This window comes from Lactuca sativa, chromosome 2 (genome assembly GCF_002870075.4).
Source record: "Lactuca sativa cultivar Salinas chromosome 2, Lsat_Salinas_v11, whole genome shotgun sequence".
Classification (NCBI taxonomy): Eukaryota; Viridiplantae; Streptophyta; class Magnoliopsida; order Asterales; family Asteraceae; genus Lactuca; species Lactuca sativa.
The window spans coordinates 87,239,398-87,311,486 of record NC_056624.2 but is presented as its reverse complement, the minus strand read 5'-3'; the positions used below and the strand labels follow the sequence as shown (position 1 = coordinate 87,311,486).

Here is a 72,089-nt window from a genome sequence, read left to right as displayed (position 1 = left end):
ACCAAGCCATTAAGTAGAAATGCTTCTTAGGGTCTTGTAGAGCATCAAACACAAAAGGGTCATGTAAGTATGAGCTTACGGCCGTAAACTCATGAGTTTGCGACTGTAAACTCATTTGTTAGTATTATTAGGACGGTGAACTCCCTTATGGAGTTTTCCTTGAAACCTACACACAATAGCTTTCCCTACAAGCACTTAGATTCAATCCTAGAGGCTAATAACACTTGATAAAGGTGTTTAGCATGTCCTAGGGTATCTTGACTTGTTTATTAGTTGTTTATAGACTAATTTGTTACATATATGTGATATTATATGTTAACTAGGATCATAGAGTGTGTTCAAGACTTCACTTGACACCTAGCAGTCCTACCTCTTCAGTTCATCCGTGCCACTCACAACAAGTGAGTTCATACTCCTTAATCAATGTTTTAAACGTTTTTAAATACTTTGTGGGTGGGATACAAGTAGAATCATTCTACTTATTATATCAATCACATGTGATCAATAAGCAGCATTCAAATGATTGGCAACTCATTAGCCATTTTACCAAACAGTTTCCTTCAAATGTTTTTCATAAACACTTTAAATGTTTAAAACTCCTTATTAAACTTTACATTTACTCTGTATGTTTCATTTCAAACTCATTTACAATTGTGTTTCAAACAAATGTTTCTTGATACTTAATTTGTTTTATCAAACCCATGCTTCCAACACGTTTTATAGATTGACATCAAGTCGATCTTTTCTTAGATAATAATTATGTTCAAAGGTTTTACAAAACTTAATTTATGCTTTTTATATTATAAATTGCATGCCTATATATGTATAGTTATATGAGGAATGTTTAAAAGACTTACAAAGGCTATCCACCCTATTTCCTTTTCGCGCTTGAGATGTGGTTTGGTGGGATATCGGTACCCGTCCGAAGGTCGTTTAAATATTAGTTATATATATCATGTGTACTTATATAGTCATAAAGGTCCTTCCAGTTCAGCCAATGCCCTTGGGTAGCAAGGGTATACATCCATGTTCATACGTACCAGTTAAATTACTAGTAAGCTACCATATGGGTAGTTTAGGAAGATACTAGAACTATTTCTAGAACGCGATATCATACAATGAGTCAGTTCATTCATGAGTTAATACTTGCTAGATAGAGAGAACATACATTACAGCTCGTACACACAGTACAAATACTTGCTAGATAGAGAGAGAACATACATTATAGCTAGCACACGCAGAACATTACAGTACATTATTATACCTGCTAGATAGAGAGAGAACACACATTACAGCTAGCACACGTAGAACGATTACCAATACATTACATATACATGAATACGTTAACAAAATTGTGATCCACATGTATTGGAGCATGCCTTCAATGTTATGGCCCGAGTTGTAGCAAGAGTCTCTTGGAGGGAGAGCGTGAGTTTGCATATAGATCTATACTGGATTGACTATCCTACACCTTGCTACTAGCTACAGCCGGACCTGCAGGTCTGCGGGTGCCAAACATCATACCTTTTTACGACCTACATTTGTCGTTGTTACCTAGTCGATAGTATGGTACAATTAATCGCATGATACCTTAATATAAATCCGGTTTAAGGTAGTTAGTACAGCAGTTGTTCCTATAGTACAACACTACAGTACTACATTAATTTACCCTTTACATATATTTAGTGATCATTTCAGTTAAACATTAAATGTACAAACTATATTTTGTTAATGATAGTTACACTTGGGAAAAATTACACACTTTTACAAGAAACGAACATTTAGTACAGTTAAGTCTTGGTATAAAACTACATTTAGAACAGTTAGGTCTTGGTAGAAGACACCCTAATATAATAGTAGGAATCATAGGGATTTCTAGGGTTTTTGAAATGTTTACAGTTGTTTTACAAACATTTTCATACTTACAATTCATATACATTTTTATACTTATAATTCATATACATTTTCAATACTACAGTTCATATACATACAAATACTTACGTACAAATTAAGACACTAAAATACTTATGATCTCACCAGCTTTAAAGCCGATACTCTCTTTCAAAATAACTTGTATCCTTAGGTCAACCATAGACAGGTACCAATGCAAGGTTCGGGGAAGACGGTGCTCGTTCAAGACGCATCTTTCATTTTGATTTATTCTTTAGTGTCTATTATAATTTGATAGAACAAACTTGTATTAAAATTATATTATTAATGCAATGGATGATGTTGTTTCTTGTTTGCTACTTTTCATTGTTGTAATACTGTACATGATGTCCTCCGCCCCAGAACGTTTCCGCCGTTCTTGGTTTTGGGGTGTGACATTGTGCAAGGTTGGAGATTCAGAACATCTAGTGACAGGTTGGTTCATTTGTTGTTATGCATAGCATATATGAGTTTGGACCCAAGTTGAGGGTTATGTTAGAACCTATCTGCCTATTCTTGTCTAATGAAGGCCTTGGGGTTCAGGGCATGACACGAACACCTGTTTTAGAATCATGGTACCTGTACCATGTTATCTCCTCTTAATCTTCTATGAATCATGGTACTCGAACCATGTTCCCTCTTCTCAATCCACCTCAAATCATGGCACTCGAACCATGACATCACCTCTCGACCCACTACAACTCATGGTACTCGAACCATGAAGTCACTTCTCAATCCGCTACTTATCATGGTACTCGAACCATGACATCACTTCTCAATCTGCTACTTATCATGGTACTCGAACCATGTCATCACTTCTCAATCTGCTACTTATCATGGTACTCGAACCATGACATCACTTCTCAATCCACTACTTATCATGGTACTCGAACCATGACATCACTTCTCAATCCGCTACTTTAGAATCCTTCGGATTAGCCTTCTGGATCGCCACGGTCATCTCGTCATGAATCATACGGTGAATCGCATCATCGCTAACACCGCTGCTCTCCGCTGTGTGTGGTGTACTAACCATGATGTCTCCCAACATAAAAGAAATTAGAGACTCGCTCGAGTATACTTGCACTCGATCACTTAGCCCTACTTGTTCCTTAGCATCCAAAGGATTCTTACTTGGACTGCTCATTGATCCGGTGCTTCAAGTAGTACGGGCCCTATACTACCTTCCACACCGCATCAGCATTCATTCCAAGTCCTCCTCCTAGGATCCCAGATCACAAGTACTTTACATCTCGCTAAGCATAGGCTACCCTTCGGTAGACATCTCATAAGCTCCTTACAGCTACCCACTCACTCTCGAAGCATCTCATAGCACCAGTAATCTCCTAGGCTAAGGCATCACAAATTAGGCCACTCTAGTCCTAATATGAATACCTAGACAACTCTAGCATGCATAACATATCATATCATATCTCATAACACACAATGTAAGGGTATTTTGGGAAATCACTGTTCGGGCGCTGGCTGATCGTACACACTGCTCCTTTCTGCTTTTCTCAAAGTCCTTTACTCTTTTAGAAAAATTGTTCCTTTTTATGAAAAACTTTCTCAAATCCTCAGTTTGAGTTCAGATACACCCGAAGGTACATCTGAATCCCTCAAACCAAGGCTCTGATACCAACTTGTAACAACGTGAATTTTCAAAAAAAAAATTCATTTTTAAAACTTAATTTCATTCATAACAAAATCCATTGTATCACATATTATCTCAATAAACAACCTCAGAATCTCAAGCACATAAATCTTAATCGGTGTGTACTGATCATGCTGGCGCCTTCCCGCGATCCTCACTAGTACCTGAAACACATATCAGATAACACGGTAAGCATAAATGCGTAGTGAGTTCCCCAAAATACCACATACAACACATACGCCACTCAAGGCCATAGCTCTATGGGACCTTCCGATCCATGTCTCTCAGGGGACTTCCATCCCAACCCAGGTAGACCTTCCAGTCCTACCTATATGAACTTCCGGTCCTCATCATCTTGACCTTCTGGTCCATACACTGTTGACCTTCCGGTCCATATCATAGTAACCTTCCGGTCCATACCATGATGACCTTCCGGTCCATTCCATGCTACTCATAACATAACATAACACATACATAGCAACATAGCAGCATATATCACATACTCTGCATAGCATATAAAACCTTCCGGTCACACATAATTACCACTCTAGGTAAATTATAGTGAGAAGACTCACCTCGTATGAAGTCAGATAAACTCTCGTGCTCGAATATCCTAACCTAGGCTCCTCCTATCAACAGGATAACATCTCTAATCAAAATCCTCTCATGTTCTCATCTCTAATAATGGGTAGAAGACCATTCTACCCCTCTCTGACCTCTCTTGAATCAGCTTGATGAAAACCCCAAGGTCAACTGAAGTCAACTCTAGTCAATGGTCAAACTTTGACCAGACTCGTCGAGTGCACATGGGTGACTCGGCGAGTCCAAGCGTGTCCTCTGGATCCTTCTAAAGCCTCACTCGACTCGTCGTGTGAACCTTCCACTCGATGGGTTACTACTAGTCATGAATCGTGGGGCAACCCAATCCGACTCGTCGATTTCCCTTATGGACTCGGCGAGTTTCTTCCATGGCAACACTCATTCGACCTTCTTAGGTCATATCTGTTTCTCTAATTTATAGATCTGGCCTTCTAGCACCCAAAAGTCACGTAAACGTCTTAACTTGAGGCTCATTCGTGGTGTATTTTTCTCTATACATCATTATGACTCCATTGAAGCTTCACGGCTTCAAAGCTCTAAGGTTACTCCTTCATGGCCGCCTACTTTCAGGTTCTCTAGACCTCGCAAGGTCCAGATCTACAAAATAACTCGAAAAAGGGTTTGGATGCACCCTAAACCCCATCAATAAGGTGATACAAGCCCTAACTTAACCACCAAAGGAAATCTACTCAAACACAAGGGAGACAAGAGCTTGTACCAGATCTGAAGCTTGAAATGAAGATAAAATTGATCCACTAACTCTCCTCTGAGGTCCTTGCAACACCCTAGACCTTCTTCTCAAAGAAATGACCTCCAATTAGCCTCTCTCTCCTCTTTAGCTCACAAATAACTCTTGGGTTTCTCTCAAGAACAAAGACACTGATGGGAAGGGCCCAAGGAGGCTATAAGTGCCTTTAAATAGGCCCAGGCCCAAGAGAATTAGGGTTTCTGTTAATAGCGCTGACTCGGCAAGTCCGCTTGCTGACTCGTCGAGTCCATTCATTTTCCACGTCACCAAGTCGCGATCCTACTCGATGAGTTAAGGCGCCAACTCGTTGAGTTACTCCTCATAACTTCAAAAATAAATACTCATTCTATCATACCTGGAAACCCGGATGTTACAATTCCTGTGTCAGGGCGGATGTTATTTTCGGAAGATTACTCTTAGTCGGTATGAGGATCATTGGAACTGAGGCGAGGTTACACATGTACAACATTCAATTGGGTGAGACCCGTAGATGAGGCCAATATGGTTATGATAGTACGGCTGAGACCTGGTGGGGATTCGTTGGGACAAAGTATTGGATTACATTTAGAGTGGGACAACTCTGTGGTCAGTGATTGGTATTCCTATGATATATAGGCTAGGGTAGCCTTTATCAGTTAGACTCTCAATGAGGGGCCTGGTGGTGGGACCACGAGTGAGATTGTCAATCTCAGTGGTGGATTGGGGATGTTATATCTCAGTTTAGTGGAAGGTCATTGTGGAATAAGAAAAAAAAAAGTTTGGATATAATGCAAGGGTAAATCCTTGGATCTCAAGATATGAGTTATGTACCAGGTTGGCATTTTGTCAAGACCCATGTTGGGAGTCGTCATTATATTCAGGGAATAGATCTTTTCATCAACAAGTTATGGTTAAGGAATCTGTCTACCAAGGGTATCCGTTGGATGGTTTAGTATCAATAGGATTATTCTCAGCTCAGATTGCAGTACGACATCCTTCTGAGTGTGTTTCGGAATGGTTCTACCGGGGTGGAGGTTAGCCAAGTTATGGGGTTTTGGAATTATAGTAGTAAACGTGTTGCTTCTTCCATTAAAGGATAACTGAATTGTTCATCATTAGGAGGTTTTGTAAGAACATTTGGTTTCCAGGAGGGTGGTAAGGAGTGATTTTGAGGACGAAATCTAATTTAAGTGGGGGAGAGTTGTAACACCTTATTCCAAATCCTTTCCAAATTCAGGGTTGTGACCCAAAGATCAGTTATTATAAGGATTTGGGCCTTGGGGAAAGAGATATTTAGGCCCTTTGGGCATGGATAATGTATATTTGGTGATCTGAGATTTAGGTTTGTGTTTTGGAACCCAAGGGTATAACCATCAAATGTCAGTTCAGGCCTTTTATGAATTTTGGATTTAAGTTCGGAAAGCTTTAAGGTAAGGGAGATTTGATAAAAAGTGTGGATCTTCTCGTGACCTTTTTAGGGTTATAAATATTGTCGGAATTAGACTTGAAACAAAGAAGTTGTGGCCTTCGGAAGTTTTGTGGTAATAAGGCTAAGCCTAGTACGTTGTGCGTACATAGGAGTACGTTAGGCATACTAGGCAAATGGATCACGGATTCCCTCTTGAATACGTTGGGCGTACTCCAGTCATGTGAAATCCCTAATTTAAGGTATTGGAGCCCATTTAATGGACTTAACTCAACTCCAAACCCTTCTTCCTTCAGCCTCCATCCTATTAAACCCTAGATACGAGACCCTAGCCTCCATTGGTGTGATTCTTGAGTTCTTGGAGTGATTTCATGTGTTTTGGTGCTCATTTAAGAAGAAGGACCTTCTTCAAGGAGCGTTGGATAACTTGAAGCTTGTGGATCTAGACTTTGTGCATCTTGATCTATCTGCTGGAGGTATAAAGCTTCAAATTTTATGGGTCTTTAGTGTAGATCTAGTTATAGGAGTTGTTATAAGCATGTTTGGTACCAAGATTGTGGATCTTGTGAGTAGAAGCTACTCTAGGACCTTTGAGTCTCATACTTTGTCTTTATTGAGGTTATTAAGTCATAAAAATGTCATCTTGTGGGGTTTTACTTCTCCATGCAAGTATTAGTGACCTCTTATGGAGATTAGGAGCTTAGATTATGGTTTGGACCCCATTCAGCCATGCAAAATCATAAAGTCAGGAACTTTATGACTTAAGTCACCCTTAGAGGGTTAGATATGTGTTTGGACGTTCTTGACTTAACCATTAAGAGCTTATTATGGGTTTTTGGCCCTCTTTTGAGTATGTTGGGCATACATATGAGTACGCTCAGCGCAATGCATAGTTGTGCATCAGCGTCTTGTACTTTGTGCTTCGGTGGTGGGTACGTGGTGCGTACTCTTCTGGTACATGGGGCGTACTCTCGAGGAGACACCATTTCTTCTACTTTGACGATTTATACCATCTATATAGATGACTCTTACACAAGGCGTACAAGCTTGTACGCAACCCCTACGCTCCTTGGGCCCTTTTGATTTTGGGCCACCTTCTTGGACTCTAGGGTTGTGGACCTTTTGGACTTGGGCGTGTATTGCATCTTAGGACCCTCTAATTGGGTTTGGGCCATTACTGGCCCTATCTTGGGCTAGGGCCATTGTTGGGACTCATGATTTACGGGTTTGACCCTATGAATATAACGAGGGTTTGGTATTGATTGTTTTTGGTGTGAGGAGCCATTGTGCAGCAGGATTGGGTGTGAGATTTGTTATCTTCTATATAAGGTGAGTTCCTTCACTATATCCATGGTGGAGGTCACCAATGTCGGCCCACCAGTTTGTGCTTGTACTATGATGATTGTCTTCGTGACAATTGTCTAGTATGCATGTATTTTCTTGATGTCTTTATGACTCTTTTGTTATGATATTATGTGGTAGTGGTATGGGTGAAGTAGAACCGATACCGGTTGAAAGAGACCGAATGGATTGAAATATACCCAGTACCGATTGAAAGAGACCGAAGGGGTTGAAATATACCTAGTACCGGTTGAAAGAGACTGGAGGGGTTGAAATATACCCAATACCGGTTGAAAGAGACCGAAGGGGTTGAAGTATACCCAATACCGGTTGAAAGAGACTTAAGGGGTTGAAAGCACCCATATATGCTTGACTGTTATGTATGTATGGTATTGGGTATTTTGAAGAACTCACTAAGCGTTGGGCTTACGGTTTCAGTTTATGTTTCAGGTACTTTCGGATCAAAGAGGAAGAGCTCGGGATGATCGCATTGCACACACCATATTGTTCGGCATTCTGTTTAACTCTGATGTATTTGGATGATTATTGGTATACTCTGATTTTCTTTTAAGGTTTTATAAACACGTTTTGGATGATGGTTTTATTATTATAAAATGAATATTTTTGGTCTGAAATTTTTGGATGTTTCAAAGATAGTATCAGAAGGAAAAGCCACATTCGCTTTCAAGGACACAATGTTTTCATTATTAAAAGAGCATGTCTCTTCGTAAGACAAAAGCTTTTGGTCAATGAAATCCTCTTCGGGAAGGACAATAATACTAAAACGAGAACGGAGAGCTTTTCTACCCATGATCAACATACAGGAAAAATAAGAAGAAAGGAACAAGAGGATTACCTTGAAGATAACCAGTAACATCTGAAAGAAAGCTAAAAGAAGTAAAGAAAAATTGGGAACCCATGCGACCTATTTATTCGAAGATTGCAGAGGAGAGAGAAGTGATATGACAGATAATTATGGATATCTTAACGGCTAGAATTATTTTCGATCAAGTTTAAGACCCAGAAATACCCAGTCAAAGAAACATGCGAATGCTTATTCAAGAGGATCCTGAAATATTAGACTTTTAGTTATTCAGATTAAACTATAAATAAACATGTATAATTCACACTACACACACCTAGAGCTACTCAAACACTTATACTAGTATTCATAGTATTTTCTGTAATCTGCATTCAAATCAATAAAATCAAACAAGGCATGTGATCATTATCACCTCCCAAGGGTTTATGTCAGAGATCCTATCATGGATCACGTGATTTCCTTGTAAACCACTTGTTTCATTTTGATCTCGATTCGATACTTATAATAGTCACAACACCACAGCCTCTCATACAATTTGAATGATATCCATTTGATTGACTTTTTGACCAAAACAGATGGCATGGTACCTATTGGTATAAAAGTATGATATATATATATATATATATATATATATATATATATATTGTTGGGTTATCTTATGGGAAAATGTAGAAGGAGAAAATCATTAGTATGAACGAACTGTCAAGCGTTCATGCCAAGTGGAAAGTATCATGTTAAGTTTGAGACTTTGGTACCAGAGAAGATCAAAAATGACAAGATGAAAATATTTTGGAAGCTAAAGACTGAGTACAGACTTACTAATGGAATAAGTGAACAACGGAATGTTGGTGACATGATAGAGCACGAAGGGATATGCTTAGGCACATTAGAACCTAAGTAAAGAAATAGACAGACATTAATTTAAAGGTTAAAAAGGACCCGATAAGGATTCATACATGCCTTAAAATTTTTTGGAATATGATAAGACTTTATGTCTTAAAATATTTCATATCATTGTTAGATTAAATTGTTAAAAGTTCAAAGAGATCACAAAAGGGTAAAAGTGTCCAAGAGGATTAATGACCCTATATGTGAATTATTGATTATTATGCGGATTGCAATTGTGAAAAATGACCTAAGTGAGGTGACCTGCAAGGATATTAAAAGGTGAGTATATGATATTCTAATCAGATGGTTCGCAAACTAATTCTGAGGACAGAATCCTTCCAAAGGGTATAGAATTGTAACATCCTAAAATTTAAAACTATGTTCTTAAATTAATAAATGAAAATTTATCTATTTAAATAAATCATCAATGATTAGTTATATCATTAGTGGTATGAAGTTTTGAAAGCTAGAATTGAAAATAGTAACATTTTAAAAGTTAATGGTAGGGACTACAAAAGCAATATAATGTATAGAGAAGGACTTACGATGTCCCTTCTTAAAGAAAAGTAACACATATTGGAAGAGGGTCATTTTGCCAAAAATGTGAAATTAAAGGGTAGGATTTCTAAAGTCAGAAAATAAGAACCTAATTTCTTGTCATTTCAGAACTTGGATCGACTGGAGATGAAGAACAAGGAGGAAATGGTGGTTTTCATGAATATCAACCCGTAGATTCGATTCCATCTTTACTAGGGTTCATTTGGCATCAAGTGTGAAAAAAAAACTATGATTCTAAGGTATAATTCTACCCCTTTATACATTGATTTTTGGGGTTCACATTGGAAATATAGTCTAAAACGATTTTATGTTGAAGTGATAGCTAGGGTTTTGGTTCAAATGGAGTTTTGTGCATCCAAGCAAATGGAAGAGAAATCAAAGGCTTACTATGTATAATTTCTACTCCTCTAACTCTATTTTCAATTTCATGGGTTAGGGTTGAACCCTGATGTCGAATTTGGCTTCAATAAATGATCTGGGTTTGGTTTTCTAACCTCCCTTTAGTGGTTTCCATGGTTGTAATCTCAATCCAATCATCCTATTGATGGATTTGATGATTTGGGTAAAAAAAACTCCATGAACCCTACAAATCTAGTTTTGGTATTGCAATTGATGGTGAAATTGGAATGGATTCTATGACCAAGATGATATTTGATATCAAAAAACCAAGTTAGAATGCTCAAATTCATACATAATGGTAGAATCAAGTGCAAGCATGGATTTATATTGATTTAAGGGGAATTGGAATGAAAACAATGAAATCCTTTGTATGTGAGCCTTTGATGGGTATCTGATACTTATAAACATGAGTTGGTACTAATAATATGATTTGAATGCAAGAACATGAAGGCTTTAGCGATCTATAGTTGAATTTATGGAATAATTAGCCATAAGGGCATTTTGGGAAATCTAGGGAAAACTACATGTTGGTTGACATCTAAGAGGTAAATGACATTCATGGATATGAATTGGCACTTTAGAGATGGAATTGGAACATAAACATGAAAAATCTCTTGACCAATAAGTGGTTCTCGTAATTGTTTCGCCATAAGGGCAATATGGGAAACTATGGAATGAATTTGGTAATTCCATAGTTACACTAATTGCCTAGAATCCTTAGAATGTGTTTTAGCATGATGTTATGCACTAGGAACATTAATTTGGACATGAATGATTTTGAAATGATTCAATTGATGATTAGATCTAGCATTGATGGAATCTCATGAACGAAATCCCTAATTCCATCCCATGGATTTCAATGCTTATAGCTAAATAGCTTAATGGTATGTTATGTGATGAATTTATAGTTGGTTAATGAGTTCAAATAAATATGTGGTGATTATATGATCATTTCAGGTCATTATGAAATTTGAATAAATTATAATGCTCATAAAAGCAATTTAAAACTCATATGACATCTAGAATGTCTTAATGATTATGTTATCATAAGGATAGGGCTTAATTGTGTATTTGAGAATTTTATAACCCTGCTGTTAGTCCTTAATAACCACTTGGTAAAGTTTGGTGGCCATTGGAAGTCTATGGAACAAGTTACAAAGCATTTAGCAAAATTCTACACAAAATGGTGACCTGCAGTCGTGACACAAGGCGTATCAGTCATGACACGGGGCATGTCAAACGTTATATTTAGTGTATTATTTTTCATGGAAACCCTAGTAAATGACCCCCAATTGCCCTCAAACTTTATATACAAGCTAATAGGTAGTAAATGACCTTATGGGGAATATCTAAATGTTAAACTTCTATGAGGGATATTTTGGTTATTTTTGATGACTTATGTCCATCCATGTTATATAGCTGGTGATCGAGAGTGATGCTCTAAGGAAAGGAACTAGCATATGACTAGCTAGTGTTCTTGTGATTTAGGTGAGTACGTGTTGGCATTTTTGTAACATTGGGGTACATGGAAAAATGACTTTATTATGATGAAATACCAATGATCTTATATATGAAATGTTTTGAAAAGAAAGTGTTAAATGTTGTTGGAAAGAATTTTTTGAAAATAATTCCTAGAAGGAAAGAAGGTTTTTGAAAGAAAAGAACGTTTTGGAAGAACGAATGTTTTGATAACGTGTTTGTAATGTCTTCAAAATATAAATGTTTTACGTTTGAAATGAGTATTTTGATACTAATGTATGAAATGCATAAAACATAGAAAATAATGACAAGAAATGGAAAGTAATGAAAGGAAATATAAATTAATTAAAGGAATTGTAATGTAATGAAAAGAATATATTGCTTGAGCGATGATGTCCCTGTAACGGGATATAGAGGAATCTATGGGGGTGGCACCTCCCTTTCGCGAGATAGATGTCCTAACTGAAATGATGCATTGATGGACTGATTTTGTTCTTTCCACCTTGGTATAGACTTAGGGATATTGCTAGGCCTTAAGTATAAAAATAGCTACAATTTACCACCAAAATTAGACCTTAATGAAATAAGGAATGGAATGTGCAAAGAAATGTCTTGAATTACGTTATGACTAATAAAATATTTTATGTAACATCCCAAAATTTAAGAGCAAAAATTTCATTTTTAATTAAACAGATATAAACCAATAGTCTGAAAACACCCATAGTGACATCCCATATCAAACCAATATGTCAATAATCAAAACATGTCACAATAAAACAACGTCAGAGTATAACTCCCAAGAATCTCATAATGCGGAAAACCATAGTGTGATGTGTTGCGATCATGTCGGCTCCTTTCCTTTCGAAGAAGGAATACATGAAAACAAAACTGAAAACCGTAAGCACAAAGCTTAGTGAGTTCCCCCACCATACCACATACTACACAATAAACATACTGCCTAGCATATTTAGGTGCTGGTCTACCCCTTCGGTCTCTATCAACCGATAACTACATAGCATATTAGGGTGCTAGCCTACCTCTTCGGTCTCTTTCAACCGGTAACCGCCTAGCATATCTAGTTGCTGGCCTACCCCTTCAGTCTCTTTCAACCGGTTACGGGGACTATTTCACCCCTACCACTACCACATAATATCCTATCATATACATATAAATCACATACTGCCTAGCATATCTGGGTGCTGGCTTACCCCTTCGATCCTTTCGACTACTTATGAGGACTATTCACCCCTACTACTACCATGTAATAACATATCATACAAGCACATAAATCTCAATAGATAGTTACATACCAAAAAATTATTATAAAGGCAACAATCTCTACTGTGACAACTACTAATAGGTCGGCATTGGTGCCTTCGACCCACTCATACCGGGAAGGTAACTCACCTCAATTGTGTGCCGAAATCGTGCTCCTCGGATGGCTTGGGACTCCTCTCCCTAAATCATAACAAGTCCACTAGTTAGTTATTAGGTCCAAGTATAACTCTCTTATGGCCTAACTTCTAATTCATATCCCAAGGAAAGGTCCCCTAGTCCTTGCCCTAATGGGCCTTATCCCCCAAGGTCCAATCAATAATCAATTTAAGGCCCAAGTCCATTAGTTTAAGCTTTAAGGCCCAAAAGGCCCAATACCTTAAATCTCAGTCCTAGGCCCAGAGGCCTTACACCACAGTGGGCCATGAGGCCCAACAAATCTAGACCCAATCACCCAAGGCCCAAAAACCACATTAATCATTATGCATGAGTACACACGGCGTACCTGGCATGTACGCTCGACGTACGTTGGCCTTGACCAGAAGCGGGAAATTGACCCAGTACACGCAATGTACTGGCCAGTTTCCTTAGAACTCTTTTTATGACTTAATCCATTAAGTCCTAACGTCCAAAACATAGATCCAAGTCCTTTAAGACGTCCTAAACCATAAAGTTACAAACTTTATGTCTTTGCATGCATGGATAAGGGTTAAGACATGATTTAAGTCCTTAAACACACTTTGTGACCATCTAACACTTGCATGGTTGTAGCCTAACCATCAAGGCCTAATTTTTATTACTCTAAATGCTTCCAAGAGCTCAAAAGGGCAGCTCTTATGGGCTAGAACTACCAGAACACAAGAAACCTCTACTATGGAGTCAAAATACCACATAAAACACCCCAAAACTTCAACTAAGCAAGAAATGGTCAAGTTTGAAACTTGATACCTCAAATAAGTCAAGAAGATGCTAATCTCCTGGATCTACAAGCTCTTTTCAAGTCCTTGCTCCTTCTTCAAACTCCTTGCTCTTCAAAACCACCAAAACAACACCAAAATGCTCAAAGTAAGTTCAAGATACATGCAAAGGAGTTAGGTTTCGACTTGGGCATTGAGAAGATAAGGGTTTTGAAGGTTATAAGTTGTTCAAATAGGGTGCAAACCCTAAAATTTAGGGTTTGCATCTGGTCACCCTACGCCCAGCATACACATGGGTACGCCCATCATACGCATGGGAGTTCCCCGGTTCGCGCCTCATATGTGTACTATCACACCCCGAAACCGATGGCGGAAACGTTCCGGGGCGAAGGACGTCATGTATACCATCACAACCAATGAATAACAACAATCATAGCAACACAACCATTACAGTGAATACTTAGGTAAAAATGTTTATATTTTTTTTGAAACTTAGTTTGAATTACATCCAATAGTTTTGTATTGTAAAAACTTAAAAACTCTAAATGCTTCGGTTCCTCGAAAAATCTAGCAAGTACCTATCTACTGATTTCCTGAAAATACAAGAAGTTTGAAAAATATCAGCATAAACCTCGTGAGTTCATAAGCAGTAATTTGTAATGAAAACTTATTGATGCGCGAGCCGAAATGATTATGTAGTTTCAAGAAAATCCGATATTTTTTTAGTGAAAAACGTAGTGTGATCGATTTCGTATACAACCATGAATGTTCGTTTCTCAAAAATCGTAGAAATAAGCAAAATACTACTTCCTGTGACTAACTAAAGCTGATCATGAAGTATACGTATTTAAATGTAAAACCGTAAAATAAATGATTCGGTTTTGAAAACCCTGGCCCGGCCAGTATGCATAGTGTGTTTAGTTCTATTTGATATAAATAAAACTATTGAAGAAAACCAGGTTGGTAAACTATCTGTGATTTAGACATAATGTGAGTCGTATAACCATGCTTGATATGACTAGAGACCTTTCCAACGTTCTTCAGGCGTTGATATTAAATGACATTTGTACATCTTCGGTGTGCCCGCCAAACTGTAGCTAACAGTCTAGATGTGGGATTGTCAGTCCCGAATAGATCTATTCACAAATTTCACACTCTCCCTCTAGGAGACTCTGGTTATACAGTGGTAGGATTTATCCCTGTACACCTAAGGGTACAATAATGAAGTAGCGCCTCACAGTATCATACAATCTAGTTTACATGTAATGCAGTAGCATTCTACCATATTGAAAATCCGAAGGTATACCACGTATACTGATAAGTTACAGTTATGAAAATCATGATAAAACAATGATATAAACTGTAAACAGTTTCTGTTCCAGTACATATGTTTAGTAGAGAAGTTCCTATGCTTGATAACTTTTTAGAGAAATCCCAAACTATACCGATTATAGTTTGCACGTATAACGTAGCGAATAACGTGTCCGGAAAACTATGAAATTTTGTGAAAACGTCCCTTATGCTCAACATAGTGCAAAAGGGAAATAAAGTATGAAATTTGCATAAGTTTTATGTATATTCCTGAAAACATTTATGATTAGCTCATAAGAAAAAAACATTTATGTTTAGCTTGTATTCCCCTCCTGAAAACCTTAAAAATACGGAAAAATGTAGGGGTATAAACTCACAGTTGTTGCGTGGAGTTGTTGACTGAAAAGAAGGTTGCCGAGTTGTTGCACGTGACACTGAACGAAATCCTATTATCAAATAAATACGTATATGTATCTAAATTAGCGATTTCGATAAATAAAGTGTCATAAGAACACTTGAATTCGGTTGAGAAATGTTACCGAGACTTGCTTGAATCGAAGAAATGGGTTTTCAGCCAAATGTACCACCAAACAGGTGTTTACGGTCTCTGAAGGTTGGCGAGTTTACGGTTTCTGAAGATTGGCGAGTTTATGGTTTCTGAAGATTGTCAAGTTTACGGCCGTAAACTCAAGAACTAAGTTTACGGTCTTTGAAGGTTGGACCGTAAACTCGGAAGAATGATGTTTGGATGTTGATTTTGACAAGCTGAGTATTTCCAGACGTTCCAAAGGGCTCCAAACGTGGTTTTCTCGATGTTTTCCGGAGTTTAAATGCGATTTTGTGAGTTTACGGTTGATGAATCTTAGAGAGAGGAGGAGAGAATGCGGCTAGAAACGTCCCCATGAAGCCGGAGGTATCGTATTTATAGGGGTGAGGTGAGGGGTCCACTTGTCACTGACCGTAAACGAGTTTACGGTCATAAACACGTTTACGGTCGTAAACCCACTTCGACCAGAAATGTTTGATTTTTTTTCCAGATTTTCGGGTTTCCGCGCGATTTTTGGTTCCGATTCGTAAATAATTTAATTAAATATAACTAGATTATTTTAATAAACCAAAGAGTTTGACGGAAAAGTTAACAAATTTGAATTTTTATTAACGCAATCACGTAACGGAAACGGGATAAGTTTCGGGTTGTCACATCATCCCCCCATTAGAGGGAATTTCGTCCTGAAATTCAAACCTAGAATACAAATCATGGATTAGGAAAGAGATGCGGATACTTCTGTTTCATCTGATCTTCGCTCTCCCACGTGAATTCAAGCCCCCGCTTGGCATTCCAGCGAACCTTCGCTATAGGGATGCGACTTTGTTTCGTTCGTTTGGCTTCCAGATCCATGATTTCGAAAGGTTCTTCCACAAAGTTGAGGTTCTCGTTGATTTCAATCTCGTCGAGGGGAAATCACAAGTGTCTCATCGAACAGACACTTCTTTAGGTTCGATACGTGGAAAACAGGGTGAATGTTGTTGAGTTCTCGCGGTAGCAGGAGTTTTATGCTACAGGACTGATCCTAGCAAGGATCTCGAATGGTCCGATGTACCTTGTGTTTAGCTTTCCACGCTTCCCGAAGCGTATCATGCCTTTCCAAGGTGAGACCTTCAGAAGGACACGGTCACCAACCTGGAACTCCAAGGGTTTACGTCTCTTATCGGCGTAGCTCTTTTGTCTATCTTGAGAGGCTTTCAGTCGTTCCCGGATTTGTACAATCCTCTCAGTTGTCTCTCGAATGATTTCAGTACCGGTGAGAGTATTGTCGGGGATTTAACCCCTGGCTAGCTGCGTCTTGCCCACCTCAGCCCAACACAGAGGGGATCTGCACTTACGGCCATAGAGGGCTTTAAACGGAGCAGCCTTGATGCTGGTATGGTAGATGTTGTTGTAGGAAAATTCAACCAAAGGAAGATGAGTGTCCCATGACGCGCCGAAGTCAATGATGCAGACTCTCAACATATCTTCCAAGGTCTGAATTGTTCTCTCACTATGTCCATCAGTTTGCGGATGATAAGCCGTGCTCATATCCAATTTAGTTCCAAGAGCCTTCGGCAAAGACTGCCAGAACCTCGATGTAAACCTGCTGTCTCAATCGGAGATAATGGATGCAGGTACACCATGAAGGCGAACTATTTCTTGAAGGTAGATCCGGGTGAGTCTCTCCATCTTAAAGCTTTCTTTGATTTGCAGGAAGTGGGCGGACTTCGTCAACCGATCGACAATTACCCAGATGGCATCGTGCCCACTCAGAGACCTAGGTAACTTGGTGATAAAATCCATGGTTATCCTTTCCCACTTCCACTCAGGTATTTCTGGATGTTGAAGTAAACCTGAGGGTTTTTGATATTCAACCTTCACCCTGGCGCAAGTCAGGCACTTGCCCATGAAGGTAGCAATCTCTGCTTTCATGTTTGGCCACCATTAGAGTTGTTTGAGATCCAGGTACATCTTATCCGAACCTGGGTGAACGGAGTATTTAGTCTTGTGCGCCTCATTCAGGACAACCTCTCTGTAACCGCCGAACTTTGGGGTCCAGATTCGGTTCATGAAATAGTACACTCCGTCTTCTTTGACCTCCAAGTTCTTTTCCATTGCCCGCAAGGCTTGCCCTGTCACGTTCTCAGGTTTTAAGGCTTCCAGCTGAGCCTCTATGATTTGCGCGGACAGGTGGGAATGGATGATCATTGTTAGTTCCTTCACCTTATGCCCTGAATACTCCTTTCGACTGAGGGTGCCCGCTACCAAATTGGCCTTGCTGGGATGGTAGCGAATTTCGCACTCGTAGTCACTGAATAGCTCGACCCATTGTCGTGGTTGTTGGGTTTTGAGCATTCTAACACTTCCTAAGTGTACATGCAACCCTAATAACCTTGGATCTATGTTTGTCTAATTATCATGCAAAGTTGATTTCCAAGGCTATGATCCTATCTAGCATACATGGGGAACAATTCTCACTTGAATAATAGATAGAATTACATACCTTGTTGTTGTAAGTGTTCCTTGAAACCTTGTGAGCCTAGCACCTCAAGTGTGATGCCTCAAATGCTTCACACAACACCAAATGCAAAGTATAAGCTTGAGAGAATACTCTAACACACTCAAAATCGGCCAAGCCCTCTTGTTTCTCTAATGTATCACTAGTGTAGCCGATTTTGGGGAGAGACATGGTCCTTATATAGTGTGTTGCATTAGGTAAAACCCTAATGTAACATGACTCTTCATTTCTCAATCCGTGGGTTAACTCCATGGAGCATCCTATGGGTGGAACCCAACTTGATAATCCATGGAGCCTTTTAGCCCACTATATAAGATATGGAAGATTTACATAATCTACCCATATATTTAATTAGTTATTCTTTTGATCACTTAATTAATTCTAAATTAATTCTTGATCAAAACTAATTAAATAATATTATTAATATATTAGAACTTATAATATATTAATAAACCATATGTGTTATTTCTCTCATTTAGTTTATCCAATTGCATGGTGCCATGCAACCCAAATGGACCATGCCGGGTTGGGTCAAGTATTTACCAGAAATAGTTATGGACTTAGACACCTTATCCAACAGTCTCCCACTTGGATAAGTCTAACAACTATAACTGCAATACTTCAGGAACCGATCGACAATCGTAGCTCTTTCAAGGTCTCTCGGAACTGAGAAGATGTTGATACGCCATTTAAGATAAGTGATTATATAATCCTTTGTTCTAGATACCAGCCGGACAAATACATGGAACAATGTCTTACTTATTTTCCAACAGTTTGTTTCCCGATTTCCAATTTGTTTGACAAAGAACTTAATTGAACACATCAACTTAGTTCTGACCGGGCCCGGTACATAGGTCAAAACAAAATCATCGAGGGGCCCAGATATCAGCTTCTAATCCAAGAAGGAACAGATAAACTTCAACTCATATGTTTGTTCTACCACTCATTGAATTACACACAAAAGCACGTTTTATAACATCGTGTTACCAATGCGTTTTCGTACAATCAATGCATAACCAACTCGTAAGTAACAAATCATATCTCTAGGTTTGAAGACTTATATGATATTACCGTCTCACGATCACTCGAGATAAAATTCCATGAAGTGATTCCAGCGAGCGTGGGTTGTGTCCAATGCTCAGAACTTATGAGCACTCATGATTGTTGTAGCCATGTCTAACACCTTAGACCTCTACAACCAATCATGACAGTCTTGATTCATACCTACTTCCGACATATGACCGACTGTGGAGGTTTGAATAATATGTGAAACCACAACATACTATTCTGGAAGTCAAAACATGTAAAAGAAATTATAGTAAACGATTGACAAAAGATAGTAACACTTTACTCATAAATAAACACAACTTTTATTCATCATCAATTGTCAATTACACTTTACAAATTTCATAATTTATCTAACTACTAAAGCTTATATCATCCTTCAGCCCTATGCTCCGAGCATGCTGGAGATGCTTAACCCTACTCAGTCCCTTCGTGAGGGGATCTGCTGGGTTCTCATCCGATGATACCCTCTTTGCCATGAGGATTCCTTCTTCTATGCGATGTCTGATAAAATGATATTTTCTGTCGATGTGCCTGGATCTCCCGTGATCCCTTGGTTCCTTGGCTAAGGCAACAACACTTTCACTATCACAGAAAATTTCCATGGGCTCCTTTATAGCTGGTACAACTCCAAGGTCTCCAATGAAGTTCTTTAGCCATATTGCCTCCTTTGCTGCCTCACTCGCTGCTATATACTCTGATTCACAAGTGGAATCAGCCACTGTCTCCTACTTGGAACTCTTCAAAGTGATTGCTCCTCCGTTTAAGGTAAAGACCCAGCCTGACTGAGAGAGGAAATTATCCCTATCAGTCTGGAAGCTAGCATCACTATACCCTACAACTCTCAAGTCATCACTCCCACCGAGGGTAAGGACCCAGTCCTTAGTCCTCCGTAGGTACTTGAGGATATTCTTTACCACAGTCTAGTGTGCCTTGCCAGGATTCCCCTGATACCTGCTAACCATGCTCAAGGAAAAGGCTACACCAGGTCGAGTACACGTCATAGCATACATGATCGAGCCTACTGCTGAAGCATAAGGTACTTGACTCATTTCTGCTATCTCAGCCTCGGTACTTGGACTTTGTGTCTTATTCAATCTGGCGTTACTCTGGATGGGTAACTCTCCTTTCTTGGAGTTCTGCATGTTGAATCTCTTCAACACCTTGTCCAAGTAGGTACTTTGACTAAGTCCAATTAGTCTTTTACTCCGGTTTCTCAAAATCCTTATCCCTAGAATATAGGTAGCTTCTCCTAGGTCCTTCATAGAGAAACACTTCCCAAGCCAGGACTTAACTTCTTGCAGAGTTGGGATGTCATTTCCTATGAGTAGTATGTCATCCAAATACAATACCAAAAAGCTAACTATACTCCTACTAGCCTTGACATAAACATAAGATTCATCTTCACTCCTAGAAAAGCCAAATTCCTTGACCTTTTCATCAAAGCAAAGATTCCATCTGTGAGGTGCTTGCTTTAATCCATAAATGGATTTCTCAAGCTTACACGCTCTATTAGGGTAGTCGTTGCTGACAAAACCTTCTGGATGACTCATGTAAACATCTTCAATCAACTTTCCATTAAGGAAAGCGGTTTTGACATCCATTTTGCCAAATTTCATAGTCATGAAATGCAGCTATGGCTAACATAACCCTAATAGACTTAATCTTGGCTACTGGAGAAAAGGTCTCATCATAATCCACTCTAGGAATTTGAGAGAAGCCCTTTGCAACTAGTCGAGCCTTATAAGTGTGTACATTACCATCCATGTCGGTCTTCTTCTTGAAGATCCATTTGCACCCTATAGTCTTACGACCTGGTACATTCTCAACCAAGTTCCAAACTTGATTGTCACACATGGATTGTATCTCGCTATCCATAGCCTCTTTCCATTTCGCAGACTTGGGGCCTGCCATGGCTTCCGCGTAGCTATTAGGTTCATCCAAACCTACTAGTGTCTCATCACTAATAAGTGTCTCACCTTCCGCAGTAATATGGAAACCATAGTAAGGCTCAGGTGCATTCCTAACTCTCGTGGAACGCCTCAGAGGTACAGACTCGTCAATTGGCTCAACAGGAGTTTCCTCCTCAAGTTGAGGGCTAGGGTTTGAAGTTCCTTCACCACTTGACTCTTGAAGTTCTTCAAGGTCAATTTGTCTCCCACTGTCTCCTTGGCTTATAAATTCTCTCTCTCGAAAGACTCCTCTTCTTGCTACAAAGACCACATTGTCACTAGGTCTGTAGAAGTGGCAACCAAAGCATCTTTTTGGGTAGCCGATGAAAATACACCTCTTGCTTCGGGGTTCTAGCTTATCATGAGACTCGTGCCTCACAAAAACCTTGCAACTCCAAATCTTGATGTGGTCTAGTTTAGGTACTTTACCAGTCCACATCTCGTGAGGATTTTTGGCAACTTTCTTTGTAGGGACTAGATTAAGAATATGGGCGGCAGTCTCTAAGGCATACCCCCAGAATGAGATTGGTAGCGAAGCTCGACTCATCATGGAACAAACCATATCCAACAAGTTTCGATTACGCCTCTCAGCCACACCATTCAACTGCGGTGTCCTGGGAGGTGTCAATTGTGATACAATCCCACATTCCCTAAGATAGTTGAGGAACTCTGAACTATGACACTCACCACCTCGATCGGATCGAAGCATCTTAATGTTCCTGCCTAATTGATTCTCGACTTCCTGTTTAAATTCCTTAAACCTTTCGAAAGTCTCTGACTTATGCTTGATTAAGTAGACATATCCATATCTACTGTAATCATCAATAAAAGTCAAATAATGACGATTAGCATCCCTTGTGGTATGTTTGAATGGTCCACACACATCCGTGTGTACAAGGTCCAACAAACCTTCACCCCTCACACAAGAACCTGTGAAGGGTGACTTTGTCATTTTTCCAAGTAAGCATGATTCGCAACTATCATCAGACTTTAGGTCAAATGACTCCAAGACTCCATCCTTTTGGAGTTGGCATATGCGTTTCTTGCTTATATGTCCTAGACGACAATGCCATAATGATGCTTTATCCAAGTTATTATTATTAACAGAATCAACACACAATACATTATTTCCTAAGTTATCAACCACAGATACAGTTTCATACACGCCATCACAAGGTAATGCTTTAAAATAAAGAACATTATTAAAGAAAAGCATTAATCGAACCAACTTCATTATCAAATGAAAAGGTGAAACCTTGTTTATACAATGCATGAAAGGAAATAATATTTCTTGCCATTTCTGGCGAATAACAACAGTTATTCAAATCTAAACTAAACCCACTACTTAGCGATAAAGTATAAACTCCAATCTTGGTGACAGGTGAAGCTTTCATGTTTCCCATGATCAAGTTTATTCTTCCTTGCTCCACATTCTCACTTCTTCTTAGTCCCTGTAAATCAGAACATATATGAATACCACACCCAGTATCAAGGACCCATGAGTTAGAAAGGGGTGAGTTATTAGATAAGATAGTGTAAATACCTGCATGGTTGGGTTTAACTTTCTCATCCTTCACATCTTGCTGGTACTTTGGGCAGTTCCGCTTCCAATGTGCATTTCATGGCAATAGAAGCATTCAGCCTCTTTTGGGTCAGAAGAAGGAGTGATGAAACCTTTCTTGGTTCCACTTGAAGAAGAGCCATCAAGGGTCCTAACCTTGGTACCCTTCGAAGAACTTTTTCTCTTCTTCCCTCGTCCTTTCCCGATTGCCAAGACAGGGGTGGAGTTGGTAGGAGTAGGAGAAGTAACAACCGTCTTACCCTTAAGACCACTTTCCACGGTCTTTAAGAGTCCTTGAAGTTTGCTGATAGTGACCTCTTCCTTATTCATGTGGTATGTCATGCGGAATTGATCATAACATGAAGGTAAGGAGTGCAAAATAATATCTATTGCTAGCTCCTCGGGGAAGTTCACATTAAGCTTTAGCAAGCGGTCCACAAATCTTTGCATTTTCTGCATGTGGCCCGTGATGGATTCTCCATCCTTCATTTGGGTTGTTATCATGGAGGAGATGATTTCATACCTCTCTTGTCGTGCACAAGTTCATAAGAGAAAAGGAGCCATTAGGATTAGAGCCATCAAAAGTGACTTTCCCACACAAGTTCATAAGAGAAAAGGAGCCATTAGGATTAGAGCCAGAAGCAGCAGTGTTTGCAAACATCTGAAGAGAAGAAAAGTTTAGTTTAGAAATAGAGATAGTCCTTAATAAAACACCCAAATGTAGTATTAAGGCTAGGACCCAATCACAATAGATTATACTTAGAAGAGGTATGTCGTAATCTAAGTAATAACATATTTGAAAGGTAGGTGAATGATGATTCACCAATTTCCACCAAAGTCGAAATATTAAAATATTTAATTTGGTTCTTAGAAACTCCTATATTCTTTTGAGATTCAATGAACTTTTCAAAGGCATGTTTCAATCCCGAGTGTGCCCTCCAAGTTTTGTGACTAGGATGCCGAGGATCACAAAACGAGGTGTAAAGTAACCATGCAAATTACTTGGTACCCTTAATAAATTACCCCTCAATCGATGTGCCGGTTAACCACACACGCTCCATCGATACTATGATAAATATTAAGTCACCCTTTACCTACCTTGTTAAGTCCATGTTAGTGTGCCGGTTAACCACACACGCTCCACTAACGACTTAGACAAAGTGTAAAGTGTAATTTCATGGATTAGCACCTTATTCACATTTTTCCTAAAGTAACTAAGATTTGGAATTTAATAAAACATTTAGTTACTTTATAATATTCATCATACTTTTAATGAGAATTTATAAGTCCTTGTCTTACCCGTTCGGCTAACGACCCTCCACCAGTCAAGCAAGCGGTGGGTGAGAGTGGACACCCATTAAGTTGCCATTTTATAGGCAACAACCTTATACCCACCTTATAGTCCGGCTTCGTGAATGAGGCGTACTAGCGGTAAGACAACTTTAATCTTATACATATATATATATTATTATTAACTTATAATATTATAAGTATAAGGGTTGAATTTTAACTTTTAAAATTCTAAGGGTTGGAACTAAAGTTTTAGTCAAGACTTTACTTGTTCCAAAACTTGAGGGCAAGTTTTGTAAACTTTCAAAACTTTTCATTTCTTATAACTTATGAGTTTATTATGGTATTAAAAATGAAAACTCTTCATTTTTATAACCCATGTTTCTTTTAATGGTTTTTAAACAAGGTGACTTTTGGTTTTCCATAACTTGAGGACAAGTTATGGACTCCATTAAAACACATAATGATCAAGAATTAATCTACCACATAGGTTACAAATAATTCCTATGATCATCTAAACATCATAAGATCAAGAACATGAATATGAACACTTTCATGAATCAAAAATTACACTTAAAACTTTGTAATTTTGATAACTAGTTGTTGTAAATGGATTAGCAAATACATTACACCATCTAAAACAAGTTTTCAAGTACCAAAACAGTTTAGGGTAATGTTTCTAGTCCATTTCCAGCAACTAAAGTCGAAAATCTGCAATCTGAGGCTCCTACTCACCGAGTGCATGAACCTACTCGGCGAGTAGGTTGAAGATTCACATGAACACGGCGAGTCCCCCCATGGACTCGGCGAGTTCATCAGTCAGATTGCAAAAATATCGACTTTTTCAACTATTTAGCACAAATAACAAACAAGCCTAGGCTCTGATACCACTGTTGGGTTTTGAGCATTCTAACACTTCCTAAGTGTACATGCAACCCTAATAACCTTGGATCTATGTTTGTCTAATTATCATGCAAAGTTGATTTCCAAGGCTATGATCCTATCTAGCATATATGGGGAACAATTCTAACTTGAATAATAGATAGAATTACATACCTTGTTGTTGTAAGTGTTCCTTGAAACCTTGTGAGCCTAGCACCTCAAGTGTTGTGACATCCCCAAAATCACGGCCAGAAAAGACCGGTTTTGTTTATGCTTTATAAAAATCAGAGTACTTCATTTTATAAAAATGTTGCGGAATTTGTTCCCAGAAAAACATGGTAGATACGTTATTAAAACATTTTCGAAGAAACGTATTTATTTCATTTTATAATGTTTGGGATGTCATCGTTAATACAGAAACATAAGCATAAACAGAACTTACAATTTTACAATAGTGATCTACATCTCTTTAAATCCCTCAGTGTAAAGTGACTTCATATCAACACCTGTGATATAAATAAACTGAGTGGGTCAGGTTGGGAAACCTGGTGAGTACATAGGGTTTTCAACCCACAATAATATAAATATTATGTTTAAACAATCAAACAATCCACCCAATTACCCATCCCCATTATCTTCTTTACTCTTAAGGTTTTAACCTAAGAGTCATCTATTCTGTATTCGTTTATTCCGAAGTCCCTTATTTCCAGGGTTATAGGACTGGCACTAAATCCATAGCTGCCGATGTTCGTTCGTAAAGCACTAAATCCATAGTTGCTATATCCTACTCATCGGGTACTAAATCCATAGCTACCAGTGTTCAATAGGTACTAAGTCCATAGCTACCAATTCCTAACAGGTACTAAATCCATAGCTACCAGCGTCTAACTAATAGGTACTAAGTCCATAGCTACCAATTCCTAACAGGTACTAAATCCATATCTACCAACGTCTAACAGGTACTAAGTCCATAGCTACCGGTGTTCGTCCCATAGGCACTAAGTCTATAGCTACCAATGTATACTCACGTCATCTTTTATCTCTCATCATTCATCTACCCATCTCATACCCAACATATTCGTATATATAAAATACGTATACAGTTTAAATCCTTTAAAACATGTATAAAACGTTCATCCAGCATAGACATCAAGTATTCAGATAATATGCACACATAGCACGTAGTTTATATAAAATACTTCATATCTATGTGTAAGATGAAAGGGACTATACACTTACTTGAAAGGTGATGACTCAACACTCGGACAGCGCTTCGATACTCTCAAAACGTTTTTCCTTCGATAAAACCTAGTACCAATACCACTAGGGTTTAGTCTAACGATAACCGCGACAAATTAATTAGTCTGACTATTATTAAGTGTTAATAACACTCAATATTACTCATAATAATAGCCCAAATAATTATTTTAAGGACCTAATAACATTCCTATAATTATTTGAAAGCTATATTAAAAATTGCGTAAGCGTAGCACACTTACAGCGAATTTTATCGAAAATCGGAACTTAATTGGAGCAGCGATTCGAAACCGAAAAACTCCTTTTTCTCGGGACTCCGGGAGCCTAGGGGCTTCCTTAGGGTGCTAGGGGGTTTTTCTAGGGTTTAGGGGGGTTTAGATGAGCTAGAGAGGGAAACTAGTGAGAGAAAGAAGTGGATTTGGAGTGAAGAACAATGGCAGCCTCGCACCTCAATTTATAGGGTCAGGCTTCGATCATTACGCTAGGCGTACCGAGGGTACGCTGGGCGTACTCCTTGGATAAGATCTCCAGCTCGGACCCAGCTGTCTTGCACTCATCGGATGGATCAGACCGAGTTACGCAGGGCGTAGCTTTCTCGTACGCGGGGCGTAATAGCGAGGCTTCGTGGCATGATCCGAAGCGAGATCTGAGACCATCATCGGACGGCCCACAACGCGCCACGTCATCAATCCTTATCAGCCTTCGCAAATTCGATCATAAACTTTAAAAATTCGTAACTTTCGTGTACGAGCTCCGTTTTTGACGTTCTTTATATCCACGCGAAGGCGGGAACGTACTCTACAACTTTCGTTTAGACTCCATCGGCTAATTTTGCCTCGATTTTAAATTTTATATTATTAACAGGCCGGGACAGGATTGGTCCGTTAAATCCTCATAACTTCTTCATCCGACATCCGTTTTCGCCCATCTTTTTCTTGTTACGCTACTCTCAACGAGATCTTTGATTCTCATTTAGGTCGTGTCGGCTAAAAACCGCTCGATCTAACATTCGAATTTCGGGTTGTACACTGCTAACTCGAAACTTCGAAAAATCATAACTTCTTCATACGAAGTCGGATTTGGGCGTTCTTTTTATCGATGTTCTTAGTTTAACATATTCTACAACTTTCGTTTAAATCGCTAAGGCTAAATCTCGCTCTATCGTAAATTCACTATTTACGTTTCCCGGTATCGTGCCGGTTCTGTCGCGAAACTTCAACAGGTCATAACTTCTTCGTTATAACTCGGATTTCGGCGTTCTTTATATGTACGGAAACCTTGTGACATATTCTACAACTTGGTTAAGATTATTTATTTTAAATAATCTTTTGTCGAAAAGTCGTTTTCGACTCCTATTGCCTCTAATTGACTAGTCCGGATCTACGGGCGTTACAAGTGTGATGCCTCAAATGCTTCACACAACACCAAATGCAAAGTATAAACTTTATAGAATACTCTAACACACTCAAAATCGGCCAAGTCCTCTTGTTTCTCTAGTGTATCACTAGTGTAGCCGATTTTGGGGAGAGACATGGTCCTTATATAGTGTGTTGCATTAGGTAAAACCCTAATGTAACATGACTCTTCATTTCTGAATCCATGGGTTAACTACATGGAGCATCCTATGGGTGGAACCCAACTTGATAATCCATGGAGCCTTTTAGCCCACTATATAAGATATGGAAGATTTACATAATCTACCCATATATTTAATTAGTTATTCTTTTGATCACATAATTAATTCTTGATCAAAACTAATTAAATAATATTATTAATATATTAGAACTTATAATTCTTGGGGAGAGACATGGTCCTTATATAGTGTGTTGCATTAGGTAAAACCCTAATGTAACATGACTCTTCATTTCTCAATCCGTGGGTTAACTCCATGGAGCATCCTATGGGTGGAACCCAACTTGATAATCCATGGAGCCTTTTAGCCCACTATATAAGATATGGAAGATTTACATAATCTACCCATATATTTAATTAGTTATTCTTTTGATCACTTAATTAATTCTAAATTAATTCTTGATCAAAACTAATTAAATAATATTATTAATATATTAGAACTTATAATATATTAATAAACCATATGTGTTATTTCTCTCATTTAGTTTATCCAATTGCATGGTGCCATGCAACCCAAATGGACCATGCCGGGTTGGGTCAAGTATTTACCAGAAATAGTTATGGACTTAGACACCTTATCCAACAGTTGTCTCATGTTTAACTCCTTCTGATTAAAGATGTGTTGTAAGCTTTTATGGTCAGTGAAGATAGTGCACTTGGTTCCATAGAGATAGTGTCTCCAGATGTTTAACGCAAAGACCACTGCTCCCAACTCCAAATCATGAGTTGTGTAATTGACCTCATGTGTTTTCAACTGCCTCGAGGCATAGGCGATAACCTTTCCTCATTGCATGAGCACACAACCTAGGCCCTGATTGGATGCATCGCAGTAGACCCACGAAGTCTTCCGTCCCTTCGGGCAAGGACAAGATAGGTGCACTGCACAGGGCCTGCTTCAATGTTTGAAACGCAGTGTCTTGCTTGACTCCCCAACTGAAGGTTACACCCTTTTGTGTCAGGGTAGTTAAAGGCTTAGCGATTCTGGAGAAGTTTTGGATGAACCTGCGATAATAGCCCACGAGATCCAAGAATTGCCGGATTTTTGTGGGTGTCTTCGGTGCAGACCAATTCTCAATCGCTTTGATCTTGGATGGGTCAACGTGTATCCCTTCCTTGCTAATCAAGTGTCCAAGGAAATTCACCTTCCTGATCCAGAATTCGCACTTCGAGAATTTCGCGTATAGCTTTTCCGCCCTTAATGTTTCCAACACCTGCCTCAAGTGTTGTTTATGATCATCTTCACTCCGCGAATTAGACAAGTATATAGTCGATGAACACAATCACGAACTTGTCTAAGAAAGGGCGGCACACCCGATTCATCAGGTCCATGAATGCTGCCGGTGCGTTAGTCAGACCAAAGGGCATTACTACAAACTCTTAGTGTCCATAGCGAGTTCGGAATGCTGTCTTGGGCACATCATTCTTGTAAACTTCCTACTGATGGTACCCTAATCTTAAATCGATATTTTAGAAATAACTGGCTCCCTAAAGTTGGTCGAAGAGATTGTCGATTCTGGGTAAAGGATATCGATTCTTGATGGTCAGCTTATTCAGCTCTCGGTAGTCAATGCACATCCGAAAGGATTCATCCTTATTTTTCACAAATAAGATCGGAGCTCCCCAGGGTGAGGAACTTGACCTTATGAATCCTTTGTTGATCAGCTCATTGCGCTGACTGGATAATTCTTGCATTTCTGCTGGTGCTAAACAGTAGGGAGATTTAGCTACAGGAGTAGCTCTGGGGATCAAGTCGATAAGAAACTCAACTTGATGTTCAGGAGGGATTCCTGGGAGATCTTCAGGGAAGACATCAGGAAAGTTACAGACTTCAGGGATGCTCTCGAGGACTCTAACTTTTTGCGTTTCGTTGACAACATGAGCTAGGAATGCATGACATTCCTTCCGCAGATACTTCTGAGCTTTGATGCACGAAATGATACAGAGGTTCGAACTGAGCTTATCGCCATAAATCATAAGGGTTTCTCTAGAAGGAAGATTGAGACGGACAGCCTTCTCGAAGCAAAGAATATCAGCATGATTGGAGCTTAACCAGTCCATGCCGATAATGACGTCGAAGCTCTTGATGGACATAGGCATAAGATAGATATAAAAAGAATAATTTTCTAGAGTAAGAGTGCAGCCTATGAATATGTCATTAGTGCTCTACCGAGTGATAATCATAGAAAGGTTACTAACACAGTAAGTTATCGCTTAAGGAAGGAGAGGTAGCAATACTTAGAGTGAATCTGCGTACTAAGTTTGACTCTAGCAAAAATACTCCTATAGTATTTTATGTGACATGATTTTGGTAAGTTTTAGGCCTGCTGTAGCACAACAGTCACCCCGAAACACACGTTAGTCATGTCTCGACTGAATATAGTTGATTAGGCTATATTCACCCTAGACATGATTACATAACTGCCAAGGTTTAACCGCAGCGTTCCAGCATCCAAAATACATTTGTTCAGTTCTACTAGCAAGACGAATCATGTTATGTATGCATGCTCGTATACTTTTATAAAAATACTTTATATTTTGAAAGTATACTTTTAGCGTAGAGCACTTAGGCCGCTTAGTGTTTATAGTTGTATACCACGTAAGGTTCAGTATACTAGTTCGCTATAAACATGGGCTTTGATACCAATCTGTCACACCCCGAAACCGATGGCGGAAACGTTCTGGGGTGGAGGACGTCATTTATAGCATCACAACCAATGAATAACAACAATCATAGCAACAAAACCATTATAGTGAATACTTAGGTAAAAACGTTTACATCTGTTTTGAAACTTAGTTTGAATTACATCCAATAGTTTTGTATTGTAAAAACTTAAAAACTCTAAATGCGTAGGTTCCTCGAAAAATCCAGCAGGCACCTGTCTACTGATTTCCTGAGAATACAATCAGTTTGAAAAATATCAGCATAAAGCTGGTGAGTTCATAAGCAGTAATTTGTAATGAAAACTTATTGATGCACGAGCCGAAATGATTATGTAGTTTCAAGAAAATCCGATATTTTCTTTAGTGAAAAATGTAGTGTGATCGATTTCGTATACAACCATGAATGTTCGTTTCTAAAAATTGTAGAAATAAGCAAAATACTACATCCTGTGACTAACTAAAGTTGATCATGAAGTATACGTATTTAAATGTAAAACCGTAGCATAAATGATTCGGTTTTGAAAACCCTGGCCCGGCCAGTATGCATAGTGTGTTTAGTTCTATTTGATATAAATAAAACTATTGAAGAAAACCAGGTTGGTAAACTATCTGTGATTTAGACATAATGTGAGTCGTATAACCATGTTTGATATGACTAGAGACCTTTCCAACATTCTTCAGGCGTTGAAGTTAAATGACATTTGTACATCTTAGGCGTGCCCGCCAAACTGTAGCTAACAGTCCAGATGTGGGATTGTCAGTCCCGAATAGATCTCTTCACAAATTTCATGCTCTCCCTCCAGGAGACTCTGGTTATACAGTGGTAGGATTTATCTCTGTACACCTAAGGGTACAGTAATGAAGTAGCACCTCACAGTATCGTACAATCTAGTTTACATGTAATGCAGTAGCGTTCTACCGTATTGAAAATCCGAAGGTATACCACGTATAGTGATAAGTTACAGTTATGAAAATCATGATAAAACAGTGATATAAACTGTAAACGGTTTCTGTTCCAGTGCATATGTTTAGTAGAGAAGTTCTTATGCTTGATAAGTTTTTAGAGAAATCTCAAACTATACCGATTATAGTTTGCATGTATAACGTAGTGAATAACGTGTCCGGAAAACTATGAAATATTGTGAAAACGTCCCTTATGCTCAACATAGTGCAAAAAGGAAATAAAGTATGAATTTGCATAAGTTTTATGTATATTCCTGAAAACATTTATGATTAGCTCATAAGAAAAAAAACATTTATGTTTAGCTTGTATCCCCCCCCCCCCCCCCCGAAACCTTAAAAATACGGAAAAATGTAGGGGTATGAACTCACAGTTGTTGCGTGGAGTTGTTGACTGAAAAGAAGGTTCCCGAGTTGTTACACGTGACACTTAACGAAATCCTATTATCAAATAAATACGTATATGTATCTAAATTAGCGATTTCGATAAATAAAGTGTCATAAGAACACTTGAATTCGGTTGAGGAATGTTACCGAGACTTGCTTGAATCGAAGAAATGGGTTTTCAGCCAAATGTACCACCAAAAAGGTGTTTACGGTCTCTGAAGGTTGGCGAGTTTATGGTTTCTGAAGATTGGCGAGTTTACGGTTTCTGAAGATTGTCGAGTTTACGGCCGTAAACTCAAGAACTGAGTTTACGGTCTTTGAAGGTTGGACCGTAAACTCGGAAGAATGATGTTTGGATGCTGATTTCGACGAGCTGAGTGTTTCCATACGTTCCAAAGGGCTCCAAACGTGGTTTTCTCGATGTTTTTTGGAGTTTAAATGCGATTTTGTGAGTTTACGGTTGATGAATCTTAGAGAGAGGAGGAGAGAATGTGGCTAGAAACGTCCCAATGAAGTCGGAGGCATCGTATTTATAGGGTTGAGGTGAAGGGTCCACTTGTCACTGACTGTAAACGAGTTTACGGTCGTAAACCCACTTCGATCAGAAATGTTTGATTTTTTTCCAGATTTTCGGGTTTCCGCACGATTTTTGTTTCCGATTCGTAAATTATTTAATTAAATATAACTAGATTATTTTAATAAACCAAAGAGTTTGACGGAAAAGTTAACAAATTTGAATTTTTATTAACGGAATCGCGTAACGAAAACGGGATAAGTTTCGGGTTGTCACATGTACGTATTACGTACACCCTGTACGCCCAACGTATGCTCCGCCCGAAAAATCCCAACATTTTAATAATTATAACTTGAATAAAAAGCAATACAATACGTGATAAATCCCGGACGTTACATTTTGATAGAACGGAATGTAGAAATATATCTTTTGAAATGAAATGATAATATATGAAATGATATGTATTATATGTATGAAAAGATTTTTCATTGAAAAGGCTTGAAATTATATGTTTTGAAAAAATGAAAGATTTTTCTAATGAATCTGTGGTAAATGTTTTGGGTCACAAAACCGCGTAGCTCACGAGACAGTATTGTCTTACGTATCTCTTTTTAATGTCATGTATCTCAGGTTACACTTAAGAAGAGATGATGATAGATGGACGTTAGAAGTCAAGTGTTAGAGAATGGAGTGGAACTTGTTAAGTTCCTTATTGAAGTATTGATGTAATTTATTTTTGCTTGTTATAGTTGTATTGATGTTTAATGGTAAGACCCAGTGTTTAAATATATAAATGTTTTCATGGGACCGAGTTTTGTTAAAAGCGGATGACTTCCTGAATGTTTTAAAACCATAACATTATAAAGTTTGAAAATTTTAGGGTGTTACACCAACAAACATAGTCAGATATAGGATTGAAAAATAAGATGAAATTCCTAAAGGATTGAGCAATCATGTTTTGATACCACTTGTTAAATCATAACGACATAATGACTTGTAGTGCTTTGATACCAGTTGTTAAATCATAGCAAGATGACATATTGTAGTGCGAAATTAAATTGATTGAACAATGATCTAGATATAGTATGAAATCTCTTTGATTGATCACATATCAAATACAAGAAAACATGGCTCAAATAATCAGAGATTATGAGCTCAAAAAGTATAAAAAAAATCTATTTAATCGTAAGATTATATTTATACAAACAAGATTCAGGGTGATCATGACCAATAATATCTTAACATGTGGACATACACACATGAAGACTTCGAACAAATTGCTAACTCTAACCTATGCCTTCAGCTAAGAGCATTATAGTGCAAATGATAAACTTGTACTGAAGGAACATAATATCATCTACCAACTACTTTGGTAAAGAACACAAAAACCTTTAACTTGAATATGTTCTTGGAAAATTAATATTCAAATGTCTTCGGTTAAGATTTGGAAAGTCACAACAAAACCGAAACCTAATAGTCTCAAATATTTTCTTGATGATTAGTTCAAAATCAAAGACTTAAGAGATTTATTTTTTCCTTTGACATAAATTCATCAACATCAACAATTGTATGGTTGTTCATTAGAGCAATTTTATCGAGAAACTATTATCATCATACTCTATGTTCTATTCTAAACCTCTCAACATGCCTCTTTCGTATAAGTTGAAATTGTTACCTATCATGGAAGATTTTTTGTCCGGTTCCACCACATATTGATAATTAATTGGAACTAGATGGAATTCTGTGCCCCATTGGCGCTGTGTTTTTTTTTTTTTTTTTTTTTTCTATTTCAGGGTGTAGTGTGAATTAAAAATACGTTGCTATTTTACTGCATTTAACGCCTAAAAATGGAAAATGAACGTAACAGGAATGTGATTTTTTTTCGGTAAAAAATTCAAAACAAAAGGTAAAAACCAGGGAAAAAATGGTTTTTGAAAAAAAAAATGAAATGAATTGCAAAAACAAAAAACAAAAGAAAAATGTAAATTCAAAGTACATTGCTATGCATTGCTGGTTATTGGTAAAAAATCAAAACAAATTTCAAAAAAGAGAAAAAATGTGGAAAGCCAAAGTATATTGCTATGTTAGTGCATTTAACACCTAAAAAAGAAAAATGCACGTAATGGTTTCTTTCAAGAAAACTTTATCATTCGTTGATAACCTACAAACCTAAGTACACTGCCTATATTGGTAAATAAATATATATCTTGGAAAAAAAATCTGCAGTTGGATTAATGGCAGTTGAAGAAACCTCGGATTGAGTATTGTTTCCAGCATCACTGCTTACTCTCTCATGGATTCCAACTAACTGAGCTTTAGCCTGCGTTACAACACCTATAAAAAATACATGAATTCAATTTTCTATATAAGAGCGATTATGATTTTGATAAAACTTGATATAGTACCACAAATATAATTTTTAAAGTGACCAGGTTCTTAGGATATTATCAGAAAATAGAAACAACCTTCAGGCATATCATTTTTGTCTCTGTAGCGACCATGTCGTGCTGCCACAGCTGCACATCAGTATCTTTTTCTGCTGAGTCGCCAACTGTGGAGGTCCTGAAATCTCCAATAATTACAAGAAAATACATATAATAAGATTTTAGGTTACTAATGACTCTGTATTACCATTACTACCCTTGTTCGCCATCTCAGCATGATGACAAGACTCACTTGCGACATCTCCATAATTCAATTGTATTCGGTCAAGATGTCCTTGGAGTAATTTGGCTTTCTTTGACTCAGGTATGTAACCATCTTCTCTAAAAGCGTATGCTTCTTATGTGATTTCTGGAAAAGAAAACCAATAGAAGAATTAAAGGGTGTTTAATTGTGTGCTATTTAAGTGATTATTGCAGTTTGACTCATCAGAGAATCACATAGCCTATGGATTAAAACCTCATTTGCTAGGGTTAAAGTGAATCCATGAACATCATTCCAAGTTTAATGTAATTAACCACCGTAGTCAGGTGCTGTTACTGCCTTCACATGTTCATGCCCTGCAATATAAAGCAATAAATAAACAGATCTTCTTAATCTTTAAAAAAAAACATTTTACTTTTAAACCTTCCATTCTTATTCTATGCATATCACCCGTTCTTTCCATAAACTTATAATACCATTTTTGCCCCTCAACATTAAAATCTGCAACAATATAAAGCAATAAATCAACATATCTTCTTAATCTAATAAAACAATCATTTTACCTTTAAACACTGCCATCCTTATTCTATGCATATGACCTGTTCAGAACTGTCATATATATAAAAAAAAAGGTCAAATAAATTATCAAAGAAAGGAAAAGTCATTTTTCACTTATTTAAAGCCACAAAAACAATATTAGAATGCTAATTTATTGAAAACATACCCAACCATTTGCAACCAAAGACACGATCATCATGGAATAATCCTATGAAAAGTTGAAGCCTAAAGAAAAATCATAACAGAAAAAAACAAAACAAAACAAATGTGATATTAGATTATAGAAACTTATACCAGACATTTTCACAGGCTGTATATGCCTACATTCAAGGAATGTTAACTGAAGTGGTAACATGATGATTGGAAAGCAGTTAGGCAATCAAGATATGATTCTATTTCTTACCTGTTGTGCCTTTAATCTTTCAACAACATTTGCTCCAAGATATATCATCTGTGTAAAACATGTTGAAGATAAAATGAAAAAACATATAAATTACAAACATTAATTTCTTCCTTCAAGAAACTAAATTAATACAACAAAAAAACATCTTTCATTTACTAAAAGGGATTCATTGTGACATTTTAGCAAACACCTAATATTCCAGATAAAAATAGTAGAGTATTTGTTTGGGGGTATAACTAAAATGGGTTTGAAGGAAGAACCTTGTCTGATTGCTGCCAACGATTGAGTTGAAATTCACTTCATCGGTTCATCCATCATTTAGAGTTACAACAATAAAATACTGGTTCTCAATATAGATGAAATGTTGGGCACCACAAATAGCCATGACATATGCAGAATTTATGCTCATATCAATAAGCACATTCTTCCCACAAAACAAATTTTGTTTACACAAATACATTTATAAGCATTTCATTATTGTTTACTAAATTATATATAAAAGATACAGTGATATATCATCAGCTTGGTTGTAACTTCTTTGGGATCTTTTGGGATCCATTTTTTTTGAGTATTTTTCTTTATAATGTTACGTGAGCATTTTACTCCAAATAATCAACAAAAATCCTGAATCCAATAGTTAAAAATCGCATTAACTGGTTTCTTAAATAAGCAGTGCCACTGTTGTTAGTCTTTGGGGTATTTAAGCAAACACATGGTGAGCATAATATATAAATTTTAAGAGAGTTCACCTCCTCAGACGTCTCACAATCCTCTTCTAGCAAATGTGTCCTTTTCTAATTTCTCTTATGTCTTGCCTGTCTTTAGGGCAAAAATCAACGAAATCAGAAAACGAAAAAGAGGATTGTGCAATCATAAATCGTAAATCAACATGTGAAACTAAAACATCAGATGGATTATCACTAATTTGTTTACCCATCATCTTCACCGCCACCCAGTACCACTCCTAGCCTTCCATATTAACAACCGGTCACAACCTCCATAAATCTTCAATATCCATCCCGGTTCACGTAGACAAAGACCAAGAAACCCCACCACCATAGCCGATACCCTCAAAGCAGAAGAAAACATTACCTTCAACTCCATCTGAATCAGCCACCAAGAAGGAACATTCACAAAGAGAATCAGAAAAAACAGAGCTGAACAGTTACGTTGGCGCTCAATCGGATACTGTTGTATGCCCTGATGTCAGCCATGAAACTCCGCTTTCAATTTCTAAAGAATATACAATGAATACCCCGACTCCGATTCCGAGTCCGATAGAAAGTCAATATCGGAATCCAGTTGATCGTCTTCCTCATTGGCAGTCGTCATTTAGGAGGCTCCAAAATCGAGTGCTAGAATAAAAAAATTACACAATTTGAATATTTAAACACATACATGAATTCGTTGAAGAAAGAGGGCTATCACCAGTCTCTCTCACCCAGCTGATAGCGGCTCCGCCCAACAATTCCACCGACCGCCTTCGCCAACATTGGTCGCCTTAAACGCTGATGAAGCACCTCCGGGATATCGTTTTCTCCGAGTAAATGACTCAGAACAACAATGTTCCTCAAAGGCACCAACAACGATCACCAACCTCTATTTTCGTCTCCTCATGCGTCGCCGCCATCGGCGAGCTGATCCAAACTATGGCCAGCCAATTGAAGGGTTTCGAGGGAGAGAGACGTAAGGAAGAGTGAAGAAGACAGAAAAAGGAAGTAAGGAAAAGCGAAAGAAGAGTATTGGAGGAGGAGGGTGGCGACGTGGAAATCGGAAACAACGAATAAAATAATGAAAGTTGATAAGAATGGAAGAGAAGAATGGGAAAAGGGAAGTATTATTGTGGCTTGAAATTAAAAAAACAAAGCTCTGTGGCAAAAGATGAAAGAAAATGTACTGCTCCCGAAGGTTTTAAGCTTTTATGTATATATAAATGTTACACTTTTTACTTCATACATGGCTTGAGCTTTAATTTTTATATATAATACTTCAATGAATTGATCAAAATATTTGTTAAGAACATTATGATTATGCTCAATATTTTTTACTGCATTTCAAAGAAACTTTCTTTCAAGGCTTAGTTCTCAATAACAAAGCTAATTTCTAGATCGATACCTACTATGAAAATTTTAGACAGCTTGTCCAATCACTGGAAGATCTTGTAGTGGTTTATATATGATATTTAGTGGCAACCTTATATCATGGAAGTCTAAAAGACACTTTATTATTTGATTATCCTCTATGGAATTTGAATATCACTTAATGAGACGAGTTTGTACCGAACTAGCATTGTTAAGTTGTTCTATTTTACCATGTTTCAAATTCTTGACATTAATCTTGTTCATCTCAAGTGATATAACATTGTTGCTATCTACATCACTAATAACCTCGTATCTCAAAAATAAAAAATGAAACATATAGAATTAGACTGTAATTTTGTTCGAGAGAAGCTTCAAGATTACCCAACTTCTCCTTCCCTCGGGTCTATGAGGATTATATTTTTTTTGGAACCGGCAAATATATTAATAAGATCACCCTCTAGCAAGTGGCTAGAGGAGCGGAAATAACAACGTACAGATAATAAGATTACAAATTACACATAAAGAAACGAAGAACTACACCATACTAACCAATTAATACTCCTATTTTTCCCCATGTGTCTATGAGGATTATATAGATGGTGTTTTCACAAACTCATTATGAGGCTTTATGCATATTTGCATACTGAAATAGTTTCCAAGCTGGATTATTATCCCCACCAATTTAAAGAGGGGGTTATGGGTGTTAGGGTGGTCGGTATTTAGGTTTATTATTATACCCACTAGCTTAAGGAGGGGATATGGGTGTTAGGTATCTATACCTACCATCTCTTAATTTGCTAAAACCACATCATTTTTCTGCGATTCTTATTCTTTCTATCCCTAAATACATGAAATGCTTATATTTTTCTTCCCTCCCATTCTTAAACCCATTCATTGTAGCAATAAACAAACAAATAGTACAAGATGACGAAGACGAAGCGTAGGGAACTTTACTTGAAAATCTGTCTTCCCAAGCATCTTTGGTATATACCGTCCACCCCTAGCATAGTCTTCTTAATTGTCACGAATTTTTTTGTTGTTTGGAAAGCTTGTTGAAGTTTGTTAAGTATGCTACTATTGACCAATACATAGAATTAAAAGCGTATATAATTGTTATTAAATTATTTATATAATTTTTTTCCTAACAGCCAACACACCCTATAAATCTTATTTTTAAACTGCACTAAATCATTTCCGTAGCTCTATTCAATGAATGAGAAAATTTATTTATCTCCTTTTTTTTCTTGGTTTTGACTTGTAAAAATAAATGACTTACATGAGCAAATAGACAGTCATTGACATTAACCTTATTTTGACTTGGTCCAGAAAAAGTATGGTTGTTACAGCTTGAATGTTAATGGATAAACATGGTAAGCATTTTGGAAATGACAGGGGTTATCATTGCATGACATACCCTAATGCACAAAGAAAAAAATTAATAGAGATTAAAAAGGAACATAGTCCCACTACATTAACTTTTTTTATTTATATAACATCAGAAGACCTCTAGTTCTTTCATTTTCAATCTCACAGAAAATGGTTTTAACCATCGTCCCACCAGGCATCATCTAATAAGAAGCCATATATGTTATAATTTACCCCCAAAAAAAAACACAAGAATACTTCATGTGTTTAGTACCAAATGGACCCATCCTGCTTCGGCAGCGTATAATCTACATTAAAAGGAGCACCAAACACCATCTTGAAACCGCCTTGCTGAACATTGCACTGATCAAAATGGTGACCTTGTTGCAGGTTCGAATTTGCTTCAAATCCATGGTGGGGAAAGTTGTCGCCTTGAAATCGGATACCCGACTGCCCAAAAAACGAGTCATTTCGACCCGCTATATTTCTGGAATCGGTCTTAATGTTGTTTTCTTGAATATTATCATCATAAAATGACATCAAATCGTTGATCATCTTTTGCCCGTCTTCAGGAACACCAAGAATAGAAACATCGAAAGGCTGCTTAATCTCATTCAAATGGAAGTTCTGAACCCTAGAAACCCCCACAAACGGTGATTGATCGTTGTTTCTATAAGGGCAGTTCAGTCCATGATTATCTTTTGAAATCCGATCAAGAAACCCATGAAAAGGTTGATTATATGGGCATTTTGGGAAATCGCAGGTGTAAATCTTGTGATCCATGGCTTCTGATGGAGTCGGAGGAGATTTCCGCTTTCGATCTTGGTAATTTAATATCCCCAAATTACCCGGTTTGATATCCAGGATTTCAAAGTCGGATTCGGGTCCAGGTTGAGTTTCTACGTCATACTCACCAGCGTCAAAAGATCCGGTCCAGCCCGATGACATAACCGGCGGTTCCGGCAGGCACTGGTTAGGGTAAAGTTCTCTAGCCAATGTTTCCTCCTGGTTAACGACGGCGAGCCACGTGGCACTCTCTTTCGCAGTCATCTTGTCCTGTAAACATTTCGATTGTCGTACGAGCTTCCTGATTTTATCGACGTCGGGAAACATATGCTTGATAACCGCCGTCAAAACGCCGACTTTCCACGCTTTTTTTAAATCGTGAGGCTTCTTGTAAGGCGGCGGGCCCGGTTGGTCCTTCTGTAAACCCAACTCCGGCCACCAGTCTTCGTTTCCGGTCGGCCACCATGGCGGCGGTACACCTTTTTCCAACGGAAACCGTCGCTGCGGCGGGTCGCAATGCTGCATGAGAGCCGATAGCAAGGAGCCGAGAGTTGTGTCCTGAAGTTCCTGTAATGAGTGTGGTGTCGACCCAATTGAACTCGTCTTCTCGTTCTCGCCGGCGATCGAGTTATCTGCTTGAAACTTGGCGGCGGCTGCCGGCCCGTTCCTGTCGAATCGGACTTTATCTTTCCACCATTCACGGAGGTTATCGGATGCGCCACTCACTGGCTTTCCTTTTTCTGGTATAATCCCGTAAACGAAACCTTGAGCTTTGCAGACTTCCATCATCTTCAACATGTATTTTAATATCCCATCTTGAGCTCTGGACATCTTCTTCCTCCTCGCCTGCTCTTGGGACTGGCGTTGTTTTGCTGTATCCATGTTTTCTTTAGTGTTGCATGATTCTTTGAGCTTTTTAAGTTTCATTTTATCTCTCCACATTCGTCTTTCTAGCTCATCAACTTCGATTTCTTCATCGGTGAAATCGTCATCCACCATCGTCCCGGTTTCAGTTGGAAGAGAACTAATCTCTCCTTGCGCATTTTGAGCACAGAAAACGTTAAGTTCCTCGCAAAATCCCATTTCATCAAACATATGCATCTCCAGATTCTCAGCCAATCTGAAATCATAAATTCAACCTAACATTAGATTAAACAGCATCTAATACAATAACTGAACATCCGAATTTTACAAAATATTGGTAGCTACAAATTAAAGACGCCTATAATCATGAATGGTGGATCTCATCAGATAATAGAAAAGATTATCAGAGCAACCATATCTAAATCTGATCAGGGCAAAGAAATGATCCGTAGTAATTTCGTTGTTGTGAAACAATACCAATCTTGGCACGAAATTCAATTTTTTTAGTGAGATAAACAGCATATACGGTCAATTTTTCGAAAAATATGAATTCAAATAGGTTGCCAGATTTTAAGACATCTTGATACAGAACCATAATATAACTTTTGCTCTATGAATAAAAACAAAATAGCGAACCATAATTCGACTTGAAATAATTGACAAACAAAAATCCTATAACATTTTCAAATAAACCAAACGAATTCACTCAAATAGAATTCAAACAAGCAAATCATATCCAACTTCAACGTATTTAATCAATCCCAGTGGTGCTTGTGCACATAGAATCGAAATTAACATCATCCCAAACGAGTAAACACAGAAAGCGCATCATTCGGACTTTAATTTATCAAAATCTAAATCAAACATTCAATCACACAAGTTTAAAGCATTACCTGAATGGTGGGTTTGATTTCTTTTTTTCTCCTGGAAACCCCTTTCCAAAGTTTATAGATGAGAGAGAAAGAAAAGGGGTATTCTTGTAGTTTGTACAGATGTGTGTAAGCATTAACTAATATATTAATGGGTGATGAAGTATAGGGATGTGAAAAGTGTCGGCGATTGCTAAAGTAAAGGCAGATGAAACAGATGCGATGGAAGGGGAGCAGATAATATTATTTATTGTTCTTGTTCTTAAAGAGGGGCCAGGTGAATTCAATGTGAAGTTTGTAAGAAAACTCCATGGCGATGTGAAGAATAAATTACCGAAAGTCCGAAATCATGGTGTTGGGCCGTGTATGAACCCTGAAAAAATGGGCATTGGAAGTGGCAACGAACATGGAGCTGACAAGCTGTTTGCCCGACCCCAAATAATTGCGACACTTTTTACTCTATCTTTGTATAGATATGCTCAAAAAGCAAAAAGTACTTAACCATAGGGAGCCAATTCTTCCTTTAAAAGATACTTTTTTTGAACCCCAATTATTGATGCATTGTTTTTTTAACTTTTATTTTAAAATCGAGTTGAAAAGAGTTCGAATTTGATATCATAGTATTAGATACATATTGAATTCGATTGATGTCAAATTTTTTTTTTAACCGTAGATTCTTTTGGCAACTTTTGTCTGTGTCATACAGACTATGTGCAGAAGTTAGGCTTTAATGACTGTTTTTTGAAGACTAGAAACCTAAAAATGTTTGTGCATCTTCTTAACGTAGATGTGGACCGGAGTCTTCAAACTTCTTCAGACATCTTTTAGCCTAAAAAAATACATATATCTTTGTTTTTTCTATTTTTATTTTAAACTTAGATTTATTTCAATTTTATCTTTAATAAACAATTTTTAATAAAAAAAAAGTTATAATATTTAAAGAAAAACTTTTCAAGGACATAATCATGAAGTTTGTGACAAACTTATAAATAAATATTTAATTACAATAATAATCATTAAAGCCGTTTATATAGATATGAAAAAAATTGCTAATATTGTCTTATATTTTTGTGTTTCAGTCACTTTTGGTCACTTAACTTTTGACTTTGTGTTCATTTGGTCACTTAACTCATTTTAAGTTTTAAAAGATCATTGAACTTTTGGTTTTGTGTTCATTTAGTCACCTAACTTTTGGTTTGGTCACTTAACTTTTGTATTTGTGCTCATTTAGTCACCTAACTTTTAAATTTGTGCTCATTTAGTCATTAAACTTTTAAAATAAAGCCATAAAATGAGCAGAATTTTAAAAGTTAGGTAACTAAATGAACACAATGTTAAAAATAAGGTGACTAAATGAGCACAAATCTAAAACTTATGTGACCAAACCAAAACTTAGGTGACTAAAGTGACCAAACCAAAAATTAGGTGATTAAAATTAGCACAGAGTCAAAAGTTTGGTGACTTTTTAAAGCTTAAAATGAGCTAATTGACCAAGTGAGCAAAAAACCAAAAGTTAAGTTACCAAAAATAACTTAACACCTATATTTTTGTGTTAAATTTTGTAATACATTATTTAATACAGTATCATTTATTTCACATAAAAATATTTATGTCTAGTTTTTAATTGATTTAATTGAAAAGTTAGAATAAAATTTTGAAAAACTTCATTTAAAGTCAAAAATTGTTTTCGTCCGATTTAAGTTTCAAATTCTTTTATCCATAATTACAATGTTTAGATATAATTGTCCGACCAAAGTTTTTGGTTTTTATCAAATATATACGTTAATTCTTATCATTTTATTTTCACTTTCGATATAATACCTAAAAGTTGACCTACAATTGTTAATTATCTATATTAAAGTCATAAAATTATTGAAAAACTCTTTTACGTTTTTTTTTAAATCCAGTTTAATTACATTTTAGTTTATTCTAGCAGCATGCATATATTAAAAAACAACAATTTTCTTCTTTCAGACTATAGACTTTTGGTCCACATCTTCTACTACAGAGGTTTGTAGATGTAGTCCACAGACTGCAAACATTTTGTCTCGAAAAAACAAACAACACCTTAGTCATTCTCGAGTTTGATTTATGAAAAATGTGAGTTCGATTCAAGAGTTTAGAAACTCAACTATTTGATTGAAAATTATGTTTGAGAAAACAAGTTTACTAAAAAAAGCATCTTATGAGAATAATGATCTATAAAATATACTTGATTTTTGTTTACCTAAAAAATGTAATAACTTCTTTATTTTTATTAAAACATATTGATGGTGAGGTGGAATAAGAGTAATCTATGACTTAAACTCATGTGTGTCCAATTTGAATGATATGAAAAAATGAACGGGCTACAATTTTTTAATAGGACGGGTTGCCAAAACTAATTTAATAAATAGAAGCAATATCTTATTATTCATGACTAACTCTCATATTGCAGAAACAATCTACAAACTTAATAAGTTATTCAATCAATCAAACATATATATATATATATATATATATATATATATATATATATATATATATATATATATATATTAGTTTATAACCCGTAAAACCACGACTACAAAATTAATTAAACTTTAATAGTTAGAACACAAAATTATTAATCAATTATAATCGTTAATTTAAATAAATATGTGAAATTATATCACCTTATAATTTGTATTAATATTATTTTAATTTTTATTGCATTGTTATTAATTTATTGTAATTAAAGTGAAAAATTTGAAATTTGAAATAGAGAATTAATAGGTTGACAAGTAACATGCATTAATTAAGAGGTTTAATAGGGTGACATATGACAAAAAAAGAATAAAATGTGTATTAATTAGGAGGCCTAATATGATGACACATGTCAAAAGGATATTAAAACTATTCTTTTATTAGAATAGTGATATATATATATATATATATATATATATATATATATATATATATATATATATATATATAGAGAGAGAGAGAGAAAGAGAGAGGTTAGGTTAATATGTTTCTTATATTTATTGTGTGCTAGAATACATCAATAGAAATTTAGTAAAATTAAATAAATATAGATATTAAATGATATCCATAATTATAATTCTCTTGTTATGGAAACTAATTAAATTCGTCATTAATATTAGCAATAACATTATTTCAGAATGAATTCGCATCTATAATTATAATTCTCTTGTTATGGAAACTAATTAAATTCGTCATTAATATTAGCAATAACATTATTTCAGAATGAATTCGCATCTATGTTTTTATATGTGGGCTCGTGTCTTGTTTCAGAACTCACTCACTTAAAATACAATAAAGTTGCATGGAATATGAAGAATGAGATTGTATTATACTATAATACACTCTTATTCTGCTAGATACAAATTCATTCTGAAAGAATATTATTATTGACATTAATGATGAATTTAATTAGTTTCCATACAAAAAAGAATTATAAGTATGGATATATATATATATAGGAATGAGTTCTATGGAAAACAAATAACTAGGGCAACATCTACCGGAACCAATAATCAAATGACACGTGTCCATTTCTTTCTTCACAACTAATGTATTGTAGAAGTTATTGTGAAAGTGATGTGTTGTCATGTTTTCATTGGTTCAAATATGTGTTGCCCTAATCATTCATTTTCCATATAACTCTTCCCTATATATATTAATATCTATCTTTATTTGATTAAATAATAATTTAATTTTTACTAAATTCTTATCGGGGCATTTTAACACACAATAGATATGAGAAACATTTGAACCTACCTCTCTCTCTCTTTCTCTCTCTCTCTCTCTCTCTATATATATATATATATATATATATATATATATATATATATATATATATATAACCATTTCTATAAATATATATTATATACAAAAACTTAAAAACCTAATAAAAAGAGAATGAAACATATAATTAGGAACTTAAGAAATACAAGTGTTTGAGTGTACTTATCTTTAATTTAAATTTAAAGATGAAGATAACACCCTAAAGGGATAAGTGTATAATAACCCTAGCCGATGCTTACATAAGAGAACTACACCCCCCCCCCCCCGCCCCCCTAATTTTTTTCTTTTACCTCCTACCTTTTGGTTTCATGGAAAAAAACGACATCCGTTCTCCTTAAAAAGAAGGCTTCAGATTTGGCATGAAGAAAGAGAAAAAGAACTTGTTAATTGTTGCTAGATCATAGTCTTGGGTGTTACACCATTAGAGGATCTCAAGTTTGGAATCTTAAATCATCCAAGAAGTAAGAAGAATCGTTTCACATGAAAGAGGTATACATTCGATTTATCTCCCTTTGGTTCTAGTTATTGCAATAAATCTTTGAACTTGTGTTCCTTGTGGATTATGGCTTAGTATTTTCTTTCGTTACGCGATTTCATTGTCTATTGTATAAATTGACCATAATCAAATATTAAATAGGCAATTGACCAAAAGTCAATGAACCTTGATAGAAGTAAGAGTTTAATAGAGATTGAAACTGGAAAAAGCATTCAAAACCTAAATAGATTCTTAGTGTGATTACGTCATACCTTTTCACAAGTAGAAATAAAATATGGGTCTTAGCCTTAATTAAATATTTTGAAATAGATTTTAAGGAGTATTCAAACTAACTAAACTCTATTTGGATAAATGTATTCAAACACAAACTTGTTTACAAAATTTTCACTACTACAATTCCTCTCTCAGGGGATAAGCTTACTAAGCCGAACTACTTGATTGTGCCCTCAATGAATCTCTTCCTGAGACTCCTCTGACTAATGCATTTACAGCAAAGGAAAAATATGAAAAACCACGAAAGGAATCAACTGAGGTGGATCGACTAATGTTGGCATGGTTCGAGAGATTTAGAAGAAATTTTAGAACATTAGGGCATTCAACATGGCTAATCAACTCAAGAAAATCTTCCAAAAACAAGCCAGGCGAGAGTGATTTGAAACAGTCAAAGCCTTTATAGTATGTAAGCTACATGGAAGGAACAAGTGTTAGTGTATATGTGCTAAAATAAAATCATAAATTGACAGATTGGAGCAATTAGGGTTTCCATTTGGTCGTGAGTTAGCTACATACATTATCTTTAACCCGCTGACCAGTTCATATTATCAGTTCATCCTGAATTTTAATATGAACAATTTGGAAAAGACCATCTTAGAGTTTCATGGTATTTTAAAGACCACTGAGACAAACATGGTCAAGCCTAAAAATTTGGCTTTACTACTCTCGTGTTGGGTATCCAGGAAGAAATTGTTAAAAGAAGAAAGATAATCACCCGAAGGGTAAAGTTAGGATACCTAAATTCAATCCTAACATGAAGGGAAAGAGAAAAGTTGACTCTGAGATACATCCTTCAATCAATCATGGTGAGGCAATATGATTCCACTGCAGATAAAGGGGACATTAGATGTGTAGTTGTCCTAAATACTTGGAAGAGATAAAGAATATCATACCAAAGGGTGTGGCACTTTAGGTACATATACTATCAAACTCCATAATACTTATGCTTTAAAATATTGGGTCTTAGATACATGGTATGGTACTCACATTTTCATTGATGTCCAACTTAATTATTATTTTAAAAAAAATCGTAAACCCCTTTGGAACTGTTGAATTACTTTAATTTCAAATGGATTCTCAAAGTCAAACTCAGTTTCAAGAACTTGATGCTGTTATGGGCACGACTACACGTATTCCAAGATTGATGTCTGCGGAAGGTTTTCCAGAGTGGAAGTACATAATAGAGAAATATATTAAAATGAAAGATTTCAAGATCTGGAGAAGCATTTTTAGAGATCCTGTCAGAATTACTGTGATGTTGGAGGTCAATTGGTTGACAAATCTGTTGAAAACTACACTGATGAGGATTTTGTATTGATTGAGGAACAAGAAAGAGCATTAGCCACTTTAACCATGGCATTATCTCCTGATATTGCTCAAGCTTTTCGTGAGTACACTTCAGCAAAAGCTCTATGGAAAGCTCTTATTGAGGTCTATGAGGGCAATGAAGATATGAAAGAGAGTCGACGAGACATGTTGAGACAAAAATTCAACATGTTGAACTACATTCCTGGAGAGACTCTTGAAGCTCAATTGCAAAGGTTAACTGCACTCACAACTGACATGAATATTTCAAGGATTTTCTTGACCAAGTCAGAAATCAACAAGAAACTTCTGAATGCTCTTCCTAGATCATGGGATATGAATGTTGCTGTGATTAAGAAAACCAAGGATTTGAGTCGCCTCTCTCTTGCAGAAGTCATGTCGGTTATCAAGGCATGTGACATTGATGACAAACAGAGAGAAATCAACCATGTGAATTAATACTCTACTGAAAATCTTGGAGTTTCATCCAACAATGCTCTATCATCTTTCATGACTCCCTCAGGTCAAGCTTTCGTAGTTCAACAACCTCAGATTCAAACCTTCAATGCTGCATCATCCATCCCTTATCATCAAACTCCAAATGTGCCATTTGCCATTCCTCAAACCGTTTCTGCTCCCAATGTGTCAGCTAAAGCTTCTTCCTTAAACTCCAAAGAATCTGATGAAAATCTGGCTCTAGCCACTGGGTTAGTTAACTGTTACAATGCCTTTGTAGCTGGAGATCTTCCGTAAACTCAGTTTACGGTCGCAAAGTCATTAACCGTAAACTCAGTTCACTGTCATAATCAACTTAATTCTTATTTTAAAAAAATCGTAAACCCCTTTGGAACTGTTGAATTACTTTAATTTCAAATGGATTCTCAAAGTCAAACTCAGTTTCAAGAACTTGATGCTGTTATGGGCACGACTACACGTATTCCAAGATTGATGTCTGCTGAAGGTTTTCCAGAGTGGAACTACAGAATAGAGAAATATATTAAAATGAAAGATTTCAAGATCTGGAGAAGCATTTTTAGAGATCCTGTCAGAATTACTGTGACTGTTGGAGGTCAATTGGTTGACAAATCTGTTGAAAACTACACTGATGAGGATTTTGAATTGATTGAGGAACAAGAAAGAGCATTAGCCACTTTAACCATGGCATTATCTCCTGATATTGCTCAAGGTTTTCGTGAGTACACTTCAGCAAAAGCTCTATGGAAAGCTCTTATTGAGGTCAATGAGGGCAATGAAGATATGAAAGAGAGTCGACAGGACATGTTGAGACAAAAATTCAACATGTTCAACTACATTCCTGGAGAGACTCTTGAAGCTCAATTGCAAAGGTTAACTGCACTCACAACTGACATGAATATTTCAAGGATTTTCTTGACCAAGTCAGAAATCAACAAGAAACTTCTGAATGCTCTTCCTAGATCATGGGATATAAATGTTGCTGTGATTAAGAAAACCAAGGATTTGAGTCGCCTCTCTCTTGCAGAAGTCAAGTCGGTTATCAAGGCATGTGACATTGATGACAAACAGAGAGAAATCAACCATGTGAATTCATACTCTACTGCAAATCTTGGAGTTTCATCCAACAATGCTCTATTATCTTTCATGAATCCCTCAGGTCAAGCTTTCGCAGTTCAACAACCTCAGATTCAAACCTTCAATGCTGCATCATCCATCCCTTATCATCAAACTCCAAATGTGCCATTTGCCATTCCTCAAACCGTTTCTGCTCCCAATGTGTCAGCTAAAGCCTCTTCCTCAAACTCCAAAGATTCTGATGAAAATCTGGCTTTAGCCACTGGGTTAGTTAACTGTTACAATGCCTTTGTAGCTGGAGATCTTCCGTAAACTCAGTTTACGGTCGCAAAGTCATTAACCGTAAACTCAGTTCACTATCATAATCAACTTAATTCTTATTTTAAAAAAAATCGTCAACCCCTTTGGAACTGTTGAATTACTTTAATTTCAAATGGATTCTCAAAGTCAAACTCAGTTTCAAGAACTTGATGCTGTTATGGGCACGACTACAAGTATTCCAAGATTGATGTCTGCTGAAGGTTTTCCAGAGTGGAAGTACACAATAGAGAAATATATTAAAATGAAAGATTTCAAGATCTGGAGAAGCATTCTTAGAGATCCTGTCAGAATTACTGTGACTGTTGGAGGTCAATTGGTTGACAAATCTATTGAAAACTACACTGATGAGGATTTTGAATTGATTGAGGAACAAGAAAGAGCATTAGCCACTTTAACCATGGCATTATCTCCTGATATTGCTCAAGGTTTTCGTGAGTACACTTCAGCAAAAGCTTTATAGGAAGCTCTTATTGAGGTCTATGAGGGCAATGAAGATATGAAAGAGAGTCGACAGGACATGTTGAGACAAAAATTCAACATGTTCAACTACATTCCTGGAGAGACTCTTGAAGCTCAATTGCAAAGGTTAACTGCACTCACAACTGACATGAATATTTCAAGGATTTTCTTGACCAAGTCAGAATTGAACAAGAAACTTCTGAATGCTCTTCCTAGATCATGGGATATGAATGTTGCTGTGATTAAGAAAACCAAGGATTTGAGTCGCCTCTCTCTTGCCGAAGTCATGTCGGTTATCAAGGCATGTGACATTGATGACAAACAGAGAGAAATCAACCATGTGAATTAATACTCTACTGAAAATCTTGGAGTTTCATCCAACAATGCTCTATCATCTTTCATGACTCCCTCAGGTCAAGCTTTCGTAGTTCAACAACCTCAGATTCAAACCTTCAATGCTGCATCATCCATCCCTTATCATCAAACTCCAAATGTGCCATTTGCCATTCCTCAAACCGTTTCTGCTCCCAATGTGTCAGCTAAAGCTTCTTCCTCAAACTCCAAAGAATCTGATGAAAATCTGGCTCTAGCCACTGGGTTAGTTAACTGTTACAATGCCTTTGTAGCTGGAGATCTTCCGTAAACTCAGTTTACGGTCGCAAAGTCATTAACTGTAAACTCAGTTCACTGTCATAATCAACTTAATTCTTATTTTAAAAAAATCGTAAACCCCTTTGGAACTGTTGAATTACTTTAATTTCAAATGGATTCTCAAAGTCAAACTCAGTTTCAAGAACTTGATGCTGTTATGGGCACGACTACACGTATTCCAAGATTGATGTCTGCTGAAGGTTTTCCAAAGTGGAAGTACACAATAGAGAAATATATTAAAATGAAAGATTTCAAGATCTGGAGAAGCATTCTTAGAGATCCTGTCAGAATTACTGTGACTGTTGGAGGTCAATTGGTTGACAAATCTGTTGAAAACTACACTGATGAGGATTTTGAATTGATTGAGGAACAAGAAAGAGCATTAGCCACTTTAACCATGACATTATCTCCTGATATTGCTCAAGGTTTTCGTGAGTACACTTCAAAAAAAAAGCTTTATAGGAAGCTCTTATTGAGGTCTATGAGGGCAATGAAGATATGAAAGAGAGTCGACAGGACATGTTGAGACAAAAATTCAACATGTTCAACTACATTCCTGGAGAGACTCTTGAAGCTCAATTGCAAAGGTTAACTGCACTCACAACTGACATGAAGATTTCAAGGATTTTCTTGACCAAGTCAGAAATCAACAAGAAACTTCTAAATGCTCTTCCTAGATCATGGGATATGAATGTTGCTGTGATTAAGAAAACCAAGGATTTGAGTCGCCTCTCTCTTGCAGAAGTCATGTCGGTTATCAAGGCATGTGACATTGATGACAAACAGCGAGAGACCATGTGAATTCATACTCTACTGCAAATCTTGGAGTTTCATCCAACAATGCTCTATTATCTTTCATGACTCCCTCAGGTCAAGCTTTCGTAGTTCAACAACCTCAGATTCAAACCTTCAATGCTGCATCATCCATCCCTTATCATCAAACTCCAAATGTGCGATTTTCCATTCCTCAAACCGTTTCTGCTCCCAATGTGTTAGCTAAAGCCTCTTCCTCACACTTCAAAGAATCTGATGAAAATCTGTCTCTATCCACTGGGTTAGTTAACTGTTACAATGATTTTGTAGCTGGAGATCTTCCGTAAACTCAGTTTACGGTCGCAAAGTCATTAACCGTAAACTGAGTTCACTGTCATAATCAACTTAATTATTATTTTAAAAAAAATTGTAAACCCCTTTGGAACTGTTGAATTACTTTAATTTCAAATGGATTCTCAAAGTCAAACTCAGTTTCAAGAACTTGATGCTGTTATGGGCACGACTACACGTATTCCAAGATTGATGTCTGCTGAAGGTTTTCCAAAGTGGAAGTACACAATAGAGAAATATATTAAAATGAAAGATTTCAAGATCTGGAGAAGCATTTTTAGAGATCCTGTCAGAATTACTGTGATGTTGGAGGTCAATTGGTTGACAAATCTGTTGAAAACTACACTGATGAGGATTTTGAATTGATTGAGGAACAAGAAAGAGCATTAGCCACTTTAACCATGGCATTATCTCCTGATATTGCTCAAGGTTTTCGTGAGTACACTTCAGCAAAAGCTCTATGGAAAGCTCTTATTGAGGTCTATGAGGGCAATGAAGATATGAAAGAGAGTCGACGAGACATGTTGAGACAAAAATTCAACATGTTGAACTACATTCCTAGAGAGACTCTTGAAGCTCAATTGCAAAGGTTAACTGCACTCACAACTGACATGAATATTTCAAGGATTTTCTTGACCAAGTCAGAAATCAACAAGAAACTTCTGAATGCTCTACCTAGATCATGGGATATGAAAGTTGCCGTGATTAAGAAAACCAAGGATTTGAGTCGCCTCTCTCTTGCAGAAGTCATGTCGGTTATCAAGGCATGTGACATTGATGACAAACAGCGAGAGACCATGTGAATTCATACTCTACTGCAAATCTTGGAGTTTCATCCAACAATGCTCTATTATCTTTCATGACTCCCTCAGGTCAAGCTTTCGTAGTTCAACAACCTCAGATTCAAACCTTCAATGCTGCATCATCCATCCCTTATCATCAAACTCCAAATGTGCGATTTTCCATTCCTCAAACCGTTTCTGCTCCAAATGTGTTAGCTAAAGCCTCTTCCTCAAACTTCAAAGAATCTGATGAAAATCTGTCTCTATCCACTGGGTTAGTTAACTGTTACAATGATTTTGTAGCTGGAGATCTTCCGTAAACTCAGTTTACGGTCGCAAAGTCATTAACCGTAAACTGAGTTCACTGTCATAATCAACTTAATTATTATTTTAAAAAAAATTGTAAACCCCTTTGGAACTGTTGAATTACTTTAATTTCAAATGGATTCTCAAAGTCAAACTCAGTTTCAAGAACTTGATGCTGTTATGGGCACGACTACACGTATTCCAAGATTGATGTCTGCTGAAGGTTTTCCAAAGTGGAAGTACACAATAGAGAAATATATTAAAATGAAAGATTTCAAGATCTGGAGAAGCATTTTTAGAGATCCTGTCAGAATTACTGTGATGTTGCAGGTCAATTGGTTGACAAATCTGTTGAAAACTACACTGATGAGGATTTTGAATTGATTGAGGAACAAGAAAGAGCATTAGCCACTTTAACCATGGCATTATCTCCTGATATTGCTCAAGGTTTTCGTGAGTACACTTCAGCAAAAGCTCTATGGAAAGCTCTTATTGAGGTCTATGAGGGCAATGAAGATATGAAAGAGAGTCGACAGGACATGTTGAGACAAAAATTCAACATGTTCAACTACATTCCTGGAGAGACTCTTGAAGCTCAATTGCAAAGGTTAACTGCACTCACAACTGACATGAATATTTCAAGGATTTTCTTGACCAAGTCAGAAATCAACAAGAAACTTCTGAATGCTCTTCCTAGATCATGGGATATGAATGTTGTTGTGATTAAGAAAACCAAGGATTTGAGTCGCCTCTCTCTTGCAGAAGTCATGTCGGTTATCAAGGCATGTGACATTGATGACAAACAGAGAGAAATCAACCATGTGAATTCATACTCTACTGAAAATCTTGGAGTTTCATCCAACAATGCTCTATTATCTTTCATGAATCCCTCAGGTCAAGCTTTCGCAGTTCAACAACCTCAGATTCAAACCTTCAATGCTGCATCATCCATCCCTTATCATCAAACTCCAAATGTGCCATTTGCCATTCCTCAAACCGTTTCTGCTCCCAATGTGTCAGCTAAAGCCTCTTCCTCAAACTCCAAAGATTCTGATGAAAATCTGGCTTTAGCCACTGGGTTAGTTAACTGTTACAATGCCTTTGTAGCTGGAGATCTTCCGTAAACTCAGTTTACGGTCGCAAAGTCATTAACCGTAAACTCAGTTCACTGTCATAATCAACTTAATTCTTATTTTAAAAAAAAAATCGTCAACCCCTTTGGAACTGTTGAATTACTTTAATTTCAAATGGATTCTCAAACTCAAACTCAGTTTCAAGAACTTGATGCTGTTATGGGCACGATTACAAGTATTCCAAGATTGATGTCTGCTGAAGGTTTTCCAGAGTGGAAGTACACAATAGAGAAATATATTAAAATGAAAGATTTCAAGATCTGGAGAAGCATTCTTAGAGATCCTGTCAGAATTACTGTGACTGTTGGAGGTCAATTGGTTGACAAATCTGTTGAAAACGACACTGATGAGGATTTTGAATTGATTGAGGAACAAGAAAGAGCATTAGCCACTTTAACCATGGCATTATCTCCTGATATTGCTCAAGGTTTTCGTGAGTACACTTCAAAAAAAAAGCTTTATAGGAAGCTCTTATTGAGGTCTATGAGGGCAATGAAGATATGAAAGAGAGTCGACAGGACATGTTGAGACAAAAATTCAACATGTTCAACTACATTCCTGGAGAGACTCTTGAAGCTCAATTGCAAAGGTTAACTGCACTCACAACTGACATGAATATTTCAAGGATTTTCTTGACCAAGTCAGAAATCAACAAGAAACTTCTGAATGCTCTTCCTAGATCATGGGATATGAATGTTGCTGTGATTAAGAAAACCAAGGATTTGAGTCGCCTCTCTCTTGCCGAAGTCATGTCGGTTATCAAGGCATGTGACATTGATGACAAACAGAGAGAAATCAACCATGTGAATTAATACTCTACTGAAAATCTTGGAGTTTCATCCAACAATGCTCTATCATCTTTCATGACTCCCTCAGGTCAAGCTTTCGTAGTTCAACAACCTCAGATTCAAACCTTCAATGCTGCATCATCCATCCCTTATCATCAAACTCCAAATGTGCCATTTGCCATTCCTCAAACCGTTTCTGCTCCCAATGTGTCAGCTAAAGCTTCTTCCTCAAACTCCAAAGAATCTGATGAAAATCTGGCTCTAGCCACTGGGTTAGTTAACTGTTACAATGCCTTTGTAGCTGGAGATCTTCCGTAAACTCAGTTTACGGTCGCAAAGTCATTAACCGTAAACTCAATTCACTGTCATAATCAACTTAATTCTTATTTTAAAAAAATCGTAAACCCCTTTGGAACTGTTGAATTACTTTAATTTGAAATGGATTCTCAAAGTCAAACTCAGTTTCAAGAACTTGATGCTGTTATGGGCACGACTACACGTATTCCAAGATTGATGTCTGCTGAAGGTTTTCCAGAGTGGAAGTACAGAATAGAGAAATATATTAAAATGAAAGATTTCAAGATCTGGAGAAGCATGTTTAGAGATGCTGTCAGAATTACTGTGATGTTGCAGGTCAATTGGTTGACAAATCTGTTGAAAACTACACTGATGAGGATTTTGAATTGATTGAGGAACAAGAAAGAGCATTAGCCACTTTAACCATGGCATTATCTCCTGATATTGCTCAAGGTTTTCGTGAGTAAACTTCAGCAAAAGCTCTATGGAAAGCTCTTATTGAGGTCTATGAGGGCAATGAAGATATGAAAGAGAGTCGACGAGACATGTTGAGACAAAAATTCAACATGTTCAACTACATTCTTGGAGAGACTCTTGAAGCTCAATTGCAAAGGTTAACTGCACTCACAACTGACATGAAGATTTCAAGGATTTTCTTGACCAAGTCAGAAATCAACAAGAAACTTCTAAATGCTCTTCCTAGATCATGGGATATGAATGTTGCTGTGATTAAGAAAACCAAGGATTTGAGTCGCCTCTCTCTTGCAGAAGTCATGTCGGTTATCAAGGCATGTGACATTGATGACAAACAGCGAGAGACCATGTGAATTCATACTCTACTGCAAATCTTGGAGTTTCATCCAACAATGCTCTATTATCTTTCATGACTCCCTCAGGTCAAGCTTTCGTAGTTCAACAACCTCAGATTCAAACCTTCAATGCTGCATCATCCATCCCTTATCATCAAACTCCAAATGTGCGATTTTCCATTCCTCAAACCGTTTCTGCTCCCAATGTGTTAGCTAAAGCCTCTTCCTCACACTTCAAAGAATCTGATGAAAATCTGTCTCTATCCACTGGGTTAGTTAACTGTTACAATGATTTTGTAGCTGGAGATCTTCCGTAAACTCAGTTTACGGTCGCAAAGTCATTAACCGTAAACTGAGTTCACTGTCATAATCAACTTAATTATTATTTTAAAAAAAATTGTAAACCCCTTTGGAACTGTTGAATTACTTTAATTTCAAATGGATTCTCAAAGTCAAACTCAGTTTCAAGAACTTGATGCTGTTATGGGCACGACTACACGTATTCCAAGATTGATGTCTGCTGAAGGTTTTCCAAAGTGGAAGTACACAATAGAGAAATATATTAAAATGAAAGATTTCAAGATCTGGAGAAGCATTTTTAGAGATCCTGTCAGAATTACTGTGATGTTGCAGGTCAATTGGTTGACAAATCTGTTGAAAACTACACTGATGAGGATTTTGAATTGATTGAGGAACAAGAAAGAGCATTAGCCACTTTAACCATGGCATTATCTCCTGATATTGCTCAAGGTTTTCGTGAGTACACTTCAGCAAAAGCTCTATGGAAAGCTCTTATTGAGGTCTATGAGGGCAATGAAGATATGAAAGAGAGTCGACAGGACATGTTGAGACAAAAATTCAACATGTTCAACTACATTCCTGGAGAGACTCTTGAAGCTCAATTGCAAAGGTTAACTGCACTCACAACTGACATGAATATTTCAAGGATTTTCTTGACCAAGTCAGAAATCAACAAGAAACTTCTGAATGCTCTTCCTAGATCATGGGATATGAATGTTGTTGTGATTAAGAAAACCAAGGATTTGAGTCGCCTCTCTCTTGCAGAAGTCATGTCGGTTATCAAGGCATGTGACATTGATGACAAACAGAGAGAAATCAACCATGTGAATTCATACTCTACTGAAAATCTTGGAGTTTCATCCAACAATGCTCTATTATCTTTCATGAATCCCTCAGGTCAAGCTTTCGCAGTTCAACAACCTCAGATTCAAACCTTCAATGCTGCATCATCCATCCCTTATCATCAAACTCCAAATGTGCCATTTGCCATTCCTCAAACCGTTTCTGCTCCCAATGTGTCAGCTAAAGCCTCTTCCTCAAACTCCAAAGATTCTGATGAAAATCTGGCTTTAGCCACTGGGTTAGTTAACTGTTACAATGCCTTTGTAGCTGGAGATCTTCCGTAAACTCAGTTTACGGTCGCAAAGTCATTAACCGTAAACTCAGTTCACTGTCATAATCAACTTAATTCTTATTTTAAAAAAAAAATCGTCAACCCCTTTGGAACTGTTGAATTACTTTAATTTCAAATGGATTCTCAAACTCAAACTCAGTTTCAAGAACTTGATGCTGTTATGGGCACGATTACAAGTATTCCAAGATTGATGTCTGCTGAAGGTTTTCCAGAGTGGAAGTACACAATAGAGAAATATATTAAAATGAAAGATTTCAAGATCTGGAGAAGCATTCTTAGAGATCCTGTCAGAATTACTGTGACTGTTGGAGGTCAATTGGTTGACAAATCTGTTGAAAACGACACTGATGAGGATTTTGAATTGATTGAGGAACAAGAAAGAGCATTAGCCACTTTAACCATGGCATTATCTCCTGATATTGCTCAAGGTTTTCGTGAGTACACTTCAAAAAAAAAGCTTTATAGGAAGCTCTTATTGAGGTCTATGAGGGCAATGAAGATATGAAAGAGAGTCGACAGGACATGTTGAGACAAAAATTCAACATGTTCAACTACATTCCTGGAGAGACTCTTGAAGCTCAATTGCAAAGGTTAACTGCACTCACAACTGACATGAATATTTCAAGGATTTTCTTGACCAAGTCAGAAATCAACAAGAAACTTCTGAATGCTCTTCCTAGATCATGGGATATGAATGTTGCTGTGATTAAGAAAACCAAGGATTTGAGTCGCCTCTCTCTTGCCGAAGTCATGTCGGTTATCAAGGCATGTGACATTGATGACAAACAGAGAGAAATCAACCATGTGAATTAATACTCTACTGAAAATCTTGGAGTTTCATCCAACAATGCTCTATCATCTTTCATGACTCCCTCAGGTCAAGCTTTCGTAGTTCAACAACCTCAGATTCAAACCTTCAATGCTGCATCATCCATCCCTTATCATCAAACTCCAAATGTGCCATTTGCCATTCCTCAAACCGTTTTTGCTCCCAATGTGTCAGCTAAAGCTTCTTCCTCAAACTCCAAAGAATCTGATGAAAATCTGGCTCTAGCCACTGGGTTAGTTAACTGTTACAATGCCTTTGTAGCTGGAGATCTTCCGTAAACTCAGTTTACGGTCGCAAAGTCATTAACCGTAAACTCAGTTCACTGTCATAATCAACTTAATTCTTATTTTAAAAAAATCGTAAACCCCTTTGGAACTGTTGAATTACTTTAATTTGAAATGGATTCTCAAAGTCAAACTCAGTTTCAAGAACTTGATGCTGTTATGGGCACGACTACACGTATTCCAAGATTGATGTCTGCTGAAGGTTTTCCAGAGTGGAAGTACAGAATAGAGAAATATATTAAAATGAAAGATTTCAAGATCTGGAGAAGCATGTTTAGAGATGCTGTCAGAATTACTGTGATGTTGCAGGTCAATTGGTTGACAAATCTGTTGAAAACTACACTGATGAGGATTTTGAATTGATTGAGGAACAAGAAAGAGCATTAGCCACTTTAACCATGGCATTATCTCCTGATATTGCTCAAGGTTTTCGTGAGTAAACTTCAGCAAAAGCTCTATGGAAAGCTCTTATTGAGGTCTATGAGGGCAATGATGATATGAAATAGAGTCGACGAGACATGTTGAGACAAAAATTCAACATGTTCAACTACATTCTTGGAGAGACTCTTGAAGCTCAATTGCAAAGGTTAACTGCACTCACAACTGACATGAAGATTTCAAGGATTTTCTTGACCAAGTCAGAAATCAACAAGAAACTTCTAAATGCTCTTCCTAGATCATGGGATATGAATGTTGCTGTGATTAAGAAAACCAAGGATTTGAGTCGCCTCTCTCTTGCAGAAGTCATGTCGGTTATCAAGGCATGTGACATTGATGACAAACAGCGAGAGACCATGTGAATTCATACTCTACTGCAAATCTTGGAGTTTCATCCAACAATGCTCTATTATCTTTCATGACTCCCTCAGGTCAAGCTTTCGTAGTTCAACAACCTCAGATTCAAACCTTCAATGCTGCATCATCCATCCCTTATCATCAAACTCCAAATGTGCGATTTTCCATTCCTCAAACCGTTTCTGCTCCAAATGTGTTAGCTAAAGCCTCTTCCTCAAACTTCAAAGAATCTGATGAAAATCTGTCTCTATCCACTGGGTTAGTTAACTGTTACAATGATTTTGTAGCTGGAGATCTTCCGTAAACTCAGTTTACGGTCGCAAAGTCATTAACCGTAAACTGAGTTCACTGTCATAATCAACTTAATTATTATTTTAAAAAAAATTGTAAACCCCTTTGGAACTGTTGAATTACTTTAATTTCAAATGGATTCTCAAAGTCAAACTCAGTTTCAAGAACTTGATGCTGTTATAGGCACGACTACACGTATTCCAAGATTGATGTCTGCTGAAGGTTTTCCAAAGTGGAAGTACACAATAGAGAAATATATTAAAATGAAAGATTTCAAGATCTGGAGAAGCATTCTTAGAGATCCTGTCAGAATTACTGTGACTGTTGGAGGTCAATTGGTTGACAAATCTGTTGAAAACTACACTGATGAGGATTTTGAATTGATTGAGGAACAAGAAAGAGCATTAGCCACTTTAACCATGACATTATCTCCTGATATTGCTCAAGGTTTTCGTGAGTACACTTCAGCAAAAGCTCTATGGGATGCTCTTATTAAGGTCTGTGAGGGGAATGAAGATATGAAAGAGAGTCGACAGGACATGTTGAGACAAAAATTCAACATGTTCAACTACATTCCTGGAGAGACTCTTGAAGCTCAATTGCAAAGGTTAACTGCACTCACAACTGACATGAAGATTTCAAGGATTTTCTTAACCAAGTCAGAAATCAACAAGAAACTTCTAAATGCTCTTCCTAGATCATGGGATATGAATGTTGCTGTGATTAAGAAAACCAAGGATTTGAGTCGCCTCTCTCTTGCAGAAGTCATGTCGGTTATCAAGGCATGTGACATTGATGACAAACAGCGAGAGACCATGTGAATTCATACTCTTCTGCAAATCTTGGAGTTTCATCCAACAATGCTCTATTATCTTTCATGACTCCCTCAGGTCAAGCTTTCGTAGTTCAACAACCTCAGATTCAAACCTTCAATGCTGCATCATCCATCCCTTATCATTAAACTCCAAATGTGCGATTTTCCATTCCTCAAACCGTTTCTGCTCCCAATGTGTTAGCTAAAGCCTCTTCCTCAAACTTCAAAGAATCTGATGAAAATCTGTCTCTATCCACTGGGTTAGTTAACTGTTACAATGATTTTGTAGCTGGAGATCTTCCGTAAACTCAGTTTACGGTCGCAAAGTCATTAACCGTAAACTGAGTTCACTGTCATAATCAACTTAATTATTATTTTAAAAAAAATTGTAAACCCCTTTGGAACTGTTGAATTACTTTAATTTCAAATGGATTCTCAAACTCAAACTCAGTTTCAAGAACTTGATGCTGTTATGGGCACGATTACAAGTATTCCAAGATTGACGTCTGCTGAAGGTTTTCCAGAGTGGAAGTACACAATAGAGAAATATATTAAAATGAAAGATTTCAAGATCTGGAGAAGCATTCTTAGAGATCCTGTCAGAATTACTGTGACTGTTGGAGGTCAATTGGTTGACAAATCTGTTGAAAACGACACTGATGAGGATTTTGAATTGATTGAGGAACAAGAAAGAGCATTAGCCACTTTAACCATGGCATTATCTCCTGATATTGCTCAAGGTTTTCGTGAGTACACTTCAAAAAAAAAGCTTTATAGGAAGCTCTTATTGAGGTCTATGAGGGCAATGAAGATATGAAAGAGAGTCGACAGGACATGTTGAGACAAAAATTCAACATGTTCAACTACATTCCTGGAGAGACTCTTGAAGCTCAATTGCAAAGGTTAACTGCACTCACAACTGACATGAATATTTCAAGGATTTTCTTGACCAAGTCAGAAATCAACAAGAAACTTCTGAATGCTCTTCCTAGATCATGGGATATGAATGTTGCTGTGATTAGGAAAACCAAGGATTTGAGTCGCCTCTCTCTTGCCGAAGTCATGTCGGTTATCAAGGCATGTGACATTGATGACAAACAGAGAGAAATCAACCATGTGAATTAATACTCTACTGAAAATCTTGGAGTTTCATCCAACAATGCTCTATCATCTTTCATGACTCCCTCAGGTCAAGCTTTCGTAGTTCAACAACCTCAGATTCAAACCTTCAATGCTGCATCATCCATCCCTTATCATCAAACTCCAAATGTGCCATTTGCCATTCCTCAAACCGTTTCTGCTCCCAATGTGTCAGCTAAAGCTTCTTCCTCAAACTCCAAAGAATCTGATGAAAATCTGGCTCTAGCCACTGGGTTAGTTAACTGTTAAAATGCCTTTGTAGCTGGAGATCTTCCGTAAACTCAGTTTACGGTCGCAAAGTTATTAACCGTAAACTGAGTTCACTGCCATAATCAACTTAATTCTTATTTTAAAAAAATCGTAAACCCCTTTGGAACTGTTGAATTACTTTAATTTCAAATGGATTCTCAAAGTCAAACTCAGTTTCAAGAACTTGATGCTGTTATGGGCACGACTACACGTATTCCAAGATTGATGTCTGCTGAAGGTTTTCCAGAGTGGAAGTACAGAATAGAGAAATATATTAAAATGAAAGATTTCAAGATCTGGAGAAGCATTTTTAGAGATCCTGTCAGAATTACTGTGATGTTGCAGGTCAATTGGTTGACAAATCTGTTGAAAACTACACTGATGAGGATTTTGAATTGATTGAGGAACAAGAAAGAGCATTAGCCACTTTAACCATGGCATTATCTCCTGATATTGCTCAAGGTTTTCGTGAGTACACTTCAGCAAAAGCTCTATGGAAAGCTCTTATTGAGGTCTATGAGGGCAATGAAGATATGAAAGAGAGTCGACGAGACATGTTGAGACAAAAATTCAACATCTTCAACTACATTCCTGGAGAGACTCTTGAAGCTCAATTGCAAAGGTTAACTGCACTCACAACTGACATGAAGATTTCAAGGATTTTCTTGACCAAGTCAGAAATCAACAAGAAACTTCTAAATGCTCTTCCTAGATCATGGGATATGAATGTTGCTGTGATTAAGAAAACCAAGGATTTGAGTCGCCTCTCTCTTGCAGAAGTCATGTCGGTTATCAAGGCATGTGACATTGATGACAAACAGCGAGAGACCATGTGAATTCATACTCTACTGCAAATCTTGGAGTTTCATCCAACAATGCTCTATTATCTTTCATGACTCCCTCAGGTCATGCTTTCGTAGTTCAACAACCTCAGATTCAAACCTTCAATGCTGCATCATCCATCCCTTATCATCAAACTCCAAATGTGCGATTTTCCATTCCTCAAACCGTTTTTGCTCCCAATGTGTTAGCTAAAGCCTCTTCCTCAAACTTCAAAGAATCTGATGAAAATCTGTCTCTATCCACTGGGTTAGTTAACTGTTACAATGATTTTGTAGCTGGAGATCTTCCGTAAACTCAGTTTACGGTCGCAAAGTCATTAACCGTAAACTGAGTTCACTGTCATAATCAACTTAATTATTATTTTAAAAAAAATTGTAAACCCCTTTGGAACTGTTGAATTACTTTAATTTCAAATGGATTCTCAAAGTCAAACTCAGTTTCAAGAACTTGATGCTGTTATGGGCACGACTACACGTATTCCAAGATTGATGTCTGCTGAAGGTTTTCCAAAGTGGAAGTACACAATAGAGAAATATATTAAAATGAAAGATTTCAAGATCTGGAGAAGCATTCTTAGAGATCCTGTCAGAATTACTGTGACTGTTGGAGGTCAATTGGTTGACAAATCTGTTGAAAACTACACTGATGAGGATTTTGAATTGATTGAGGAACAAGAAAGAGCATTAGCCACTTTAACCATGACATTATCTCCTGATATTGCTCAAGGTTTTCGTGAGTACACTTCAGCAAAAGCTCTATGGGAAGCTCTTATTGAGGTCTGTGAGGGCAATGAAGATATGAAAGAGAGTCGACGAGACATGTTGAGACAAAAATTCAACATGTTCAACTACATTCCTGGAGAGACTCTTGAAGCTCAATTGCAAAGGTTAACTGCACTCACAACTGACATGAAGATTTCAAGGATTTTCTTGACCAAGTCAGAAATCAACAAGAAACTTCTAAATGCTCTTCCTAGATCATGGGATATGAATGTTGCTGTGATTAAGAAAACCAAGGATTTGAGTCGCCTCTCTCTTGCAGAAGTCATGTCGGTTATCAAGGCATGTGACATTGATGACAAACAGCGAGAGACCATGTGAATTCATACTCTACTGCAAATCTTGGAGTTTCATCCAACAATGCTCTATTATCTTTCATGACTCCCTCAGGTCAAGCTTTCGTAGTTCAACAACCTCAGATTCAAACCTTCAATGCTGCATCATCCATCCCTTATCATTAAACTCCAAATGTGCGATTTTCCATTCCTCAAACCGTTTCTGCTCCCAATGTGTTAGCTAAAGCCTCTTCCTCAAACTTCAAAGAATCTGATGAAAATCTGTCTCTATCCACTGGGTTAGTTAACTGTTACAATGATTTTGTAGCTGGAGATCTTCCGTAAACTCAGTTTACGGTCGCAAAGTCATTAACCGTAAACTGAGTTCACTGTCATAATCAACTTAATTATTATTTTAAAAAAAATTGTAAACCCCTTTGGAACTGTTGAATTACTTTAATTTCAAATGGATTCTCAAAGTCAAACTCAGTTTCAAGAACTTGATGCTGTTATGGGCACGACTACACGTATTCCAAGATTGATGTCTGCTGAAGGTTTTCCAAAGTGGAAGTACACAATAGAGAAATATATTAAAATGAAAGATTTCAAGATCTGGAGAAGCATTCTTAGAGATCCTGTCAGAATTACTGTGACTGTTGGAGGTCAATTGGTTGACAAATCTGTTGAAAACTACACTGATGAGGATTTTGAATTGATTGAGGAACAAGAAAGAGCATTAGCCACTTTAACCATGACATTATCTCCTGGTATTGCGCAAGGTTTTCGTGAGTACACTTCAGCAAAAGCTCTATGGGAAGCTCTTATTGAGGTCTGTGAGGGGAATGAAGATATGAAAGAGAGTCGACAGGACATGTTGAGACAAAAATTCAACATGTTCAACTACATTCCTGGAGAGACTCTTGAAGCTCAATTGCAAAGGTTAACTGCACTCACAACTGACATGAATATTTCAGGGATTTTCTTGACCAAGTCAGAAATCAACAAGAAACTTCTGAATGCTCTTCCTAGATCATGGGATATGAATGTTGCTGTGATTAAGAAAACCTAGGATTTGAGTCGCCTCTCTCTTGCAGAAGTCATGTCGGTTATCAAGGCATGTGACATTGATGACAACCAGAGAGAAATCAACCATGTGAATTCATACTCTACTGAAATCTTGGAGTTTCATCCAACAATGCTCTATCATCTTTCATGACTCCCTCAGGTCAAGCTTTCGCAGTTCAACAACCTCAGATTCAAACCTTCAATGCTGCATCATCCATCCCTTATCATCAAACTCCAAATGTGCCATTTGCCATTCCTCAAACCGTTTCTGCTCCCAATGTGTCAGCTAAAGCTTCTTCCTCAAACTCCAAAGAATCTGATGAAAATCTGGCTCTAGCCACTGGGTTAGTTAACTGTTAAAATGCCTTTGTAGCTGGAGATCTTCCGTAAACTCAGTTTACGGTCGCAAAGTCATTAACCGTAAACTCAGTTCACTGTCATAATCAACTTAATTCTTATTTTAAAAAAATCGTAAACCCCTTTGGAACTGTTGAATTACTTTAATTTCAAATGGATTCTCAAAGTCAAACTCAGTTTCAAGAACTTGATGCTGTTATGGGCACGACTACACGTATTCCAAGATTGATGTCTGCTGAAGGTTTTCCAGAGTGGAAGTACAGAATAGAGAAATATATTAAAATGAAAGATTTCAAGATCTGGAGAAGCATTTTTAGAGATCCTGTCAGAATTACTGTGATGTTGCAGGTCAATTGGTTGACAAATCTGTTGAAAACTACACTGATGAGGATTTTGAATTGATTGAGGAACAAGAAAGAGCATTAGCCACTTTAACCATGGCATTATCTCCTGATATTGCTCAAGGTTTTCGTGAGTACACTTCAGAAAAAGCTCTATGGAAAGCTCTTATTGAGGTCTATGAGGGCAATGAAGATATGAAAGAGAGTCGACGAGACATGTTGAGACAAAAATTCAACATGTTCAACTACATTCCTGGAGAGACTCTTGAAGCTCAATTGCAAAGGTTAACTGCACTCACAACTGACATGAAGATTTCAAGGATTTTCTTGACCAAGTCAGAAATCAACAAGAAACTTCTAAATGCTCTTCCTAGATCATGGGATATGAATGTTGCTGTGATTAAGAAAACCAAGGATTTGAGTCGCCTCTCTCTTGCAGAAGTCATGTCGGTTATCAAGGCATGTGACATTGATGACAAACAGCGAGAGACCATGTGAATTCATACTCTACTGCAAATCTTGGAGTTTCATCCAACAATGCTCTATTATCTTTCATGACTCCCTCAGGTCAAGCTTTCGTAGTTCAACAACCTCAGATTCAAACCTTCAATGCTGCATCATCCATCCCTTATCATCAAACTCCAAATGTGCGATTTTCCATTCCTCAAACCGTTTCTGCTCCCAATGTGTTAGCTAAAGCCTCTTCCTCAAACGTCAAAGAATCTGATGAAAATCTGTCTCTATCCACTGGGTTAGTTAACTGTTACAATGATTTTGTAGCTGGAGATCTTCCGTAAACTCAGTTTACGGTCGCAAAGTCATTAACCGTAAACTGAGTTCACTGTCATAATCAACTTAATTATTATTTTAAAAAAAATTGTAAACCCCTTTGGAACTGTTGAATTACTTTAATTTCAAATGGATTCTCAAAGTCAAACTCAGTTTCAAGAACTTGATGCTGTTATGGGCACGACTACACGTATTCCAAGATTGATGTCTGCTGAAGGTTTTCCAAAGTGGAAGTACACAATAGAGAAATATATTAAAATGAAAGATTTCAAGATCTGGAGAAGCATTCTTAGAGATCCTGTCAGAATTACTTTGACTGTTGGAGGTCAATTGGTTGACAAATCTGTTGAAAACTACACTGATGAGGATTTTGAATTGATTGAGGAACAAGAAAGAGCATTAGCCACTTTAACCATGACATTATCTCCTGGTATTGCGCAAGGTTTTCGTGAGTACGCTTCAGAAAAAGCTCTATGGGAAGCTCTTATTGAGGTCTGTGAGGGGAATGAAGATATGAAAGAGAGTCGACAGGACATGTTGAGACAAAATTTCAACATGTTCAACTACATTCCTGGAGAGACTCTTGAAGCTCAATTGCAAAGGTTAACTGCACTCACAACTGACATGAAGATTTCAAGGATTTTCTTAACCAAGTCAGAAATCAACAAGAAACTTCTAAATGCTCTTCCTAGATCATGGGATATGAATGTTGCTGTGATTAAGAAAACCAAGGATTTGAGTCGCCTCTCTCTTGCAGAAGTCATGTCGGTTATCAAGCCATGTGACATTGATGACAAACAGCGAGAGACCATGTGAATTCATACTCTACTGCAAATCTTGGAGTTTCATCCAACAATGCTCTATTATCTTTCATGACTCCCTCAGGTCAAGCTTTCGTAGTTCAACAACCTCAGATTCAAACCTTCAATGCTGCATCATCCATCCCTTATCATTAAACTGCAAATGTGCGATTTTCCATTCCTCAAACCGTTTCTGCTCCCAATGTGTTAGCTAAAGCCTCTTCCTCAAACTTCAAAGAATCTGATGAAAATCTGTCTCTATCCACTGGGTTAGTTAACTGTTACAATGATTTTGTAGCTGGAGATCTTCCGTAAACTCAGTTTACGGTCGCAAAGTCATTAACCGTAAACTGAGTTCACTGTCATAATCAACTTAATTATTATTTTAAAAAAAATTGTAAACCCCTTTGGAACTGTTGAATTACTTTAATTTCAAATGGATTCTCAAAGTCAAACTCAGTTTCAAGAACTTGATGCTGTTATGGGCACGACTACACGTATTCCAAGATTGATGTCTGCTGAAGGTTTTCCAAAGTGGAAGTACACAATAGAGAAATATATTAAAATGAAAGATTTCAAGATCTGGAGAAGCATTCTTAGAGATCCTGTCAGAATTACTGTGACTGTTGGAGGTCAATTGGTTGACAAATCTGTTGAAAACTACACTGATGAGGATTTTGAATTGATTGAGGAACAAGAAAGAGCATTAGCCACTTTAACCATGACATTATCTCCTGGTATTGCGCAAGGTTTTCGTGAGTACACTTCAGCAAAAGCTCTATGGGAAGCTCTTATTGAGGTCTGTGAGGGGAATGAAGATATGAAAGAGAGTCGACAGGACATGTTGAGACAAAAATTCAACATGTTCAACTACATTCCTGGAGAGACTCTTGAAGCTCAATTGCAAAGGTTAACTGCACTCACAACTGACATGAATATTTCAGGGATTTTCTTGACCAAGTCAGAAATCAACAAGAAACTTCTGAATGCTCTTCCTAGATCATTGGATATGAATGTTGCTGTGATTAAAAAAACCTAGGATTTGAGTCGCCTCTCTCTTGCAGAAGTCATGTCGGTTATCAAGGCATGTGACATTGATGACAACCAGAGAGAAATCAACCATGTGAATTCATACTCTACTGAAAATCTTGGAGTTTCATCCAACAATGCTCTATCATCTTTCATGACTCCCTTAGGTCAAGCTTTCGCAGTTCAACAACCTCAGATTCAAACCTTCAATGCTGCATCATCCATCCCTTATCATCAAACTCCAAATGTGCCATTTGCCATTCCTCAAACCGTTTCTGCTCCCAATGTGTCAGCTAAAGCTTCTTCCTCAAACTCCAAAGAATCTGATGAAAATCTGGCTCTAGCCACTGGGTTAGTTAACTGTTACAATGCCTTTGTAGCTGGAGATCTTCCGTAAACTCAGTTTACGGTCGCAAAGTCATTAACCGTAAACTCAGTTCACTGTCATAATCAACTTAATTCTTATTTTAAAAAAATCGTAAACCCCTTTGGAACTGTTGAATTACTTTAATTTCAAATGGATTCTCAAAGTCAAACTCAGTTTCAAGAACTTGATGCTGTTATGGGCACGACTACACGTATTCCAAGATTGATGTCTGCTGAAGGTTTTCCAAAGTGGAAGTACAGAATAGAGAAATATATTAAAATGAAAGATTTCAAGATCTGGAGAAGCATTCTTAGAGATCCTGTCAGAATTACTGTGACTGTTGGAGGTCAATTGGTTGACAAATCTGTTGAAAACTACACTGATGAGGATTTTGAATTGATTGAGGAACAAGAAAGAGCATTAGCCACTTTAACCATGGCATTATCTCCTCATATTGCTCAAGGTTTTCGTGAGTACACTTCAGCAAAAGCTCTATGGAAAGCTCTTATTGAGGTCTATGAGGGCAATGAAGATATGAAAGAGAGTCGACGAGACATGTTGAGACAAAAATTCAACATGTTCAACTACATTCCTGGAGAGAGTCTTGAAGCTCAATTGCAAAGGTTAACTGCACTCACAACTGACATGAAGATTTCAAGGATTTTCTTGACCAAGTCAGAAATCAACAAGAAACTTCTAAATGCTCTTCCTAGATCATGGGATATGAATGTTGCTGTGATTAAGAAAACCAAGGATTTGAGTCGCCTCTCTCTTGCAGAAATCATGTCGGTTATCAAGGCATGTGACATTGATGACAAACAGCGAGAGACCATGTGAATTCATACTCTACTGCAAATCTTGGAGTTTCATCCAACAATGCTCTATTATCTTTCATGACTCCCTCAGGTCAAGCTTTCGTAGTTCAACAACCTCAGATTCAAACCTTCAATGCTGCATCATCCATCCCTTATCATCAAACTCCAAATGTGCGATTTTCCATTCCTCAAACCGTTTCTGCTCCCAATGTGTTAGCTAAAGCCTCTTCCTCAAACTTCAAAGAATCTGATGAAAATCTGTCTCTATCCACTGGGTTAGTTAACTGTTACAATGATTTTGTAGCTGGAGATCTTCCGTAAACTCAGTTTACGGTCGCAAAGTCATTAACCGTAAACTGAGTTCACTGTCATAATCAACTTAATTCTTATTTTAAAAAAAATTGTAAACCCCTTTGGAACTGTTGAATTACTTTAATTTCAAATGGATTCTCAAAGTCAAACTCAGTTTCAAGAACTTGATGCTGTTATGGGCACGACTACACGTATTCCAAGATTGATGTCTGCTGAAGGTTTTCCAAAGTGGAAGTACACAATAGAGAAATATATTAAAATGAAAGATTTCAAGATCTGGAGAAGCATTCTTAGAGATCCTGTCAGAATTACTGTGACTGTTGGAGGTCAATTGGTTGACAAATCTGTTGAAAACTACACTAATGAGGATTTTGAATTGATTGAGGAACAAGAAAGAGCATTAGCCACTTTAACCATGACATTATCTCCTGGTATTGCGCAAGGTTTTCGTGAGTACACTTCAGCAAAAGCTCTATGGGAAGCTCTTATTGAGGTCTATGAGGGGAATGAAGATATGAAAGAGAGTCGACAGGACATGTTGAGACAAAAATTCAACATGTTCAACTACATTCCTGGAGAGACTCTTGAAGCTCAATTGCAAAGGTTAACTGCACTCACAACTGACATGAATATTTCAGGGATTTTCTTGACCAAGTCAGAAATCAACAAGAAACTTCTGAATGCTCTTCCTAGATCATTGGATATGAATGTTGCTGTGATTAAGAAAACCTAGGATTTGAGTCGCCTCTCTCTTGCAGAAGTCATGTCGGTTATCAAGGCATGTGACATTGATGACAACCAGAGAGAAATCAACCATGTGAATTCATACTCTACTGAAAATCTTGGAGTTTCATCCAACAATGCTCTATCATCTTTCATGACTCCCTCAGGTCAAGCTTTCGCAGTTCAACAACCTCAGATTCAAACCTTCAATGCTGCATCATCCATCCCTTATCATCAAACTCCAAATGTGCCATTTGCCATTCCTCAAACCGTTTCTGCTCCCAATGTGTCAGCTAAAGCTTCTTCCTCAAACTCCAAAGAATCTGATGAAAATCTGGCTCTAGCCACTGGGTTAGTTAACTGTTACAATGCCTTTGTAGCTGGAGATCTTCCGTAAACTCAGTTTATGGTCGCAAAGTCATTAACCGTAAACTCAGTTCACTGTCATAATCAACTTAATTCTTATTTTAAAAAAATCGTAAACCCCTTTGGAACTGTTGAATTACTTTAATTTCAAATGGATTCTCAAAGTCAAACTCAGTTTCAAGAACTTGATGCTGTTATGGGCACGACTACACGTATTCCAAGATTGATGTCTGCTGAAGGTTTTCCAGAGTGGAAGTACAGAATAGAGAAATATATTAAAATGAAAGATTTCAAGATCTGGAGAAGCATTTTTAGAGATCCTGTCAGAATTACTGTGATGTTGCAGGTCAATTGGTTGACAAATCTGTTGAAAACTACACTGATGAGGATTTTGAATTGATTGAGGAACAAGAAAGAGCATTAGCCACTTTAACCATGGCATTATCTCCTGATATTGCTCAAGGTTTTCGTGAGTACACTTCAGCAAAAGCTCTATGGAAAGCTCTTATTGAGGTCTATGAGGGCAATGAAGATATGAAAGAGAGTCGACGAGACATGTTGAGACAAAAATTCAACATGTTCAACTACATTCCTGGAGAGACTCTTGAAGCTCAATTGCAAAGGTTAACTGCACTCACAACTGACATGAAGATTTCAAGGATTTTCTTGACCAAGTCAGAAATCAACAAGAAACTTCTAAATGCTCTTCCTAGATCATGGGATATAAATGTTGCTGTGATTAAGAAAACCAAGGATTTGAGTCGCCTCTCTCTTGCAGAAATCATGTCGGTTATCAAGGCATGTGACATTGATGACAAACAGCGAGAGACCATGTGAATTCATACTCTACTGCAAATCTTGGAGTTTCATCCAACAATGCTCTATTATCTTTCATGACTCCCTCAGGTCAAGCTTTCGTAGTTCAACAACCTCAGATTCAAACCTTCAATACTGCATCATCCATCCCTTATCATCAAACTCCAAATGTGCGATTTTCCATTCCTCAAACCGTTTCTGCTCCCAATGTGTTAGCTAAAGCCTCTTCCTCAAACTTCAAAGAATCTGATGAAAATCTGTCTCTATCCACTAGGTTAGTTAACTGTTACAATGATTTTGTAGCTGGAGATCTTCCGTAATCTCAGTTTACGGTCGCAAAGTCATTAACCGTAAACTGAGTTCACTGTCATAATCAACTTAATTATTATTTTAAAAAAAATTGT

The 72,089-nt window shown here is 37.2% G+C and overlaps 1 protein-coding gene and 1 long non-coding RNA gene across 10 annotated transcripts; both read right to left on the bottom strand.

The window, feature by feature from the left end:
* Positions 1-34,517: 34,517 nt before the first annotated feature.
* LOC111892793 (uncharacterized) lies at positions 34,518-37,990 on the bottom strand. Of its 9 annotated transcripts, none has more exons than XR_008230201.1 (11): positions 37,584-37,964; positions 37,076-37,497; positions 36,892-36,961; positions 36,143-36,190; positions 35,906-35,964; positions 35,745-35,790; positions 35,597-35,682; positions 35,437-35,537; positions 35,167-35,328; positions 35,001-35,097; positions 34,518-34,869 (listed from the first exon to the last, which is right to left on the bottom strand). It is a non-coding gene; the product is annotated as an uncharacterized LOC111892793 (long non-coding RNA). The 9 variants fall into 9 exon arrangements; XR_006188006.2 differs by having other exon boundaries at positions 35,605-35,682; positions 37,584-37,961; XR_008230205.1 differs by having other exon boundaries at positions 35,437-35,682; positions 36,403-36,961; positions 37,584-37,990.
* A 1,652-nt stretch (positions 37,991-39,642) lies between these two features.
* LOC111892792 (protein ETHYLENE INSENSITIVE 3) lies at positions 39,643-42,573 on the bottom strand. Its single transcript, XM_023888838.2, has 2 exons — positions 42,132-42,573; positions 39,643-41,494 (listed from the first exon to the last, which is right to left on the bottom strand). The coding sequence occupies exons 1-2, from the start codon at positions 42,242-42,244 to the stop codon at positions 39,856-39,858; spliced, it is 1,752 nt and encodes a 583-aa protein (XP_023744606.1). The 5' UTR covers positions 42,245-42,573; the 3' UTR covers positions 39,643-39,855.
* Between the last annotated feature and the right edge of the window lie 29,516 nt (positions 42,574-72,089).

Bases quoted from the DNA above. Each gene is read 5' to 3' on its own strand.
- LOC111892792 (XM_023888838.2), bottom strand. From the start codon at position 42,244: ATGCTTACACACATCTGTACAAACTACAAGAATACCCCTTTTCTTTCT. The intron at 41,495-42,131 runs GTAATGCTTTAA...TTATGATTTCAG, and splicing joins AAATCAAACCCACCATTCAG to ATTGGCTGAGAATCTGGAGA.